Below are 71,017 nucleotides of genomic sequence, written 5' to 3'. Positions count from 1 at the left end.
CTTGGATGCGTTTTTGATCACATTTTGTCTGTTCCTTTTGCTCTGTTAGTTACTGTTGTTGTTGTTGTTTTGTACTGAACGTGTGAAACAACCTTGAAGTGAACTAATCACAAAGTCAGATTTCTTGTAATAACAAAAGGAAAATTCTAGCTTCTGTGGACTCCACCCCACGCCTATAGGCTTTACTACCTTGAAAGAAGTTTGCTTTTGCAATGGAAGGTTGGAAGGCCATTGCGGTAGATTCAGTCTAGAACACACAAGTCTACTTGGTGGCAGTGGTTAAACGGGTCATTGGTCAGGAGATCCATGTCTGGTGTTAGCAGCAGAGCAGATCCTTCTAGGGACACACCAAGGTAATTTGGGCATCCGGACCGCCCAGCCACGAGCCCCCACCCCCATGCGAGGCTCCCCAAAACTTCTTTGGGGGGCCCACCCCACCAAAGTTCCATTAAAAAACCAAACCAGAGACTCTAATGGTGGCTGAGGGGTGGCAGCGAGGGGGGAGGGATGGTGGCTTGAAGCAAATGAACTGCACGCCTGTGCAGTTTAGAGATCGTCGCAAGCCCGTGACGTTACGGGGGGCAACTCAAGTTGTTCGGAGGGCAACTCAAGCCACGATATTGTTCAAAAGTGAGCCAGCTTCATCCAGGTCAGGGTCTCCTTGGAAGTCCAACTGGCACTTTCCCCCTCTGTGAAGGAAGGATGTTGAGAAATGGAATACCGAAGCAAACAACTACTTATCTTATTTATATCTCATGTTTCAACGCAACTGTTCTCAAAGTGGTTTACATACAAAAAGGAGAAGAAAGTGGCCCCCTGTCAACCAAAGAGCTCGCAATCTAAAAAGAAGCACAAGGGAGAAGCTAGTGCCAGTCACGGAAGGAATGCTGTTCTGGAGTTGCCTAACAGAAAACCTGAATTGGTCATAAAGGTCTGGTGCCAGCTGTTCAATGTCTCGGCATGAAAGAAAGAGGGCTTGGTGCTCGCATCACCAAATTCCAGATGTCCTCTTGTCTAATCAAGTGCTGAGCCTCCAGCAGGATTGTAAACTGAGAGCAGGATCAAGCCCCAAATCCATCCCTATGGCCATTGGTGCTCCTGTGGAGACAGCCTCTCATAATGCATGACTTAGCCACCTCTCCTGGGTTCAGATTCTCTTTCAGCCATGAAACACACTGGGTGGCCGTGGGCCAGTCACTATTCTCCGCCTAGCCTACCTAAGAAGGCTGTTGCAAGGATAACATGGAGAACTCTACGCTCACCGAGGAAGAGTGGGGTATAAATGTAATGGGGGTGGGGTGGGGCAGCAGTCTTGATCTGGACCCCGGCTGACATCTGTGCTCAGCCACAAACTCATAGGTGGTCTTGAGCAAGTCACACTGTGATCCTGCCTGCCCACTGGTGAAACAGCAGCTATCATGACTCACCCAGTTATGTGCAGATTAATCCCACAAAGAAAATGGTGTGTACAATAAAAGATGCTATGTCAAGACTATCATCCAGCACTGCTGTCAGTACAGAGCGCCTCTCCAACCTCTTCTCTCCAAACCTCCTCATTACGTCAGTGTATATAGACTTATGCAATAATATACAAGACTTCCAAATGATTCGATCGGATTCCACGCAACACAGCCCAAAATCAAGCCAGATCAAAAGCCTGTCAATAGAATCATTGAGAAGTTCTGCTCCACTGGGCTAGTCTGTGAATTGGAATGTTTCGGATCTTACAGCCCTGAACTGAAGTATGCTTACTCAACGTAAGCCCTATTGATTTCAAAGGGATTTACTTCCAAGCAGCTATGTTTAGGATTGCTACTTTAATCTTACTTCTGCCATCTATGGATGGTGTGATACGCTTCAGGGAGTAAGACATTTTAATTTCTAGTTGAGATCAATGATGCTGAAGGTAAGAGTTTCATTAAAAAGGAAGAGCTGTGAAAGTTCTTCCCTTTGGGGAGATTAATCATGTTTGTGGTTGTCCAGCTGGAATAGGAGAAAGACTGAGCTGGTCCACATAAGAAGGCCCCAAACTAGGTCCTTCTTCGTTCTCTACGTTAGTCCTCAGCGCTCTCCTGACTGTCATTTGGAAGTAGTGTCATCTTTTCAGGTGGCCTCGTCTTTTAACTTTCAGCTGATCTGATCAGAAAAGGTTTAGATACAGCAACTCAATAGGGCTTCAATGTTCTCCAGTCATCCAAAAACCTCTTCTTTCAGATGAGAGTTGAGATGCTTTCCATTTCCAGTTCTACTCTAAAAAGCACGGAAATTCCAAGCGAAGGTGGCCATGTTAAATTCCGCACCATAGAAGCTGTCAAGACTTTATACAGCCTGGGAGCGTATGGTGGCTTTCCAAAAGAGGCTCCATGCAGCCACACTTTGCCTTGATCTCTCAGCTGGACATTGGGCTGGGGAGGGATGTGTCTAGGCAGACATTCCAGAATTGCAGCTTCCCCAATCCACTTCCTAGAGATGCCCCAGATGAATTTCTGCCTGGTGCACCTCTGCAAGGCACGGTGCTTCCCCCAGCTGTTATGTCGCTTCATAAATGTCTGGGCAGAAATTCAAGATATATAGCAGTTTCACTAATAGTAAGAATAAGAATGCAAATAAGAATAAGAACAATAAACTGTACTTATTAAGATAAAACAAAGAAAAAATTAAATCATAACAGATCAAAAAGGGGGGAGGGGTGAAGGAAATACAAAATACAATACAGAACCATTTCAAAGTCATTGTTAAAATCAATCATGTAATATGATATGATATGGTATGATATGTATTCTTAAAAACATATAATACTTCCAGGCAGCTATTCTCCATCTGAAGAGAAGAGAAGAGAAGAGAGGCCATCTGAAGAGAAGAGAAGAGAAGAGAAGAGAAGAGAAGAGAAGAGAAGAGAAGAATATAGGAACTTAGGAAGAATATAGGAACTTAGAAGAATATAGGAACTTAGGAACATCGGAAGCTGCTCTATATTGAGTCAGGCCCTTGGTCCATCTAGCTCAGTATTGTCTACACAGACTGGCAGCAGCTTTTCCAAGGTTTCAGGAAAGGGTTTCTCTCAGCCCTAAAATCTTGTCCTAAAAAAATAATAATAATAATCTTGTCCTGTCTTGGAGATGCTGCCAGGGAGGGAATGTGGAACCTTCTGCATGCAGTTTTCAAACATGATTCCCTAAAGGAGCATTTTATTGTCCCTTGGACTGTGTTAGGGATGGGGCTGTATTTCAGTGGTAGAGTATCTGCTTAAAGATGCTGAAGGTCCCAGGTTCAATCCCTGGCATCTACAGGGAGAGCTGGGGGAAACTCTTGCCTGAAACTCTGGAGTGCCACTGCCAGACAGTCTTCTCCAGCAGCAAAGTCTTCTCCAGCAGCGTCAATACTTTTTCTATCTTGCTTCTTCCAAGTCCAGCTTTACGCAGAGAAATAACAAATAAATAAGATGGATCCCTGTCCCTAGAGGGCTCACATTCTAAAAAGAAACCTAAGATAGACACCAGCAACAGTCACTGGAGGTCCTGTGTTGGGGGTGGAGAGGGCCGCTGCACATCATGACATGTTTTTGAGATTATTTTGGTTTAGCTCAGTTGTTTTCAAACTTTCTACTAGGGATGTACACAAAACGAGTAATGCAGGCTTGGTTCAAATTTGAACTGGATTTGAGTGGAACCATCCTGGCCATTTTGTGCCCATTTGAACACACAAGACCAGCCAAGTTTGACCCTGGACCTGTCAAGCCAAACCGGCTTGAACCCAGCTAGTTCTCACACCCCTGCTGTCTATCCTCTGGAAACTTGTCCTCATCACTGAAAAGGCAAAGTGTGCCATGAAGTCGGTTTTGCCTCCCGGTGACCACAGAGCCCTGTGGTTGTCTTGGGTAGAATACAGGAAGGGTTGACCATTGCCTCCTCTGAAGCATGAGATGATGCCTTTCAGCATCTTCCTATATTGGGAAAACATACCTGCGGGGATTTGAACCGCCAACCTCTGGCTTGATAATCAAGTCATTTCTCTGCTGCACAATTAAGTGGCTTCCTCATCACTGTATCTCCTCACAAACTAATTCTATCTATCTATCTATCTCATATTTCATATTTTGTTATTTTCATATGTTTAATAGAAATATTACATACATATTTATTTATTTATTTAAGCACATTTATATACTATACTGCTGCTGCTGCTACTACAACTACTACAAATATTTATATTCAGGGGGTCATACATGCTGCTGATCACAGAAGTGCTGGCCATCATGGGGACGGTGTTTCCTTGTGCAGAAAATTGCCACTGTAACTGTGAGCAGCCAGATCATTTGAACCTAGGAACCTAGGAAGCTGCCATATACTGAGTCAGACCACTGATCTATCTAGCTCAGTATTGTCTTTAAAGGCTGGCAGCGGCTTCTCCAGGGCTGCAGACAGGAATCTCTCTCAGCCCTATCTTGGGGAAGCCAAGGAGGGAACTTGGAACCTTCAGATGCTCTTCCCAGAGCGGCTCCATGAACATAGGAACAAAAGAAAAAATGCCAAAAGACCAAATTGAAAATAGCCTCAGGTTTTATCCATCCTTTGTATTATTTGCCTTGAAAACTTGACTTTTCCTTTTGTGCTGATGGATGGCACCCAGATGGTTGGCTGATGGTTGGCACCCAGACAGCGTCTCAGGACGCTGTCCCTACATGAGGGGGGAGGGAATTGGCAACTCACTTGCCTGTCTTTCTCTCAAGTAAACAGGTTTGCAACCAGCAGTGCCTTGAATTGTCTTTCCAAGAAGGATTGGTCCTCTCCAGATTGAAGGAATACCTGGATCCATCGCCAGAACGTGATCCCAAGGGAGTCTCCAGAGGACATCAACACTGACCCAGGAAAGCTAACCATCAGCAGCAGCAGCTACCCGGGGGCAGTCCCTATCTGCATTTCCAATCCAACCCAATGGTGACAGAACGTCCATCTGCTACCCTGTCCTGTGTTCGAAGAAGAGGGCCTAATGCAAAGTTCATCTTCCTGCTCCTAAGTGCTATAGGAGAGGGATAGACAACAAATGCCTGGAGACTGTCACTTTTCTCTGGAGTCATACATGCAACAGCATCTCCCCAAGCTGTAAAGCCCTGGAACCATCCTACCTGGGTAAGATACCTTGCCAAAGACACTATTTCAAATTCTGCCAAAGACACTATTTCAGATTGCCCACGGGGGGGGGGGGGAATCAAGGCTCCCAAACACATGAACATTCGAGCTTGTCTATGGACACTAGCCAAACAAGCCAAAACAACATGGATCAGAGAACATCCAGGATAGCCAAAATCCTGCAACGTTGTACAAGAGCATTTGGTTCTCAACTGAAGGACTAAAATATTTTTTTTACCAAGGACTCTTAGGGTTTTTTTAATTTTAATTCTAAAGCTCTCCATGGCTTCCTTTTTGGCCATGACAGACTCTAGAGGACACTAAGAGTGGTGGGAGTTGATGATTTACACCACTTTCTTAGATTACTTTCTTGTAGTGACTATGTGCTATCATTATGTTGAAAACCATGCTATCTCCTGTGCTGTAAGGACATGGACCTCACATGCTTGCTCTCCGGTCATTTCCCAGAGCATTTACCTGCAAGTCTGCACCTATCCCCAAGTTTGTGCTCTAAGACATTAAGCTAGCCCAAGCTTGACCTGCTAATTTTATAGACACTTGTATTTAAGCAATGTGATTGTACGTGACTTGTCATTGCTATCGCTTTCCACAAGCTGATAATCCATTAATCACTAGAAGCACCTGGTTCCACAATGCAAGACTGTTATTGATACCTTATTTGGGATAAAGATGGGTTAAAACAATATCGCTTGCTATAAGTTGTATGATCTTTATATGTACACCTTGCTGCTATGTGTAAAACTTTTTATCTATATCAAATCAGAATTATACTAATTATGTTTGTAGCTCTAGGATATTATATGCAATGTATCTAGTTTTATTGCCATATGTACAGCCCATTCAGCACCTATATGTCCCAAATCCTTTAGCTACACAAAACACAGAACTATATTTCCAAGATTAAAAGTTTATGTGTTAGAAAGAGCTATTATTAATATTTCCAAACAGTTAGGACTTTCATTTAACTCATATGGAGAGCCTATTGATTTATGGGCAAAGAAGATAATTCTAATTATAGTATGTATTTTCCTTTTATTGATAATCACATGTTGCTGCTTATAATGCATTCTAGCTTGAATCCAAATGTTTATGAGAACCTTTCAACCTTGCCATAATGTAAGACCCATACATACAGCTGTACCTTTACAAGCCCATATATCCTGAAGGTTCAGGATGATCCAGTGTTTCAGGGGGGAATTGATGTCTTTTAGAAAACCAAAGTAACTCCATTTTACTTAGAAAACCTCAGTCTGACTTAAAGTAACCCCAGCCCAGCTCAGGCCCATCACGGCCTCTCATGATCAACGTCGTTATCTCTCTCCACTAAATTGTATCTGAGGAAACTTGGTTCTCACAGGATTCTCACTGTTCTTTGCCGACAATTAAGAAAACAGGATGTAACCAAATAAGGAGTAATCACCAGATGAACAATGAATCATTCGCATGCGTACTAGATACTTAGCCCACCATTTTATTGCCACGTATACTATGTCTAGGGTGTCAGCATCATTCAGATTGTTTGTATAAATGTAAGATGCACCTATAACCAATTTGTATTCAGTGCAGAGCCAAAGCCCACAGCTAATCTGCAATAAACGCCTCAAAAGAGATTCCCACTGTGTCTGTTTGATTGGCTAAAAGGCGGACCCAGGGACGAACCGAATTCACATCACTGTTGTCCCCTTCCATGTGTGATCAGGGATGGACTTCAGTCTTTATCCTGCAGGGTTGCCAACCTTTTTGCTAGCCTGGCTCCTGTGCCTTGAAAAAGAGCTTGACAGTCCAAAATTAAGCAGATGAAGCTTTTGCTGCAATGAAAATGAAGAGATGGGGAAATCTTCATCGCTTTAATTTGAATATGCCAGGTTTCCTCTAAAAGCATAAGAGCAGGAGCAGGGAGAGAGTTGGCAAGCCTGCCTGCTGGTGCCTCGTGGTCAGCATTGGGCATGGGAGTTCCGCCATCCTTGTGTACATTCAAACATGGCGGTTGCTGGGGGGGGGGTCCAAGCCGGGAGTGTTTACCGGTCGCGACGGATCCTGATGGTGCTGGAGGTTCCGCTGCTGCCTTCAGTCTCTCTGGACTCGACCGTTGGCAGGAAGACTTTCTGGCCTCTCCTGCTGCTAATAGCAAATTTCTGTCCAATTTGGATCGTGAAGGGAGCGCAGAACATGGCCTCAGGCAAGGAGTCCAGAGTGAGTGTCAACCGCCCTGCCCCAAATAGTTTCAATGTTTTTTGGGCGGGGGAGACGCCCAGGGGTTGGATTTGGGTCCAGGTGGAGACATTTAGGAAGCGACACTGTCCTGGCCCCTCTGGGCTGACCTTGTAGGGCAGGAAGGGAGTGGCCCAGTGCAGCTTCACGGGGTCCTCATGGAGCAGCAGCCCTCCATGGATGGCTCAGAGCTCCATCAGCCCCCTCCCTCCTCCAGGACCTCATCCAGCGAGGAACGTGCAGAGTGGAGCCACCTGCACAGTGGAAGGGAAGGGGTTCCTGGCCTCTCTGAGCTCTCTGCAGTTCCCCCCTTCAGAGGGGCAGGATGGCCATATTAGGGAGGGAAGAAAACAACATTGGTCTTTCTTGGGTAAAAGAAATGAAATGTTGAGGTGGGGGGGGGGGATGGAGGGAAGATAGAAATGGCCGGATCTGCCAAATGGCATTTATGTGGAGGATGAGAATTGCCCCCTCTTGATGTAGCCTGGCTCCTCTGCTTTGAGCAAAAGCTTGAGCAGATTGAGCAGGTGAAGGCATTCCTAGCCTAAAGAAATGGGAAACTGCTTCACCAGCTTAAGATCTGCATGTCAGGCGTCTGCTGAAGTCACAGGAGCAGGACCAGGTAAATAGTTGGCAACCCAGCCTACTGGTGCCTTGTGCCCACCACTGGGCCTGGGAGTTCCACCATCCTTGTGTACATTCAAACATGGCGGTTGCTGGAGGGGGGAGTCCCCGGCTGGGTGTGTTTACCGGTCGCAACGGATCCTGATGGGGCTGGAGGTTCCACTGTTGCCTTCAAACTCTCTGGACTCGACCGTTGAAAGGAAGACTTTCTGGCATCTCCTGCTGCTCACAAACAATTTCCGTCCAATTTTGGCCGTGAGGGAGTGCAGAAAATGGCCTCGGGCAAGGAGTCCAGAGTGAGTGTCCACCGCCCTGCCCCAAATAGGTTCAGTTTATGGGGGGGGGAGACCCAGAGGGGTTTGATTTGGGTCCAGGTGGAGACATTTTGGAAGCAACACTGTCCTGGCCCCTTTGAGCTGACCCATGTGGGCATGAATCAACTGGCCCAGCACACCTTCACAAGGTCTTCATGGAGCACCAGCCCCCCCATGGATGGCTCAGAGCTCCGCCAGCCCCCTCCCTCCTCCAGGACCTCTTCCAGCGAGAAAGCACAAAGTGGAGCCACCCGCACAGAACAGGAGAAAGAGTTCCTGGCCTCTCCGTGCTCCCTGCAGCTTCCCCCTTCAGATGGGCAGGATGGCCATATGAGGGACTTGAAGAAAATAACACTGGTCATTCTTGGTATTTGAGCATGACTGTAATGGATGGTGAAAAGAGCCCAAACTCGGGAGCACTTTCAGCATCCAGCAACACCCCTGCAGCGAGGCTCCCCCTCTCTCTTCCTCTTTGGATAGATGGTGATGACCTCCATTTTTTGGAAGGCTTCTTCCTCTGTAGCTTTGCATGGGATTATATGAGTTCTATTGTTTGTTAGCCACTTCATTATTTTTAAATTAAAAGGAAGATATCAATTTAATGGAATGTGGGGGGGGGAGGAAGGAGGATAGAAATGGCGAATTCTGCCAAGTGGGAGTTGCCGGTTCTGTAGAGGATGGGAATTGCCCCCTCTTGTTGAAGGGGGTGGGGGGAGACCCCCAGGGGTTGGATTTGGGTCAAGGTGGAGACATTTAGGAAGTGCGACTGTCCTGGCCCCTTTGGGCTGACCCTGGTGGGCAGGAAGGGACTGGCCCAGCCCATCTTCACAGGGTCTTTATGGAGCAGCAGCCCCCCTTCGATGGGTCAGAGCTTTGTCAGCCCCCTCCCTCCTCCAGGACCTCATCCAGAGAGGAAGTGCAGAGTGGAGCCACCTGCACAGAGGAAGGGAAGGACCTCCTGGCCTCTCCGAGATCCCTGCAGCTTCCCACTTCAGTGGGGCAGGATGGCCATATTAAAGGAGAGGAAAGATTGTGCTGTTGGTCAGTGTCGACTCCTGGTGCCCACAGAGCCCTGTGGTTATCTTTGCTAGAATACAGGAGGGGTTGACCATTGCCATCTCCTGTGCAGTCTGAGATGAGGCCTTTCAGCACCTTCCTTGATTGCTGCTGCACGATATAGCAGTTTCCCATTGTTTGGGAAACACACCAGCAGGCATTCGAACCAACAGCCTCCTGCTCTCTAGGCAAGTTGCTTCCCTGCATCGCCATTAGGTGGCTTTAAAAAAATATTCGTCATTCTTGGGAGCTGGAAATGCCTGGATTGGATGCTCAAAAGCCTGTTTTAAAACAGTTACACTGGCTTCCAATTTTTTTCCGGGCAAAATACAAAGTGCTGGTTATTACCTTTAAAGCTCTGAATGGCTTGGGTCCAAGATATCTTAGAGAGCGCCTTCTTTTACATGATCCCCACCGCACGTTAAGGTCATCTGCGGAAGTCCGTCTCCGGTTACCACCGGTTCGTTCGGTGACGACTCAAAGGCGGGCCTTCTCTGTAGCTGCTCCTGGACTGTGGAATGCACTCCCAGCGGAAATTCGTAATCTTGATTCTTTACTGTCCTTCAAGAGAGCCTGGCCTTTCAGGGTTTTTAATCAGTTTTAATTGTTTTAATACCTGGTTTTCAGGGTTTTAATTGTTTTGATAGTTTAATTGTTTTTTAAGTAGTTTTAAATTGGTATTTATATTTGCATCTCTATTTTAATTGTTTTTAATGTTTCCTGTTTTAATTGTAAACCGCCCTGAGCCATTTCGGAAGGGCGGTATATAAATGAAATAAATAAATAAATAAATAAATAAATAAAAGGGATCAGGCTCGGGAACATTTTAAGTCTCCAGCAACACCCCTGCGGAGAGGCACTCTCCCTCCCTAGATCCCTCCCTCCCTCCCTCCCTCTTTGGATTGATGGTGATGATGACCTTGTTTTGAAAGGCTTCTTCCTCAGTAGCTTAGAATGAAATAATACGAGTTTTATTGCTTGTAAGCCTCTTTGATATTTTTAAACTAAAAGTAGGATATAAAAGAAATGAAATGCTGTGGAGGAGGATGGAGGGAAGATAGAAATGGCAAGATCTGCCAAGTGGCACTTATGTGGAGGATGGGAATTGCCCCCTCTTGATGAAGGGGGTGGGGATGGGGAGACCCCCAGGGGTTGGATTTGGGTCAAGGTGGAGACATTTAGGAAGTGAGACTGTCCTGGCCCCTCTGGGCTGACCTTGTAGTGCAGGAAGGGACTGGCCCAGACCATCTTCACGGGGTCTTCATGGAGTAGCAGCCCCCCATCGATGGGTCAGAGCCCCATCAGCCCCCTCCCTCCTCCAGGATCTCATCCAGAGAGGAACTGCAGAGTGGAGCCACCTGCACAGAGGAAGGGAAGGGGTTCCTGGTCTCTCCGAGATCCTTGCAGCTTCCCCCTTCAGAGGGGCAGGATGGCCATATGAGGGAGTGAAGAAAACAACACTGGTCATTCTTGGGTAAAAGAAATGAAATGTTGAGGAGGGGGATGGAGGGAGGACCGAAAGGGCCATTTCTGCCAAGAGGGAGTCACAGGTTCTATGGAAGATGGGAATTGCCCCCTCTTGATGTGGCCTGGCTCCTCTGCTCTGAGCAAAAGCTTGACCAGCTTAGCCCAAAGAGATGGGAAATGCATCACCAGCTTGATATCTGCATGCCAGCCTTCTGCTGAAGTCACAGGAGCAGGATTAGTGAGAGAGTTGGTAACCCTGCTGGCTGGTGGTGCCCCATGCCAACCACGGGGCCCAGGGAGTTCAGCTAACTGAGCCAAGAGACCCCTTCAAAGTGGTCATACTCTGATATTTAGCAGGGGGAGAGCAACCTGTCTCCCCTGCGGCTCACGCCAAATTTTGTCCATTTGGGGCCATGTGGGAGCGCTGAACATGGCCTCCGGCAGGGGGTTTAGAGGAAGGGTTCACCACCCTGCCCCAAAGAGGTCCAATGTGGGGGAAAGACCACCCAAGTTCTCAAAGCGGTTTGATGAGAAATCTAGGGTGGGAGTCCCCACTGGCTGCTTAGGAATGACCCCGGTGGGTGTGAGCTGGCCCAGCCCATCCTCACTCCTGCTCTCCTCTCTCCTTGACAGGACATGGGAGAAGGATGCCCCTCACTCCGCGGCGTGGGCAGCCTTGATGAGGCAACTCCTGTGGCTCCTCTCAGGTACGTCCTCCTGCTCCTCCTGGGTTATCTGGGCCCATTCTTGATTTATGGCACCTTGGATTTCAGGACCACTTAGGATCCTCTCAAGAAACATGGCCCCTGCCAGGGTTTCATTGATGGAGATCCAGCTCCAGATGCCATCGGCCTTTGGCACCAGTAACCCTGATGACCACGACAGGTCTCTCTCTGACCAACACGTAGCCAGAAGTCAGATAGAGGTCTTTTCCTCTCAGCATCTACTTCTGAATAAAGCAGATTAGTTTAACCTTGTGTGAATCTCCCTGCTTATCATGGACAAGCTGTTGCCCCGGAGATCCTGTTGACTTCTGCTGTAATGGGAGTGAAATAGCTGCTGAATACTCTGCCATAGAAGTCATGACCCCCAACATTAATAAGCCCAACCCCCAAGAGGTCCCAGTTTGCAAGGGGCACCCAGTCTAAGTTCGTACTATTGGAATGTGGGGAAGACAGAAAGGAATGAGAGCAGGGGCAGGTAAAGGGAGTTCCAAAGGAGAAGAGCCGATCCGTCTGAGCTAGCTGGGTGCTGGGAGAGGATCCAGGGGTTCAGGCACAGGAGGCCAGGGAGGGTTCTCGTGCACATTTTGCTCCCTAGGGTTTTAAATGAGGATGGGTGGGGTGGGGGGATCGGTTCCCTAGTCTGCTCTCTGAGGACTGAAGGGCTGTGGGGCTCCATGGGCTGGTGTGCCTGGCCCACTATTTCTCAGGCCCTGGATTCCAGGTGAGCCCTGCAGCCACCCAGAGCGGGAGAAGGAGACTAGAGCCAGGGTGTGGCTGGCTGCTCCTTCAGGGCTGGATCTGCTGGTGCCTCCTTGAGTGGTTGCAGGGCAAAGGGAGCAACTGGGAGGGGAACAGTGGAAGCCCCTCTGGGGGGCAGAGGAGGGGGTCGTGGCAGCCCCTCGGAACAGGTGATGCTGAGTCAGACCATTGCTCTACTCTGACCAGTAGCCGCTCTCCAAACCCCAACCAAGGGAGCTGAGCTGTTTTAGAGGTTTTTAAATTAGGCAGTATAAAAATATATATAAATCCAATGAATGAATGAATCAGGAAAGAAAGAAAGAAAGAAAGAAAGAAAGAAAGAAAGAAAGAAAGAAAGAAAGAAAGAAAGAAAGAAAGAAAGAAAGCTAGCTCTTTATGTTGTGGAGAGCAGGGAGGGTATATAAATAAAAAAATAAAATAAAATAAAATAAAATAATATAATATAAAATAAAGAAAGTAACCTTTATGTTGCAAGGAGCTTGGAGGGTTCTTGCCTTCACCCCTGCCCACTACTGGAAACTGACTACTCTGGGTTCCTTTGAAACACTCACTCACTTGTGTCTTTTGTCCTTTCCCCATATCAGTGACTTCCAGCCACAGGAGATATATGAAGAGTGCTCCGTAGCCAAAGCGAGCAAATGGTCACTGGTAAGGGATGAAAACCCAGTCTGTACATGGCAGGGCTGGGAGGGGGTGGGAGAGACCCCATTTCGAGCTAGAATAGAGGGCGTGTGGTAGAGATCCTGTCTTAGCAAGTTGAAGGGATGCTTTGAGAACTTGTCTGGAAAAGCCATATGCCTTGATATTTGCAGTGGTAGTAGCAGTGAATTGGGTGGGTGGGATGAGTGACAATCCGGGCTCAACTACAAGTGACTCAGGCAAAGGTTGGAGACCCTCGCAATGGAGGAAGCATCATGGGAACTTTTGGGATGGGAAGTGCTGAGAGGGAAGAGGGGTGTGTCTACCTATCTTCCAACCTGGCTCCTTCATTCCGCTCTCCTGCCCCAAATCACTCCCTCCCCCAGGGTTCTAGACTTTGATTTTGTTCTGGACTACCAAGCAGAAAACACATCCAGGAAGGGAGCAGTCTGGAGGGGAACTAGAGTGGGAAAGTCTTCTTTGGGGTAGATGGTGCACTCTTTCCCCCCTGCCACTTCTTGGCTCCACATGGCCCCCTTTCTGGTGTCATTGAAAAGGGCCTCAAAACACGGGTCTGCAGCATCAAGTGGCCAAGAGCTCTGCCCAGCAAAGAGAAGAACTTAGCTAGGCTTTCCTTAATTAAAGGCACCATTCAAGAAACCACAGTGTCCCATGTAGCAGGAGGCCTGACTCTTCTTCGGGATCCTGCCACTCCAAATGTTGTGTAATACCCATGATCTCTCCCGACTGCCCAGGAATGGGCAGAAAGCTGGTTTCTGAGGTTCAGTAGATCCTTGGGTTTGGTTCCTCTCTGAGCCCAGTTACACGTTGGTAGACACGGTTTTGAGGTGCTAAGGAGCCACCTCCTGCTTTAAGCTCCTCTGTTAAGAAGGACCTCTTGAAGGAGGGTTGATGTTTGGACCCCAGATGCCCTGGAAAGGTCAAGTGGGCCCCAGAGCACCCATTCCTCTCTCCATTATCATCCACAGAAGTCATTCTCGGACAGCTCCAGGATTCAGACGGTCAACACTGGGAACGAGATCCTGGAAGAAGCACATGCCATCAGTTCCCCCAGGAGGTAGAGTTTCTTCTTGAACTTTTGTGTAGGGAAGGTTTTCTGTCCCCCTGCCAGCCTGGATCTGGGAAGGATCCAGTGCCGCTGACTGGCAAGAGTTGCAGGGCAGACAGTCAAAAACGACGTCTTCATACATTGTGTAGAAGCAGGGGCGTAACTAGGTTGGAGTGGGCCCTGAGACAAGATTCTTAATTGGGCCCCCCCGCCGAGAAATTTTTTAATAATAATAATAATAATAATAATAATAATAATAATATTAATAATAATAATAATAATTCGATTTCTATTCCGCCCTTCCAAAAATGCCTCGGGGCGGTTTACAAAGAGAAAAAGGTGCCTCTTTGCCCCGTAAGCAGGGGGCTTTTATTCTCACATTTCTGTCCTCATTCAAAACATACAAAAAACAGATGTACAAAATTGAGCAAATGAGAAGAGAAGAATTATATGCGAGTAAAACCTTTTTTAAATGGAGTCAGGAAGTGCATCTTTGGAGGCTCAAATGGATACCTTTCAGGCACAACTATTTCCAAGTCAAAAATTCCTTTTTCATGTGGTGTATTTACAAAACCAAGGATTTGAGCTTGAAGTTCATCTAAGCGACTTCCAGTCTGCCAGCAAGTAATACCCGGTGGTGGCTCTGTGGACAGCAGATGCAGCTCCCTTTTCAATCGTGAAGCTCTCTGCATTGTGATCCGTTTTCGAAGTAGAGCTCTAAGAACGGACCCAAATGCGCTCAGGGGCGTAGCAAGGTTGGAGTGGGCCCTGAGAAGAGATTTTAAAATGCCCCCCCCCAAGTCCAGGGCTTCCACACACCCCAGTCTTGCAAGGATTTAAGTCTGATATTTCAAAATATGTATGCTGCCAAGAAATACATTTCACTGAATACACACACACTTCACAATATATAGTGATATACATTGAATACTATATCTTTGTGCTACTTTTAATGCCTAGAACACACTAGAAACACTCATTATTAAGATGGGCCCCTTGCTGCAGATTAGCAAAGGAGACTTTCAACCATGCAGGGTGAGCCTATGTTTGTTTTCTCAGAATTCTGAACAAATTCAGTCCAGTTTGATTCCAGGAGGTTTTTCACAAGAGGCTTTGAAAGCCCTTTAACACACATCTCCTCTGGAATGGAGGTGCTGCATTCACATGTGGGCCAGATTGACCCTAAGGGGGGAAAATAGAAAAGCACAACACATGCGTCACAGTTCTCACTCATGTCTCAGTTCTCACTCAGACCTGGGTTGCAAAACAACTTGAACAGAAGTGTATTTATGAATGAATGAATGAATGAATGAATGAAGACATAAATAAATTTGTTCCAGAAGTTTTTGTAATTTCCTGCCATGAAACAAGCCACTTATAGGACTTTTTAGAGGTTTTTTTTAAGCCAGCAAATTTTCCAATCAGTCTTCCATGAAATATTCAGAGACTTCTCAGTCTCCCCACCCCCCATCCAAGCCCTATGGCAAGCAGATCCCTACCTGGATATAGGGGGCGGGGGGCGGGGTGTGACCACCCAAAGGAATCCACATTCTACCTGGCCACGGCTGAGCTGTCTGGCCTGGGAAGAAGAGGGTCTGCTGCAGAGAACTGGAGTGGCCACTCTGACTGCCAGCCTTCTTCCTGGGGCTGGCCAGCCTACTCGAATTCAGGCTTCACGGAGGCCTACACGGAGGCCTCCCTGGAAGCCCCGCCCAGCCGCCGATCAGCTGAGAGGCGCCCGGGAGAAAAGCAGCTTGCCTGCTGCTTGGATGGCCGACCAGGAGGACCAGCAGGAGGGAGGGCAAACAGGGCAAGTGGCTGAAGGGTCTTGGGGCTGGGCAGGGGGCAATGGGGAGTCATGGGAGGTGTCTGTGGGGGGCCCCTCAAGGCAGTGGGGCCCCGAGGCGACGGCCTCCCCCGGCCTCATGGTAGTTACGCCCCTGCGTAGAAGCATTCACTCTTCCAAGATGTGGTGGTGATGTCCGCTAGCTTGAAGGGCACAGAGGATAGCTTCCTGGAGGCCTGCCGGATGGCTGTCCCCTATTGGAAGCAGAGTGCTGGGCCAGATGCATCTTTGGTCTGATCCAGCAAGGCTCTTCCGAGGTACTCAGGCCATTGTATTTCTCCCTGCAGTGTCTTCACGGTTGAGGAGGATGGATGGTTTCTCCAGACCGTGGACACCGAATGGTCTTGTGAGGTAAGGAAACGATTCCAGTCGCTTTTGTGGATGGGCTGGTGGAGGGGTGAGGGGAGATTGCATCTCCACCGTCAGGAGACAGAGGGGGGTCAGATCCTGAAAGGGGAGGAAATCCAGCTGCTGCATGTTGGCCAGAGGATTACAGTGGGAACGTCGTGCCTAGGGAAGGATTCTGCCACCCTCTGCCTCTCCTTCCAATGGCCACCTTTCTGGGTTGGTGTGCTTTGGATTGGAGGCATCAAACGGCTCCCAAGACCCTGAGACAGGTCAGGAGAGGAGAGGGTCTTCCTGGCAGAGATCCTCCAGGTCTCTTGACTGAAGAGGCATTTCTGTAGAGACAATCCTGGTCCCCTCAGGTAGAAACAGCCCACAGCAGGAGGGATGGCCCTCACTCCGGACTCAGGGGCCCACCTTGTCTCTCCCTTTGGAAAGGCTGAGCTAACCCTGTTTCTTGGGGAGAGGAGAGAAGAGGACATGAAGGGGTGGGATCAAGAAGACTCTCTGGGCCAAACTATTGATGCCAGTGGGTCCCGTTCCTCTTGGTTTCCATTCCCCATGAAAGGAATGCAGAAGAAATGACAAGAAATGACAACAAGCAGTTAGCATTCCATTCTGGAGCTCCCATGCAGTGATGTTTCTGTTAATGGCTGGTTTTGGGAAGGGAAAGAAAGAGATTTCACAGACCTACCTGTCATGCTGTCTTTGGACTAGAGCTGCAGAGTGCAGCCAACTGATTCTGATGGCCCTTTTGAAGGATGGTGGCCAGTTTGCTGACCACAGTAGATCATATCACAATGGAGGTTCATGGTTGGACATAGGATGAAACCAAATGGCCACAAGCATGTGGTGGCTGTGCCCTGGCACTCCCACCACAGTTAGAATTAGAACACATGGTTTCTTTTTAATAAGGTTTTTTGTCTTAAAAAAAAATCAAAATAATTTAAAGAAATAAAAATGAACTCAAAGAAAATGTCAGGGGGAAAACTCCCTACGAATCCTAGGCCCTAGGAAGATCAGAGTGAGTACACTCATTGGAAACCTTTGTCTCATATGCAGAGTCCTGACATCCAAGAGGCCAAGATCCCAGAAGACAACACTAGGGATCAGGAGCTGGACGTGGAGAGCTTTGTCAGTTCCCCGAGGTACTCTTTTCTCACCTGGAGGGGCAGCTCCATCGCTCATGGAAGTAGAGGACCTTCCTTAGGAGCCCATGCAATTTTTGGGGGGGTGGAGGTGGTTAGTTTAGCAAGAAGCCAAGGGTGGACAGAAGCTCCGAGCAGCATGGAGGGTTGTTTCCATGGAGACAGGTATCTCCATGCCCAGCCCGTGGGCTTCCTGCAGGCATCTGGCTGTCCACTCCTGGAAACAGGGTGTTGGGCTGCATGCCTCATTCATCTCATCAAGCAGAGCTCTTTCTAAGCACTCGTGTTCTGATCTCATGTGTCTTCTTTCTTTCTTTTCTTAGCGTCCAGAGGCCAAGCACCGTGTTGAGGAGGCTGCAAAACACCGCCGCTGACCAAGAGCCATCCCTTGGAGAGGTCAGGAAGCCTCAACATCCAGTCCCTCCCTCGGAAGAACTGTGGGTTGGGCGTGTGGGTCCCCCGTGTTGCCCAGGAGTAGAGAGCATGTGGAATGGCCCCAGTTTTGATGCTGCCGGGTGGGCGGCCATCTTCTGACAGTTGTTTGCTTAAAGCTATGGTAAAGGGACAGCCATGCCCTTAACAACACTGCATCATAATGGTGGCACGGTGGGGGTGATAGGATTAAAGAAGATGGCCGCAAGGAGATGGTGGCTATGGCCTTGACTTCTGGTCGAGATCTCACAGTTAAAGGTGGAACATCCTGTTGCTTTAATGGCAACCATTGAAAAACAGTGACAAATAAATGAAGAATGAATAAAAATACAAAACAATAAGCAAACTAAACCAAACCAATGAGAAATGAACTAAATGAAAAAGGGGAAAGAAATGGGAAAGAAAGAGGAAAGGAGACCCAGTTTTGGCATGTTTTTGCACGTGCCTTTAGTGTCCTCACTAAGGAGCCGACTGAAAGCATGAAGTGGACTGGAAGTGGTCTTTTCCAGTCACCAGAGCCATTGGGGCCCCAGTTGAGTGAGGGAGCGCAGCATGTCTTGGGGTGGGGGGAGTTGATGCCTTTCCCCTCTGCCATTTGCATGAGTGCGCGAAGGCCTGAAATCAGCCCGACCGACCTTATTGCGAGGAAGGCGGGCAGGAGAGAGGAGCTCTTTTGCCATCTCTCCTGCCAGCCTCCAGCCAGCATGCCTGGGCTCCAAAGTGGTTTTTAAGAAAACTGAAAATCAGGAAAGGGGGAAGAGTTGTGTCCAGAACGGGACGATCCCCTTCCGGCCTACTTCCTGCGTTCAGCTCACCCGGTGATGACCGCTGGAAGGTGCCAGGCTGGCCTTTCCCCTGCTGAAGCCTAGGAAGCTCAATGAGAGGGCCAGAGCAACCATTTCTCCCCCTTCTCTCCTTCACAGAGTTCTTCCTTCCCGGGGGCCGAGACTCCACATGCCAGCGTGGAGGAAGAGGGGTCGGAAGAGGACTATGCCACCAGTTCCCCCAGGTACCTTTCTCAGCTGAAGGGCCGCTCCAGGGATCATAGAGGCGGATCACCTTCCCTGGGAGCCTTGGTTGATTAGACATGTTCATGGAGGAGAAGCCAGTTGAAGACTATTACCCATGACAGCCAAGGAATCTCCGAATCTCGAGATCTCTCTCTCTCTCTCTCTCTCTCTCTCTCTCTCTCTGAATAAACACACTTTAATGCCACATGTAACCAGGTCTCAAGTGGTTCACAAACAACTAAATAGGCATCTGGCTGTCCACTGTTGGGTTCTGGGCTACACGTGTCTTTCACTTGATCCACAGGGCATGCATTGCTGTTCTTATGCCATGTCTCTCCTTTCTCCTCTCAGAGTCCAGAAGCCAAAGAAGTGGCTCATCAAGAAGATGATGAAGAACACCTACACGGTTGAAGACTCGTCCTCCGCGGAGGTGAGAAATGATCCATTTCATCATCCATTTTTTCATGTGAACGGGCTCTAGGTTGTGTTTGTGTGTGTGTGTGAGTGCCCTGTTCCCCAGCAGGAGACAGAACATGGAATGGTTCTAGTTCTAGATGCTGCAGGATGGGAGGGATTGTGATTGGTGGGATGGGAGGAAATGCATCTGAGGCATTGGAAAGGGGGCAAAAATGTGGTGAAAGGCTCTTCTGGGCTGAGATGCCAAATGCCTTTTCTACCAAGAGGCAGGTCTTATTTTAGAGCAGGATGTCTTCCCAACCGTCCCTTGGGCTTGGTTCCTCTCAGAAGCCTCGCAAGGTCAACGCAAGCCCTGAAACGCTCCCGATTCTCTTCTCTCTCCTCCCCAGTGCTCCTCTACAGACGAGGACGATACGATGCATGACATCAGCAGCATCGAGGACGAGGTGTGGGACTCTCCGCTGACCCCCAGTTCGGCCAGGTAGGTACCCTCGTCTCAGCTGAGGAGCCAGTAGGGAGCTGGGGGGCTTTTAGCGTAGCCAGCAGAAGGCTGCAGGGGACAGGGGCAGATCCCCCATGTCTGAGCCCCATAGAGGGATGTTTCCTCCTACCTGCTCCCTGAGAAATCTGGAGGGGGAGTTCACCCAAGAAGGCCTATTGGCAGCCGGTGCAAGAGAGACACCAGCAAGTCTATTGCTGGCTGTTAGCAGAGGGAGCTCTGAGACCCCCATGCTGTAGGCATGAGCGGGTGTTGGGGAGAAGGAGCAGGGGAGGGCTCCTGTCTCAATGCCCCCTTTGAACACTTCCCAGGGCTTCTCAGTGGGGAATGAAAGGCTGGACTTGGGAGATCTCTGGCCTGATGAAGTTCCCCTGCCAGCCACCTCCCAAGGGAGGCGAGATCCTTGCTTAGCATCTCTTTGGGTGCCCGTGTTCTTCTTCAGCTGGCTGCCATCTCCAACAGGACAGTTCTTTGAGAAGCTTTTCTCTCTCCTCTCCTCTCTCAGGAACATCGGCGAAGAGGAAAGAAGAGGACAGCTGGCCCCAGATTGGTTCTCCTCGGTCCATCTGGGAGAGGTAAGGGGTGCAAACCAAGGGTGACTTGACTCCACCCCTCTGCCCCTCCTTTCCTGCACTACACAGGATGGCGGCTTGGATGGCAGTCACTGTTCACACGGGAGGTGGGGACTTGCCCTTTCCCCTTGTGGATGTCTTTCCCTTGCGGTTGACCTCATGCACCCTGAGCCAAAGGCAGCACCCTCCAGGCCCAGATGTGGGTGCAGACACCCATGGCACTGGCCTGGCCCTGGGGATTCTCCTGACCCATAACCGTCCCTAGGACTGTGTGCTGAGGCCTGACCCTCCTCTTCTTCGCAGGGGAGAGCAACAAAGAAGATTGGGGACGTCATCTGGAGCGTGGAGTATGCCAGTGAGGTGGAGGAAAGGTTCCCCGAACTCCTGGTGGGCCTGGTCAACAAGATCCTCACCGGCCTGCAGAACACCACCGAGGGAGTCGGGAACCGAGACAGCCATTACCTGCCTCCTGAGTAAGTCATGGCGGTGGGGAAAGCGAGGCAAGCAAGTCTTCCTTCCAGCACTCTGGGAGGACAGGCTAGGGTCATTTCTCCCATGTCCCACTCTGATGGGTGAGCAGCATTTCTGGCCTGTTGGGGTGACTCTGGCACAGAGGTCCCCTCCCTCAGCTACACAGAGGAGAGCCCAGAATTTGCAGCCCTCTTGGCTCTGCAGAGAGCCTTAAAATGCATCTGCAGTGTTAAAAAGCCAGCTGTGGATAAAGTCACTTCACCTCTGTGGTCTCCCTCCCATGGTCCAACTCAGTCCCTCCACCCTTGATACTACGCCACCCCGCAAGGAGTCCCTCCCTTGTCCACTGCCTCCACCCTTGACATGGTGGTGACAGCAACCTTCTCTTCTCTGCAGGGAGACCGCGCAGATTGTCCGAACCCTGCTGGAGAGGGTGGCACAGGTGACCCCAGAGAAGACCTGCTGGGAATCCCTGTGCTCTCCGCGGAGCTGCCTCCAGGGTGTGGCCCTCTTGGTGAGGTAAGTAGGAGTGAATAGGAGATTCCTCAGGAGGCCTGGGGGCTGGGGTGGTTTGGGTCAGGTCTGCTCTTTCTGGGCCTCCCGCCCAGGACTCAGCAGGGGCCTTTGTGTGTTGCAGGGCTCTCCTCCAGACACCATCCTCCACAGTGGCCAGGCTGAAGGCATACCTGGCTTCCCTCTTCAGCCTCGATAAAGATCCAGAAGAGCATTCCCTCGCAGAGGTGGCCTTCTTTGTGGAGGTGAGAAGCATTTTCCTCAGGTGGGCTTCCCTGAGAGGAGGGTTTGGCCCCAGGAGCTGATGGGTCTTCTGCTCCTTTCCCTCTTTTAGCTGCTCCTGAAAGACCAAGACTTTGCTGCCTTAGAGAAGACCTGGATGCTCCTGGTAGCGTGGCTAGTCCACCCCAGCCAGAACATCCGCTACCTGAGCGAAAGGGGTCTTCTCCACATTTATGGAAAGTTAAAGGCGGTGAGTGACATCCCTGGGCATGGAGCATCCCTAGACATGGAGACTCCTCTCTTTGGGGAGCCCTTCCTGAGGCTGGTGCTCCTAGGCATCCCCAGGTGTGACAGGAAGATTTTTCCAGTTGGGAGGATTCAGCCTGTGGAACCCTTGCCACAGGATGAAGGAGAAATCCTTAAGGGAATGCATATCTCAGTGGGAGCCCTGATTCCCCACGTGCTCCAATGCTGCCTTCTCACCCCTCTTGGATGGAAGCCAAGCGGCATCAAACATGGACAGCTATGTGGTCCATTTAGCAGGGGGTAGACTAGCATGTGTTCTCAAGGATCCACCTTTTCCCTCCCTAGGCGAAGAAACCCCAGGATTTTAGTGCCGGGATCCAGGGAGGGCTCAGGACCTCCAGTCTGGAAGCCACTTTGGGGGTCCTGGCCTTCATGGAGCGGCTGAGGCACTGTCCATCAGAACACCAGGCCACGGTGAATGCTGTCCTGGCTGCCCTGTGCCGCCCTCTCTTCCACCACGTGAGTACTTACATGCCAGCCCTCCGCCCCGGCTCTATGAGGGCCGGCCAACCTGCAGGTTCCGAACGGGTTGGAGAAGGGAAACCAGAAACCCCCTAGAGACCCATGCAAGCTCTTCTGCATGGTGATGGAGGTGAGGAATTCCTCCCTAATAACAACCCCTGTTCTTCTTTGTAGGAGGAGGCTAAGATCCGAAGGGCAGCCATGAGGACCCACCTGGATCTCCTGCAGCACCGCCACCACCATCATGAGGGTACAGAGGAGAACATCACGACCCTCATCGCGGTGCTGATGCATGTGGAGGATGAGGACCTGGAGGTAGCACAGGTGAGAGCCCACTTCTTCCTGCCACCCCTACGAAGGGGTTTAGGCTTCCCCAAGTCCAGCTGCCCAGTGGCAGGCCCCAGAGTTAGCCTCACGGGATGGTGAATTCACGAGCTGTCCCGCTGTGGTTTGGCCTATCCAGGCCCTACTCCTTGAAGCCCCCTAAGAGGTTTCTTGGAATCCCTTGGGAGGATTTTTCACTCCCATTCCGGTCTTTCTTTTGGCAGGCTGCGAAGGACAATCTGAGCCTCCTGGCGGAAGCCCTCCTATGGCACCTGGAGGGCAAGCTGCTGGCGCGGGATTCTTACAGCCTGCAGGAGCTGCTCCACAAGATCGCCAAGCGTCTGGTAAGGGCAGCCCCTCCCTGTCCATCCCTCGGCTCAAATGGCTCAAGGACCTTTGGGCGATGCTTTGCTCACTCGGGATTTGTCTTTGCTCTTGATCCCAGATTCGGCAGCTCGGCACAGAGGACGCCGTGGAGATGGAGGCCACCAAGATCCTGGGCTTCTTCCGCAGCGAGCAGCCTTCAGTGAGGAGAACGGCTGCCCTGCTGATCGGTAAGCGAAACAAGACTTTTGGGTCTCCCTTAGTGGGTCGTCTTGGTGGGCAAAGGTTCATTCTCTTGGAAGGCACAGCCAGAAGGGTGTGGAGGGGCAGGAGCTGTTCCCTCCCCAGGAGGACTGGCCCAGTGCGTGTTAGCGAGGTCTCTTTGCTTAATTTCCTCCCAAGGTGACATAAGAGTCCCTGGAGGAATGGCTCAATCTGTCAGTCCCAGACGGAGCACAGAGGGGAGGATTTCCTCTCCTGAATGATCGGGTTGTCCATGCACAGTGTCCTGAACTGTGGTCCCATTTCCTTCCACCCTTGTTTTTTAGGTCACCTGGTCCACAAAAAGGGCAGCATCCTCACTGAAGGGAACATAGAGACCTTCCATGCTGGTAAGTGCCGGTTTCTGGGTGGGAAGGGGAAGTTTCTGTGAGGGGAGAGGCCTAGATTTAGGGACCACAGAGCTGGAATGGGCCACCTGTCCCCTCAAATGGAAGGTCCCGCTTGCATCCTCAGGGATGCTCAGCAGTAGGCTTTCCCAGAGTGCAGGGGAGAAAGAGTCAGGACTTTCGCCCTCTTGGTGTGGAAATGGTGGGGCTTGGCCAAGGGTGGGGTGATCTCTTCATGCCATTTCTGAACCTTCTCCTTCATCCCTCCAGCGCTGGAGAGCTTGCTTGGCGACCATGACCCCGAGGTCGGGAGAGTTGCCTGCAAGACAGAGAAGATCGTGAAGAAGGCCTTTTCCCTCCACTCCCGGCACGGGCTGCGGGCTGCCGTTCGGCGCTTGTGGGCGGGCTGTAAGAAGAAGAGACACCCGCCAGAGTACGGTGATCTCTCCACCTGACCGACTGGTGAGTAGACCAAGGCAGGGCTTCACTTGAAGGGGACCCGATGGTTAGGGAGGGGGCTGGGGCTGCAGGAAGGGTGGGCAGGAATCTGGGCAACCCTCCCTCGTGTTGGAATGCCATCTTCGGCCCTTGTGTCTGGTTGTACCAGTAGCCAAAGGGAAAGAGGAAAGATCTCTCTTCCCTCTGGGAAATGAGGACACAAATATTCTGCCAGGAGTCCCTGGTGCTTGGTGGTGTCATGGGGGAGAGTGTGAGAAGACACCCCATCTTTGAACCAATGTCCTTCTCTCTTTCCAGGAACAACAGCCCCGTGCTCTCCCCTTGAAGATCAGCAGCTGAAGGGAGGTTCAGGAAAGACCGTGCAGCGCAGGGGCCTCCCAGAAGACCTCCTCCAACCGCGTGGACACAAGATCTGTCCACAAGAAGACATCCAGCAGGGAAGTGCAGTTCTGTCTGAGGAGTGAGGGGGAAGCAGGCTCCACTCCCCTGGCCCAAGGAAGCCCCGCCTCTGGGGTGCAGAAGCCCCTCCCCTTGCTTCTGCTGGCAGGCTGTGGGAGGAGGCTACAGGACCACCCTGCCCCCAAGTGGCCCTTTGGAACCAGTCTTGGGCTTCCCTTGGGTCCGGGGAGGCTGTGTGGCCCCAGCAGGAGGGCAAGGTCCCTCCATTCCCACCAGCGGGTAAGGGAGCACCCCCTCCTCCTTCCACCTTTCTCCCCTTCCCCAGCGGCCTGGCTTCCCCTGGCAGGGGAAGCCCCATCCAGGCATCCGCCCCCTCCCCTGCCGAGGGTGTGCTCCTCCCCCCCTCCACTCTCGCAGCCACGCCTCACTCCCCCCTCCGCTCCCTCCTCCTTCCTCCCAAACCGTTGCAGCAGCAGAGGAGCCTGGGAGACTCTGGGGCCCCCCTGCAGCCCCAGTAGCGCCCCCTGGTGCTGCCCGGTGGCAGGCCAGAGAATCCTCCTCTCCCTCCTGCTCCATGCTGTGGCTGCACAGTGGGGAGCCCGAATTCTCTGGCTTGCCCCCCCAACAACCCCCACCCCACTGCCCGATCCCCGCTTGCTGGGCTGCCGGAGTGGAAAGGGAGGAGGAGCAGGGCAACCCCACTGACGCTGCTTTGTGCTTCTTGCAGGCTTGTGCTGCTGCTGGGCGGCTGGAGGAGTCGATCCGCCCCAGAAGAGGAGACCAAGTGAACGTGCCTGCAAGGAGCGGGGGTGGGGTGGGGTTGGGGGCTGGCTGGGACTCCCCCCAATTTTGTTTGCCCTGCCATTCCCTTCTTCCGTGTGACCCTGGGCTTCCTCCCTTCCCTCCTTCCCTCCCTCCCTCCTTCTCCCTCCCAGGGGCAGAATGGGCATTGCTGGTCGCCCTGTTGGGGGCCGAGTAGGAATTTTTGGCTTTCCAACAGATTGGCCAAGATGGAAAGTTTTTTTGCCTACTCCATTCTGTCCTGTTTTGTTTCCTTTAGTTAGAAAGTTAAGTGACGACTTGTAACCTATTTAAGTATATTAATAAAGTTGCCCCTTTTGTTCAAAACATACCGTCGTGTCTGAGTTCCTCTTTTCTTCTCGTCTCCCTTGGAGCGTTTGTGCCCACAGACTCCCAAGCTCACCTCTTGGCTGAGGGAGACGCTGCTACACTGCTACAGGTCCATGCAAATGCCTCTTGCTTGGAAGCACTCACTCAGACAATTGGCTTGGATCACTCCAGAGGAGCCCACTTGAGGTTTGCCGCCAATGAGGTTTGCTGAGCACAGGATCCTGGGAGCAAGCTGCACCTTCCAATCGAGTGCCCGGAAAGCACAGCCTTGGCAAGGCCTGGCAAGCTTACAAACCAACACTGACTGCCTCCAATACAGCCAAATATGACATGTGATTCCATTCCAGTGATTAAAAAGTCCTGCCAAGTATGAAATGCCATTTGTGCAGGAACAAGGCCTTGACCTCCTCTTGTGCTCTTCACATTTCTGTTTTGAATGCGTATTTGCTTCCTTCCTGTGCTCTGTAATAAGAAGCTGGCAGGAATCAAGAGTTCACAGCTCCCCTTTGACAGTTTGGTCTGGTTGGGGAAAGAGTCCTGCTGTTTGGTTTTTGGAGGGAGGAGAGGGATGGATTGGATTGGTTTGGTTTTGTTTTTTTAATGGGGGGAGCTCGCATTAATTTTGATTGGTTGGTTTGGTTTTTTCCCCAAATTCAATTTTTATTATTTTTAACAATATTAATATGTCATTGATTACGAATAGACAAAAGTGGACTTCCCGCACGCATCTCTTCGTGAATCATCAGCTATAAAGTTCACCCTTGCTATAATAATAGTTCAAAACATAAATTTAAATCCTTACAAACACTGCTAATTTACCCAACCTGCAGGTTTTTTTACTGAATTTCGAACCCTGCTGTAAAGTCCATAGTAGGAAAATAGTTCTTTAGATACAACAAGAATGGTTTCCAATCTTCTTTGAAGCATTCAAAATTTTGGTCTCTTATTAGTGTTGTAAGTTTTGCCATCTCCGCATATTCCAAAAATTTTATCAGCCAATCTTCTTTTGAAGGCACTTCATTACTCTTCCATTTCTGTGCATATATAATTCTAGCCGCTGCCGAAGCGTACATAAAACGCGTTGAATTAGTTGTAGAAATTGCACCTTCTATTATTCCCAGCAGGAAGGATTCTGGCCTCTTAGGAAATGCCATTTTAAATATTTTCTTTAACTCATTATATATCATCTCCCAATATGCTTTAGCCTTCCCACAGCTCCACCACATAGGAAAAAAAGTGCCTTCAGACTGTCCACACTTCCAACATTTGTTTGATACATTTTTATACATTAATGCCAATTTTTGGGGTGTCAGATACCATCTATACATCATTTTGTAATAATTTTCTTTTAAAGCATAACATGCAGTCAATTTTAAATCGGTTAGTTTCGGAAAATTGGAGGGGGGGAAGTGAATAAAAGGAGGCTCGCCTGCAGCAGAAAGTTAGTGAAAGCTGGAGGAAGAGTTTAAAGTTGGTGCTAAAGCTGGAATTAGAGCTGATTAGGAGTAAGACCCTGAGGCTATTCACATGATAGTCCTGGGATGCGGAGGGCGGGCAGTGGGGTAGGGAGAGTCCAACTCATCTTCCCCCCAGATGATTCTTCTGCTTTTCTTCAGGTATACTACCATGCGCTCACATGATCCTCACTGCTCCCAGCAGTGTGGATCTTTGGAGGCTGGGATGACACATCCCAACCTTTGGATATCCCACAATGCATAGTGTGTCGAGCGTGGTGCATTGGGGGATAGGAACATATGAAGCTGCCAGTCAGACCATTGGTCCATCTAGCTCAGTATTGCCTACACAGACTGGCAGCAGCTTCTCCAAGGTTGCAGGCAGGAATCTCTCTCAGTCCTATCTTGGAGATGCTGCCAGGGAGGGAACCTGGAACCTCGATGCTCTTCCCAGAGCGGCTCCATCCCCTGATGGGGAATCTCTTATAGTGCTCACACGTCTAATCTCCCATTCAAATGAAACCAAGGCAGACACTGCTCAGCTAAGGGGGGAAGACACGCTTGCTACCACAAGACCAGCTCTCCTCTCCTCTGAGACGGGCGCTCTAGGCACCCATCTCTGTGTGCACTCAGGCAACAAGCAGCCTGAGCACCTATCTGATCCCAGTGCCGGGGTAAAGGGCACGCTCGCACCCTAAACTTTGTCTAAAGGCCGGGCTTCAAAGTGGGGTTAGGCGGGCCAGCAGCACCGTGATCCATAGGGATGCCTGCGCTGCAGACGAGCAGCCTGGGTTAAACTGCTTCTGGGAACCGTCTTCCTGAGAAACATAGCTAGAACAGTGAAGAGGGAAGCAGACGCAGGAGAGAACTGGCCCCCACCCCCACCCCGATCAGTTAAGAGCAGAGAGCTGGAAATCACAGAGCTGGAATTGCATCTGCTTTGCTCGCAGAAGGTCCCAGGTTTGATCCCTGTCGTCTCCTAAATCTGCTTCCTTGCAATTTCACCCCATGGAATTTTTAATCCAATTTCTAATCCAGTCCTCGGGGGCAACAGAGAAAAGCTGCCTGTGACCTTGGAGAGCTGCTTCCAGTCAGAATAGACAATATTGTGCCAGAAAGTTCTGAGCCAGGTGGACCCAGGGTCTGACTTGGTATAAGGCAACTTCCTATGTTTCTACTGGGGGCAGGACCAGAGTTGTGAAGGCCTGGAAAGATGGTCTTCAAATACCCAGAAGATCACGGAAGGAGGAGGGAGGAGTTCAAAAGATGCATCATGACATTTCACAACAGAAACGGAAGAATAGCAATGTTATATCCATTGTGAAGCACTAAAAAGGACTTTAGAAATCATAAATTCTGAGTGTGTTTTCTCTTATGCAAACTACCTGCCTTCCCTTGGCACATTATAGTTGCTGCACAAGGGTGTGGTCTGGTTTCGTTGCACATCTCGACTGTATGCTAGAACACTAACTCATCATTCGAAGGTCAGGGGTCCTCATATTTGGGTCTCCAGATGATACTGAACTACAACATCCCTGGCCACCATGGCCTTATAGAAGAAGGAACAGACTGGTTCTCTGTTGCTCCTTAGGGCTGGGCTACTAGAATCTATGGGTTGAAATGGCAAGGAAGCAGATTTAGGCTAGGCATTAGGAAGAATTTCTTAATTGTAAGAGCTGTTCGACAGCGAAGCAGTATCCCTCATGCAGTGGTAGGCTTTCCTTTGCTGGAGGTTTTCAAACAGAGGCTGGACAGGCATCTGTCCGAGCTGCTGTAGCAGTTTCCTGCACGGAGTAGGGGACTGAAGAACTCTAAGGTACCTTCCAACTCTGACATTCTATGATCCTGTGATTCTATGGGAGTTGTACATAGGAACATAGGAAGCTGTCTTATACCAAGCCGGACCATTGGTCTGCTTAGCTCACTATTGTCTATACGTGTTGGAGATGGAGTTCCAGTGCATCGACCTTTTGCACCAACTAACCTAATGGCAACTAGGGGCATTGGGATCAGAGGGAGCTAGTCAGGGTCTCCTCACCTGTCCTTGCTTGCCTCTACTCTATGAACCCTGCTTTGACTCCTCAGGTACCTCCTGTGGTGAGTCAATCTTCTTTGTTTCCTCCTAGAGAGATGATGGAGACATATCCCCCTCTCTCTCCCTGATTGATTGATTGATTGATTAAGTGCTGTCAAGTCTGTGTCGACTCTTAGCGACCACATAGATAGATTCTCTCCAGGATGATCTGTCTTCAACTTGGCCTTTAAGGTCTCTCAGTGGTGCATCCATTGCTGTTGTGATCAGGTCCATCCACCTTGCTGCTGGCCATTTTCTTCTCTTGCCTTCAGCTTTCCCCAGCATTATGGACTTCTCAAGGGAGCAGAGTTTTCGCATAATGTGTCCAAAGTATGATAGTTTGAGCCTGGTCATTTGTGCCTTGAGTGAAAATTCTGGATTGGTTTGTTCTGTGATCCATTTGTTTATTTTCCTGGCTGTCCATGGTATCCTCAAAAGTCTTCTCTAGCACCAAAGTTCAAAAGTGTCAATACTTTTTCTATCTTGCTTCTTAAAAATCCAGCTTTTGCATCCACAGAGTGTCACGGGGAAAACAATTGTCCAAACTATTCTAATCTCTGTAGGTATAGACACTTCATGGCATCTAAATATCTTTCCCAAGGCCTTTATTACAACTCTGCAAAGTGCTGGTTGAATAGATGATGATGATGATGATGATGATGATGATGATGATGCTTAGTACCGCAAGACCAGCTCTCCTTCTCAAACAACTTGTGGGAATCCAAATTTAAGAAGAATTTAAGAACGCTCCTGCCTTGGACGCTCTCTGCCCCGAAGCTTCCCACGTGGCCAGTTTGGTGCATTAGCATCATTTTCAGAATTGTGGACCGCCTCCCCCTATTCAGATTGCAAGTAAGATTTCATTCCTTCATTCATTCATTCATTCATTTGATTTTTATACCACCCTTTCAAAAATGGCTCAGGGTGGTTTACACAGAGGAATAATAAATAACTAAATAAGATGGATCCCTGTCCCCGAAGGGCTAACACTCTAAAAAGAAACATAAGATAGACACCAGCAAAAGTCACTGGAGGGATGCTGTGCTGGGGATGGATAGGGCCAGTTACTCTCCCCCTGCTAAATAAAGAGAATCACCACGTTAAAAGGTGCCTCTTTGCCTAGTTAGCAGGGTATTGCTCATGCTCTTCCCCAGGAAAAAAACCACACATTTATTCTATGCAGAAACCACATGCTTTTTTAAAAACAAAAACAAGTTTTACCACAAGCAAGCATTGTGTAAGACTATGTGTAAGACAAATCCTATGATATTTATTTAGACTGCCTTCCTGCCTTCCTAATGTCCACCACCCTCTTGCCATTTTAAGCAAATCCAGACTCACAGTTTCATCAAAAATGTCCAGGTGTTCAGTTTTAAACATTTCCCCCCTCCGTTTCAAAACACTTAGGACTTCACTGTGAATATAGGAACTTAGGAACATCGGAAGCTGCTCTATATTGAGTCATGCCCTTGGTCCATCTAGCTCAGTATTGTCTACACAGACTGGCAGCAGCTTTTCCAAGGTTACAGGCAAGGGTTTCATATGCTTTCGTAGTTTGTTGGTTCAATAAAAAAATCTTGTCCTAAAAAATAAAATAAAAATTTTTGTCCTAAAATCTTGTCCTAAAAATAAAAAAAAAATCTTGTCCTGTCTTGGAGATGCTGCCAGGGAGGGAATGTGGAACCTTCTGCATGCAGTTTTCAAACATTATTCCCTAAAGGAGCATTTTATTGTCCCTTGGACTGTGTTAGGGATGGGGCTGTATTTCAGTGGTAGAGTATCTGCTTAAAGATGCTGAAGGTCCCAGGTTCAATCCCTGGCATCTACAGGGAGAGCTGGGGAAAACTCTTGCCTGAAACTCTGGAGTGCCACTGCTAGACAGAATAGACAATATTGAGATAGATTGGGGTTCCCAACAGGGGGTACTAGTACCCCTAGGGGTACTTCAAAGGCTATCGGAAGAGCCAGCGTGGTGTAGTGGTTAGAGTGCTGGACTAGGACCAGGGAGACTTGAGTTCAAATCCCCATTCAGCCATGATACTAGCTGGGTGACTCTGGGCCAGTCGCTTCTCTCTCAGCCTAACCTACTTCACAGGGATGTTGTGAAGAGAAACTTAAGTATGTAGTACAGTGCTTTGGGCTCCTTGGAGGAAGAGCAGGATAATAATAATAATAATAATAATAATAAATTATCATTATTATCATTAATTATTATTATTATTATTACAAGACAGATCTCACCAGAGGAGCCAGACAAAGAGTACCTCTCCTATCAACAATATGGTGAGACATAACTTTAATAAATCTATATCGGATTGGCCGTCGCCTGGGTCAACAAGGACCGTTCCAGGTGCTATAGTCCCTGGACATCTGGTGGCAAGTGGGCTACAGGACTCAGGATCTTCAGTTGAGCAACCAGGGCTGGAGACAGCAAAGCTACTGGAAGAAACGTCGCTTAACCGAAAAAAATATACAAAAAATGCCAACAAGGAAATAATGATCTGCTATTACAAGTCTGGTCCAACTAGAAGAGGTTATTTAAAAAGAATGTACCAAATTTGGAAAGAGAAGCATCCAGATACAGAAATAACAGAACAAAGGCTAGCAGACCAGAGAAGATTCAGAATAAGAAATAAAGTATTCACAGGAGTTGAGCTGGAAGAACTGCAAAGAGCAACACAGGCTCAAGATATGGAAGAAGAATTATCACCAACTGAAGCAGTTGCTCAGGCGCAGATGGAGGAGGTGTTGGAAATAGAGGATACCACTGTTGCTGAACTGTTTCAAAATCAAAACCAGGCAACCTCCCCTTTGCCTTCACCTCAAAAACCCAAATGCCGTTTAACAGGAAAGCAACAAGAACTAAAGCAAAAAATAACTGAGCACTCAAGCAAACAACCACCAGGGTTCGACTTCCCGCTCTAAAAACAGTTGCCAAAAAAGAACTTGCTCAGGCATTAAAAGATGTCAATGCTGCACTTGCAGATATAACAACCAAGAATTTGCAAGAAACAAACCAACTCATGTACAGTGCAGCAACAATAACAACACAAGAGCTCGGATATAAGATCAGTGGACCTGTAAAAAAAGAAAGCAGTACATCACCTAAATGGAAGATTTGATTAGAAAATAAAATCTCCAGGCTTAGATCAGATGCTAGTAAATTGAAAGAAATGACAGGCAAGAAGCTGAAGAATGAAAACACCAAACAGTATCTGATCCAAAAATACCACCTAGATTCAAGGAAAATGAGAGAAGTCCTGGAAATAATAAAGCAGCAAATAACAGCAGTGTCAAAGAAGATTAGCAGATATGAAGCCAGAATTACACAACACAGGCAGAATCTCCAATTCCAGTCAAATCAGAGACGTTTCTACCAAAGCATAGAAGGAGAAACTGCAAGAAAAGTAGAAACGCCAAATAAAGAAGAAACAGTGCAATTCTGGTGGAAATTATGGGACAATCCAATAGATTATAATAAAAAAGCAGGCAGGATGAAAGAAGTCAAAAAATGTAACCAACAAATGCAAGATCTAATAATAACACCAAAATTAATCAGTGAAAGAGCAAAGAAAATTAAAAATTGGACTGCGCCAGGCAACGATGAACTGCATGGCTTCTGGCTTAAACACCTAACAAGCCTTCATAAACAACTATCAAAACAGTTCAATCACATTTTGTAAGGAGGTGATATTGAACAATGGCTAACAACTGGGAAAACTCATCTCATCATGAAAGACCCAGCAAAAGGTGCAGTTCCAAGTAATTATAGACCGATAACCTGCCTGCCAACCATGTTCAAATTATTAACTGGAATAATAGCAGATGAAGTGATGCAATACTTATTAACTAACAAACAGCTTCCAGTTGAACAGAAAGGAAATTGCCCGAACACCAGAGGCACAAAAGACCAGCTGCTGATTGACAAAATGATTTTAGAAAACTGCAAGAGAAGAAAAACCAATCTAAGTGTTGCATGGATTGACTACAAGAAAGCCTTTGACTCATTGCCTCACACATGGATACTAAAATGTTTAGAAACAACTGGTGTCAGCCAAAACATTCAGATATTTATTTAAAAATCAATGAGCACGTGGAGTACAGAGTTAACAATCAATGGCGAGGAATTTGGACAGGTTAGCATTAGAAGAGGCATCTTCCAAGGGGACTCACTATCCCCTCTATTGTTTGTAATCGCCATGACCCCACTTTCACAAATACTAAACAAAACAAGCCTCAGATACCAAACATCTAAAACATCCAGTAAAATCAACCATCTGCTGTACATGGACGATCTGAAGCTGTATGGAAAGTCCCAGTCAGAAATGGAATCACTGCTAAACACTATCCGTATATTCAGTAGCGATATAGCAATGGAGTTTGGACTAGACAAGTGTGCTGCATTAATAATGAACAGAGGGAAAATAAGAAAAACAGAAGGAATAGAACTGCCCAATAGAAGCAAGATCAAGAAGCTGGAAGAGAAAGAACCTTACAAATACTTGGGCATTCTCCAGGCTGATAACATCGCACACGCTGAAGTTAAAAGAAAAATGGGAAGTGAATACATCAGGAGAGTCAGAAAAATCCTCAAGTCCAAACTCAATGGCGGGAACATCATACAAGCCATAAACACCTGGGCTATACCTGTTATTAGATAAACTGCAGGAATGATAGACTGGACCCAGGCAGAGCTAGAGACGCTAGATCGTAAGACCAGGAAAATCATGACCATCAATCGTGCTCTGCACCCCCACAGTGATGTAGATAGGCTCTACCTCCCTCGCAGCTCAGGTGGAAGAGGAATGCTGCAAGTCCATCAAACAGTAGAGGAGGAGAAAAGAGACCTTGAAGAATATATAAGGGACAGTGAAGAAGATGCACTTCAAATGGTCAAGAATGCACAACTATTCAACACCAATGAAACAAAACAGGCCTACAAGAAAGAACAAGTCAAGAACCGAGCAGAAAAATGCAGAAATAAGCCCTTGCATGGTCAATATTTGCACAATATAAGTGGAAAATCAGACATCACCAAGACCTGGCAATGGCTTAAGAATGGCAACTTGAAGAAAGAAACAGAGGGTTTAATACTGGCTGCACAAGAACAGGCACTAAGAACAAATGCAATAAGAGCAAAAGTCAAAAAATCCACAACAACAGCAAGTGCCGCCTTTGTAAAGAAGCAGATGAAACAGTGGACCACCTGATCAGCTGTTGTAAGAAGATCGCACAGACTGACTACAAACAAAGGCATGACAAGGTAGCAGGGATGATACACTGGAACATCTGCAAAAAATACAAGCTACCTGTAGCCAAGAATTGGTGGGACCATCAAATTGAAAAAGTTGAAGAAAATGAAGATGTAAAAATATTATAGGACTTCCGACTACAAACAGACAAACATCTGCCACACAATACACCAGATATCACTGTAGTCGAGAAGAAAGAAAAACAAGTGAAAATAATCGACATAGCAATACCAGGGGATAGCAGAATAGAAGAAAAAGAAATAGAAAAAATAATAAAATACAAAGATCTACAAACTGAAATTGAAAGGCTGTGGCAGAAAAAGACCAAAATAATCCTAGTGGTAATTGGCGCCCTGGGTGCAGTTCCAAAAGACCTTGAAGAGCACCTCAACACCATAGGGGCCACAGAAATCACCATCAGCCAATTACAAAAAGCAGCTTTACTGGGAACAGCCTATATTCTGCGACGATATCTATAACAACTGACAATAAAATTCTGGCATCCCAGGTCCTTGGGAAGGACTCGATGTCTGGATAAAACAAACCAGTCAATAACACCTGTCTGACTGTGTAAACAAGAAATAATAATAATAATAATATTTTCCCTTCTACGGAGTGAAAGCAGCTACTCTGGTGAGAACGCAGGTGGCAGGATGGGAAGGAATGGAGCAGCTCCGTCAAAGTGGCCACTGCAAAAGCAGGAGCATAACAAGGTTGGAGTGGGCCCAGAGACGAGGTTTTACAATGGGCCCCTCGCTGATTGATTGGTTGGTTGGTTGGTTGGTTTACACATTTCACAATATATAGTAAACTCACACTCACATCCCCAATATGTATCACATCCCCTAACTGCCCTGAGCCATTTTGGAAGGGCGGTATAGAAATCAAATAAATAATAATAGGAATATGGTGAATATTTATAAAGTTATATTTATATCTATTACTATATAGTTATATTTATATCTATAACTATATATAGTTACAAATATAACTAAATTTATATAGTTACATAGTTCACTGCCAGAACTATGATCTCAGGGAACTAATGGTGAAGTTCCACATTTGTTTCTGGTTGATTATGCAGCCTTGTTCTATCTATCTATCTATCTATCCATCTACGCAGATAGTCTCCCCCAAGCGCCAGAGCTGTGTGTGTGTTGGGGGGGGTGTCTTTTAGCTGGTCTTCTATAGGCTATCGAAGCTACTTCCTTGGAGACAGGGAAAGAAATGTCAAAGAGGGCTCTCACAGATGGAGCGGGCATTGCACAGAATGCTGTTTAATGCAGGGACCAACAACCATCACGTTTGCTGGGAGGGTGGGGGGGGCGTTGGGGGGGGTCAGCACAAAAGGAGAATGTCCCATCTGTCCCAATTGAATCCAAGAAGGCTTCCCTCTCGCCATCATCATCGGCTGTCAAAATCGAAGATCCAGCTGGCCACTTGATTCCTTAAGCAAACAGGCAGCCTTCGGATGCTCTTTCTCTCCCCCTCCCTCTTAGGTCCAGAGGCAGGCAGGTTTAGCAGAAAATGGATGGTTGCAGAGAAGCAATGGTTTTTGAGAGATTGGCTGCTGGTTTTTGAACTAACTTAAGTTTCCAAACTGCGTACAAAGGCAGCCCCACGTAGAGCGCATTGCAATAGTCAAGCCTGGAGGTTACCAGCTGATGCACCACTGTTTTGAGATTGTTCTCTTCAAGGAATGGACGCAGCTGGTGAATCAACCAAAGCTGTTGGAAGGCACTCCTGGCCATAGCCTCCACCTGAGATACCAGGGTGAGGCTTGGGTCCAAGGGTACTCCCAAGCTGCATACCTGTTCCTTTTGGGGGAGTGTAACCCTCACCCAGGACAGGAAGATCTAACTCATCCTTCAGATTCTGAGTGCCTACAATGAGCACCTCCGCCCATTACTGCCTGTAGGCAGGCATTTAGGGAATGAATGCCATTTCCTGATGATGGTGGTGGTGGTGGTGATGACAAGGAGAAATAGATGACAAGCATCCTGATAACACCCTGCACCAAATCTGATGATCTCACCCAGCGGTTTCATGTCGATATTAAAAAGCACTGGTGACAGAATGGAGCCCTCTCAACTCCATAGCCAGCTCTAAAGCCAGTTTGAAATGGGTCTAGATAATCCGTTTTCTCCAAAACTTTCTGGAGTTGGTAGGCCACCACTCTCTCAGTCACCTTGCCCAACCATGGGAGATTGGAGACTGGCCTGTAACTAGCCATCGCTAAGGGATCCAGGGAAGGTTTCTTAAGAAGTGGTCTATCTATTGCCCCTCCTCCAAACAGGGGGTACCCCCTCAGCGATGCATGAATGATATTAACGAGGACACCTCCAACAATCTCCTTGCTAGATAGAAGCAGCCAAGTTGTAGGAACACAGGAAGCTGCCATATACTGAGTCAGGCCATTGTCCCATCCAGCTCAGTACTGTCTACACAGACTGGCAGCGGCATCTCCAAGGTTGTAGTCAGGAATCTCTCAGCCCTATCTTGGAGATGCCAGGGAAGGAACTTGGAACCTAGATGCTCTTCCCAGAGCAGCCCCATCTCCTAAAGGGAATATCTTACAGTGCTCACACTTCTAGTCTCCCATTCATATGCAACCAGGGTGGACCCTGCTTAGCTAAGGGGACAAGTCATGCTTGCTACCACAAAACTAGCTCTCCTCCTGTTAGTCGGGCAAGGTTCCAGAGAACAGGTGGTAGGCCGCACCGCCCGAAGCAGCTCGTCCACATCCTCAGAAATCACAGATTGAAACTGATCCAGCATAATACTGCAAGAGGGATTGCTGAACACCCCCTTCATAACCCTTGCAGAAATAGTGGAGTCCAAGTCAGCCCAGAATACAGGAGATTTTATCCGCAAAGAACCCATTAAAAGCTTTACAGCAGAACAAATTCTCCGGGGACTGATTCCAAACAGAAAGAGCAGAAATTAAACTCCTCACAACCTGGGATCGCTCTGCTGAACGCAAATCTGCAGGCACAATTCATGCAGACCAAAATTGGTTTTTTGCCGCATGCACCGCTATCACATCAACCTTCAAATGGATCCAGTGCTGTGTCCTGTCAAATTTGAGCCAGGTTTTCCTCCACTTGTGTTCCAGTCACACCTACTCTGATGCTTCAGCCCCCGCAACTCCTCTGTATACCAAGGGGCCATTTTTGAAGCAGGTTGGAAGGGACGCTTAGGAGCAATTGTGTCTCTTGCCCTGGTGAGTTCCATATTCCAGGTTCCCACCAGGGCCTCGACAGACTCACTGGCAGCACCAACATTAAAACCCTCCAAGGCTTTTTTGGAATCCTACTGCATCCAGCAGCCTTCTCGGGTGGGCCATCCTAATAGGTCCACCACCCCTGCAGGGGTGGGTTGTGGCTGTGAAGCAGGCAGTGGTCCGTCCATAACAATGGGGAAACCACAGGATCTCCTGACGATGGAGCCCAACAGAAGACCAAATTGAGTGTGTTTCCGGCACCATGAGTTGGTCCTGAAATTAATTGGGATAGGCCCATCGATTTCATGGCCTCTATGAACTCCCAAGCTGCACCAGACAAGCCAGCCCCAAAGTGGATACTGATGTCACCTAACATCAAAAGTCTGGGAGACTCCAACACCAACTCTGTGACTGGTTCCATCAGCTCAGTTAGGGAGTCCGTTGGGCAGCGGGGTGGACGGTACACCAACAGTCTATCCCTAGTTCCCAGCCTGAGAAATATACACTTGGTATAAGTCATCTGTCTCACAGAGGCTCTGGTAAGGGAGATGGTATTCTTATGGACCACAGCCACCCCACCCTACCCCACCCCACCCACTTCCCCTAACCTGCTCCCCATCAGAGTCATCTGATTGGAGAAGCTGGGCCCAACTGGACCCCTTTCCTCCCGCAGCCAAGTCTCAGTTATAGACTTATACAAGCCGGGTCAGCTCCCTGCCTCACCCATGATCAAGTCGTGGATGATTTCGGTCTTCTTCTGAACTGAGCTGGCATTGCAGAGGAGCAAGGTCCTGCTCCAGTGAGTGTATGCACATGCTCTCTACTGAAGGAGATTCGGGGCAGAAACCCTGTGTTTAAAGCCTCCTGCAAACTCAAGCCCAGACCTCCAGCCCCACCCTAATATAACCTTCTCCTAGACCTCAGTCCCACCCCGAAGGCCCGGCACCAAAAGCTGGCCCCCTTTGGAGGCCAGCTTTGGTGGCCGCCTAGAGGCGGTCTGCCAGCCCTCTGGTGCACCTCCCTCCTTTTTATGCCTCCAAGAGCTCAGCAGCCCCTCCCAGGGGTGCACCAAAGTAATTCAGGTGCCTGGTAATTCACCTCATACATGGTGGCGGGAGGGGTGTCTCATGGCTGGGTGGTCCAGGCACCTGAATTACTTTGGTGCACCCCTGGGAGGGGCTGCTGAGCTCTTGGAGGCATAAAAATTCTGATGGGGCCAGCATCTTTAAGAAACTGCCAGACGCACCCGTGCAGTTTAGAGATCGTTGCAAGCCTAAACGTCACAGGCTTGCTGTGATCTCCTCTGCGCAGGCACGCCTCGCAGTTTCTTAAAGATGCTGGCCCCAATGGATGGGTCCGGCGTCTCTCCTGGATAGAGCAACTGGCCATATCCAACCCCAGCATGGCACCCCTCCTGACGGCTGCTGCAGGTGTCCACCTTGTGTTCCAGCATTTCCAAGCATTTCCTAACCACACCACTCTACCTGATGGATGTCCAGCCTACAGGCAGCAGGCAGGGTGGGAAAGAGAGGAGAAACCTGAGCCGCCTCCTTGGGTGTCCCCCTGACTCATTAGGAGGAGCTGCTCCTGATCTATTGTTGAGCCTTAGCTTCTTTCAGGGTGGTGGGAAGGCAGAAGTTGGCCTAGAGAAAGGGAACTGGCGGAAGGGGGAATTACATGTCGACTCTCCTTCCCTTCCACGGCGTTGCTTCTTCTGTTATGACAAGTACGGTAACTACAGGAAGTCCCTCACTCACCGACAGGCAGTATTGTCTTCCTAAAGTTTGTTTGAAGGTCAGCTGTTTGGAACCCGGGACACATTTCATGTCACAGGCGTGAGTCACCCCCTTTGCTAAGCAGGGTCCATCTTGGTTGGCATTTGGATGGGTGACGACATGTGAGCCTGGGGCGTAGCTAAGGGAGGTGGGCCCGTGGTTGGCCCTCTCTCTGACGGTGCCTTGGAATGAGGGGAAGAATGAAGAAAAGAGGGAGGGGTGGAGCTGGGGGGCCTTCAGGAGCTGGGGGGGGCTGGGTCCTTTGAACTATCCATCATAGCTACACCCCTGATATGGGCACTGTCAGCTGTAAGAAATCCTAGGAGGATGGGGATTGAGCTCAGTGGCAGGGCATCCGCTTGGCGCGCTGGAGATCCTAGGTTTAATCCTTGGCAGCATCTCTCGGGGTAGATCTGGGGGAGACTCCTACCTGAAACCTTGGAGAGCTGCTGCCAATCAGTGTAGACAATAGTAAACTAGGTGGACCAAAGGTCTGACTCGGTAGGAGGCGGCTTCCTGTGTTCTTATGTAACAGCAGGAAAAACCAAAGCGGAAGAGCAAAACAACAACACCCAACCCAATTGCTTAGACTGTGTTGACTAGGAACAGGGCCAGCAACGAACCTGACCACTGCTATCCACACTGAGGAGACCATTGTGATGCACTGTATGCAGAGCTGTCTTTTGAGGAGACGAACCAAACACAAGCCCGAAGTTGCAGTCCGTCTTGAAATACAAGCAAATTGCATTTAATATTCCCCTCTTTTGCAGTATTTGTTGGGCCCCTAAGTACCTTCTCTTCCACTGCGGCTAGGAGGCTTAAAATTAAAAATCCAGCTGCCAGACAACTAGCCAGCCAGCCAGATAGCCACTCTTGCTATCCCTCCATGGACAGCAGGGTGCCGTTCACATTTCCAGTGCCTTGTTGTGAATTTAATTGCTGCGATATAGAGTTAGGACATTGTATCCAGGTGAAACTCGGAAAATTAGAATATCGTGCAAAAGTCCATTAATTTCAGTAATGCAAATTAAAAGGTGAAACTGATCTATGAGACAGATGCATTACATGCAAAGCGAGATAAGTCAAGCCTTAATTTGTTATAATTGTGATGATCATGGCGTACAGCTCATGAAAACCCCAAATCCACAATCCCAGAAAATTAGAATATTACATGGAACCAAGAAGACAAGGATTGTAGAATAGAACAATATCGGACCTTTGAAAAGTATAAGCATGCATATGTATTCAGTACTTGGTTTGGGCCCCTTTTGCAGCAATTACTGCCTCAATGCGGTGTGGCATGGATGCTATCAGCCTGTGGCACTGATGAGGTGTTATGGAAGACCAGGATGCTTCATTAGCGGCCTTCAGCAATTCTGCATTGTTTGGTCTCATGTCTCTCATCCTTCTCTTGGCAATGCCCCATAGATTCTCTATGGGGTCAGGTCAGGCGAGTTTGCTGGTCAATCAAACACAGTACACTGTATACTTTTCGGAGGTCCGATATTGTTCTATTCTACAATCCTTGTCGTCTTGGTTCCATGTAATATTCTAATTTTCTGGGATTGTGGATTTGGGGTTTTCATGAGCTGTACGCCATGATCATCACAATTATAACAAATTAAGGCTTGACTTATCTTGCTTTGCATGTAATGCGTCTGTCTCATATATCAGTTTCACCTTTTAATTTGCATTACTGAAATTAATGGACTTTTACACGATATTCTAATTTTCCGAGTTTCACCTGTATATGGCATCAAACGGTTGCTGCTTTTTTCGGGTGGTTTGTTTCCGCGAGACTGCTCCCCCTGCTGTTTACATTCCAAATGCAACTTGCCTGAACGGAGGCATTTTGCTGCTGATGAGCAGCTAGTTTGGAAAGCGCCACGCAGAAGGACATTGCAAGAGTGCGCGTCTGGTTTTTGGTTTTGTAAGAGGAAGGGGCATGGGGGATGCAGAAGAGAGTGTCCTACACAGGGTAAAGGATTTAATGTGAGCCAAGAAACTGTTTTAATTGTAAAAGCTCTGTCCTGGAGCATATTACTACTACTAGTAGTAGTAGTACTACTACTACTAGTAGTAGTAGTAGTATAAAAGGCATGCTTTGGGGCAGAATGCCCCATGCACCTAGGGGCAGACCATGGAACATAGAAAGCTGCTTTATCCTGAGTCAGACCCTTGGTCCATCTAGCTCAGTTCTGTCAACACTGACTGGCGGCGGCTCTTTGAGGTTGCAGGCAAGAGTCTCTCCCAGCCCTACCTGGAGATGCTGCCAGGGATGGAACTTGGGACTGTCTGCATACAAAGCAGATGCTCTCTCTCAAACCTCTGGATCCTTCACACCTCCTTCCCCTCAAAAGGCAGCTATGTTCTCTGTGCTAAGCTATGGTTCCGTCTCCAACAGGACTTCCAGAAAGGCTTGACCTGCTTTATCACCTCTCTGTTCAATAATTAAATCTCGCTGGACTCCCCACAGTTGCACCCCGACTCTCTCTCTCTCTCTCTCTCTCTCTCTCTCTCTCTCTCTCTCTCTCTCTCTCACACACACACACACACACACACACACACTCCCAACAACATGTTAAACACTGCTTCATGCATTACTTTGCAATCATGGTGTGAAGTACACAGCTGAAGCGCTCTCAGAACAATCAAACAACTGATAAAGTACCATTGATGGATTTACACAGAGCCAAATGACAGGTCCCTGTCCCAAGGAGCATGCAATCTCGATTTTTAGCTGAGAAAGACAGTAGAGGGAAGGAGGGAAGGAAGAAAAGAGGCAGGCAAGAGCAACATGATGAATATGTATGAATGGCTTTCCACCTGGCAAGGCAAAATTTCAGCATAAATAATGTGTTTAAATAAAGGTAGATCAATATGGGGCTTTCATGATGAAGATACCTTTTTCCCCCAGGGAAGCTGGAAAAGCTTTTGAATAGCAAATCATCAAGCCTCTCTCCTCCTTTTTGGATGGAATGCCAGACTCCGGTTGCTTTCTAGCTGCTCTCCTTTCCGCTGCAGGGGTTTCTGCCCTCCTTGAGGAACTGGGCACTGGGGAACGGGTTTCTCATCCTTATTGGCTCTGCTAGGGCTACCATCACCCTGTGACTGGCCAAAGTCAGTCTACCAGTCTAGTCCAAAGTCAGTCTCCCATCACCCTGTGACTGGCCAAAGATAGTGACTGGCCAAAGTTCAGCCACTCCTCAGCAGAAATGTCCCATCCTCTCCTGGAACAGGCTTGCTGGAAACCCTCCTTGCCACATCCCCTGCTACTGTGGGCAGCCTCGGATCTGTCTCGTCCTCTCGACTTGCAGTTTCCTTCTGGCTGCAAGAACTGAAGACTCTTTGCAAGCCAGGGCAAGGAAGTCGCCCGTACATCTGCTTCTCTCTGCCTCGTGCATAAACCAGGTCTGCTAAGAAATAAGGCCAGTAGTATTATATACAGACCTGGGAGGAGCCTAAGTAAGGGCAAGTGAAGCCACAGACTAAGTAAGGGCAAGAAAGATGGGCAGAGTGAAGTCAGAGCCTAGTAAGGGCAAGACGTCATCAAGCCCCGCCCATTGAAGGGCAAGATGTCATCAATCCGCTCCCACTGATGGGCATGACATCACCACAGTAGGGAGGAGTTGTAAACCCTCCAGAGAACATGCCCAGGCATGCCCAGAGCCTCCTGTACCATGAGCCCTACCCACCTGACATGTGAGGACCAATAGGAAGGAGTTCCCAGCCAGCCGTTCAAGGCTTATAGTGTTGCTGCTGCATGGAGTATCCTACAAGGCTTGTAGCATAGCCCCCTTGGCATAAAGGTCACCATTCTACTGTTTGCTTGTGGGTTTGATGATGGGATCTCCTCAGAGCCCTAATTTGGCAACAAATCAGCCAGAGTCGACACCTAAGCCAAGAAAAAGATGGTTTGTTTTCTCATCAACAGTACAGAATTATCCAATCTAAACACTTTAGAATCAATTCTGGTTTTTTTGGCTCTGTACTATATTTTATGTGTTTTCCAAAGCAGCCAATCATTGTCTGCTCTAGATCCACACAAAAACAAGTGCCTGCTTTTTGAAGTATGAAAGGTCTTTTCCTCTAAAAGATGAGTATGGATAACTATAAGATAGCTCACAGGCAGCCAGGGAGCTCCCAGCCTGATGTTCCTAAGCTCAGGATAGGGTTTACAAAGCGTACTAGTACTCCAGAGAGTCGGTGCTGTGTAGTGCCTAGAGTGTCAGACTAGGAAGGGCATTTGCTCTTCTTGGCTTAACCTACCTCACAGGGTTTAGATTGGATAATTCTGTACTGATGATGAGAAAACAAACAATCTTAAAGACATATGATATGTACAGCAGAGTCAGCATACATTAGGTTATATACAACATACAAGATGTATTTAACACACACGTACACACACATCATATTGCTATTTAGTTGTTCACTGTTCTTTTGTAAGGAAAGTGAATGGCTCTACATGCATAAGGTATGGCCTACACACCTGATGAAATATCCTACATGTCCCAGCATGAATCTTGTATGTAGCTCCATCATGTAAGATGAATGCACACAGATATGTCATTGTACATACAAGCAGGAAGCAGCAATCAATTCACTTCAGGACGCCCACACAATTTTCATTTTTACACACACACACACACACACACGCACACATACACAGAGAGAAATGGTCTGATATGTAATTGTTTTGTCAACAAATTTAATTTCTTTTTAAAAAAAGGATTTGTTTTCTAGAAGAGAAAATGGACTTTTATAAGAAATAATTTAATTTCTTATAATTTCCCTTGAGAGGTATTAGCTAGTCTGGTTGTTTTCCAGTGATTCTAAGTTAGAATGTTAGTGACTAGGGCAATACAGACCTTTCCATCTCTGACACAGTTTTGCACCTAGTCCTTGTCACTGTTTCTTTGCTTCCGTTTTTAACAAATCTCTCCCCCTCCCTCCCACCCCTTCTTCCTACATCTCTAATATGAATTAGCCTGGATTAGGCATTAACTTGAATAAGGACAATTATACTGACACTGCTTCCTCTTACTAACCTCAACCTGGCCCATAGCTAACTAGGCTCTCCCCACCCCCACCCTGTGTTCTTGTCACTTTTTAACCATCTAGATTTCCTTGGCCTCAGACACTGTTTTTCACTCAATCCTTGTCAATGTCCCTTCTCCTCTGACACAGTTTCACAACTAGTCCTTGTCACTGTTTCTTTGCTTCCGTAAATATCCTACATGTCCAAGCATGAATCTTGTATGTAGCTCCTTCGTGTAAGATGAATGCACACAGATATGTCTTTATACATACAAGCAGGAAGCAGCAATCAATTCACTTCAGTACGCCCACACAATTTTCATTTTTACACACACACACACACACACACACACACACACACACACACACAAAGAAATGGTCTGATTTGTAATTGTTTTGTCAACAAATTTAATTTCTTTTTTTTAAAACGATTTGTTTTATAGAAGAGAAAATGGACTTTTATAAGAAATAATTTAATTTCTTATAATTTCTCTTGGGAGGTATTAGCTAGTCTGTTTGTTTTCCAGTGATTCTTAGTTAGAATGTTAGTGACTAGGGGAATACAGACCCCGGCTTGATCTGATGACTGCCTCTATTTAATTGGAAGTTCTCAGTGAACTATCAATGCAATGTACATTATCTCTTAGTGCTAGACACTCTTACAGGTGTCTTTGTAGCGCAAGCATATCTTTAAAAACCACAGTTCTGTATACTGTGGTATCTCAAACTTTCTTTGATTCTACTTCACATCTACAAAGCCTAGACCTGTCCCCTAACTAGGATCTCTCTCCCCTTTCCATCTCTGACACAGTTTTGCGCCTAGTCCTTGTCACTGTTTCTTTGCTTCCGTTTTTAACAAATCTCTCCCCCCTCCCTTCCCCCCCCTTCTTCGTACATCTCTAACTCTGATATGAATTAGCCTGGATTAGGCATTAACTGGAATAAGGACAATTATACTGCCTCTGCTTCCTCAACCTGGCCCATCGCTAACTCGGTTCTCCCCACCCCCACCCTGTGTTCTTGTCACTTTTTAACCATCTAGATTTCCTTGGCCTCAGACACAGTTTTTCCCTTCTCCTTTGACACAGTTTCACAACTAGTCCTTGTCACTGCTCTTAATCTTTCATTCTTGCTTGCTTGCTTTCTCTGTCCTCAATAGGACTTAGTCTTGGTCAGTAATTTTGATGCATTTAATTAGTGTGTGTTAGTTGATTTCTAAAGAACCAGAACTCTCATTTCCTAGTGAATACACAAAATACAAACTCCCACCCCCCCACCAAGCGTCAGATAAATAGAAATTGCATCTGTCAGCCTACCTGTGCATGCACACACACACACACACACACACACACACACACACACACACACATCAAAAGCCTCTCGTGGTCATTGATCTGATGAACACTTAACGGTTAGACCACACCATTTGAAGGGCCCAGTCCTACCACTTTTTTGGAGAACTGGTTTTTTTTTTTTTTTAAGCCTTGTTTCTTAGACAGCAAGGCATTGTCACTGCATAACGAAAGAGATCATGATTTTAATGTTTTTAAGAAGCTGTACTTATCAGAATGTATGAAATTGTCCTACTTATACATCACACACAAAAAGCATTTTTAGTTATTTATTTATTCAATTTCTATACCACCCTTCCAAAAATGGCACAGGGAGGTTTACACAGAGAAATAATAAATAAATGAGATGGATCCCTGTCCCCAAAGGGATCACAATCTAAAAAGAAACATAAGATACACACCAGCAACAGTCACTGGAGGTACAGTGCTGAGGATGGATAGGGCTGATGTTTCAGGGGCCTCTCAGGATAAAACTCCAGGCTAGCCTCATCACAGAGACAAAGAAAAGATGATCCAGCATTAATTGCAGGGCAACCTTTTCTTTTTAAAGTGGGAAAACTTTCAACTGCAGAATCCATAGTACAAAGTTAATGTGTATGAGTTCTTAAAATCTAGAATATACCCTATTTAGTTAATCTGGAGAGCATTTTATTTTCTCTCTACAAAAATAACAACCCTGCTCTGGGGCTAACCCGGGGGGTACACCATTCAAATGTTTTGATGGGCTGGAACCAACCACAATGGTGTTCAGTGGTCAAGGTCAATTTTCAGCACATTATTGAATTAAAATTAATTCTTAAAAATATTAATGCAAGCAATTATTAGATAGTTGTGGATCTTTCCCCCCTTTGGCAAGGGACCCACAATTTTAACTAAGAATCATGGCCAGAAAATAGAGCCTGTCCTTGCTCAGTCACTGGGGCATCTAGTGAGATCTCCCTTAAAAAATGCCAGCCCCAAACAAATGCAAAATCCTCTCCTCTTTCTAAATTGCTGTCGATTTCATGTTGCAATCCTAGTCGTGCTTACTTAGGAGTCAACTAAGTAAATATTTCCAAGTAAACATGCACAGGATGGTGCTGTAAGGCAGTTTCAGAGAGGGCAGAGGATGAAAAGAAGAAGAAGAAGAGGGAACTAACCCAAAGAGTGGCCTTGGGGTGCTGTTGCTGCAAGTTGTGACAATCAGTGGACCCACAAAAAAGTCCCTGAGGGCCTGATCTGGTCCCCGGGCCTTATGTTGTGCAGGCCTGGCCTAACCCTTGCTCTGTGCATGTCTGAACATACACAGACCTGTTCGGGGGGTGTGGGGGGCTGATGTCCAAACATGGGTGTTTGTTCTGCATCTGCTCTGGGCATGTCTGAACATGCCTGGACATGGGGGTCTGCCTGGCCATGTTGTGTGGACGCTCTCCACAGGGTCTCACTATACCCTTAGGAGGCTGTGGCTTCAACCTGCCCTTAGTTAGAAGCTTTCGGCTCCTTCCTGCTGTGATGTCATCATGCCCTTCGAAGGGCAGGGCTTCAACTTGCCCTTACTAGGCTCTGGCTTTCCCTTGCCCATCGTTCCTTGCCCTTACTAGGCTATGGCTTCACTTTGCCCTTACTTAGGCTCCGCCCAGCTACTATAGGGCTCTTCATTGATATCCAGGCCCAAGAATTTCTGCATTGCTATGCGAGAGCGTTTCAGGGTTTGCACAAGTGCTGAATTCTAAAGGGAGAAAAGAAAAGACTATGAGTTTAATGTCCTTTTGCACACACACACACAACCTCAAAACCTAGCCTGTAAAATATATTTACCTGTGGCTCAGCTGCCATGGTTGCCAGGATCTCTTGCCATATTTCCCTTGTCTCCGCTGGTTCTTCAGCATAGGTTTTCACAGGAGGTCCTTCATCATCTGAACTGGTGCTAATCTGGCGTTTTCTTGGCTTAGGTGTCGACTCTGGCTGATTTGTTGCCAAATTAGGGCTCTGAGGAGATCCCATCATCAAACCCACAAGCAAACAGTAGAATTGTGACCTTTATGCCAAGGGGGCTCTGCTACAAGCCTTGTAGGATACTCCATGCAGCAGCAACACTATAAGCCTTGAACGGCTGGCTGGGAACTCCTTCCTATTGGTCCTCACATGTCAGGTGGGTAGGGCTCATGGTACAGGAGGCTCTGGGCATGTTCTCTGGAGGGTTTACAACTCCTCCCTACTGTGGTGATGTCATGCCCATCAGTGGGCGGGGCTTGATGACGTCTTGCCCTTACTAGGCTCTGACTTCACTCTGCCCATCTTTCTTGCCCTTACTTAGTCTGTGGCTTCACTTGCCCTTACTTAGGCTCCTCCCAGGTCTGTATATAATACTACTGGCCTTATTTCTTAGCAGACCTGGTTTATGCACGAGGCAGAGAGAAGCAGATGTACGGGCGACTTCCTTGCCCTGGCTTGCAAAGAGTCTTCAGTTCTTGCAGCCAGAAGGAAACTGCAAGTCGAGAGGACGAGACAGATCCGAGGCTGCCCACAGTAGCAGGGGATGTGGCAAGGAGGGTTTCCAGCAAGCCTGATCCAGGAGAGGATGGGACATTTCTGCTGAGGAGTGGCTGAACTTTGGCCAGTCACTATCTTTGGCCAGTCACAGGGTGATGGGAGACTGACTTTGGACTAGACTGGTAGACTGACTTTGGCCAGTCACAGGGTGATGGTAGCCCTAGCAGAGCCAATAAGGATGAGAAACCCGTTCCCCAGTGCCCAGTTCCTCAAGGAGGGCAGAAAACCCTGCAGCGGAAAGGAGAACAGCTAGAAAGCAACCGGAGTCTGGCATTCCATCCAAAAAGGGGGAGAGAGGCTTGATGATTTGCTATTCAAAAGCTTTTCCAGCTTCCCTGGGGGGAAAAGGTATCTTCATCATGAAAGCCCCATATTGATCTACCTTTATTTGCACACATTATTTATGCTGAAATTTTGCCTTGCCAGGTGGAAAGGCATTCATACAGATTCATCATGTTGCTCTTGCCTGCCTCTTTTCTTCCTTCCCTCCTTCCCTCTACTGTCTTTCTCTGCTAAAAATCGAGATTGCATGCTCCTTGGGACAGGGACCTGTCATTTGGCTCTGTGTAAATCCATCAATGGTACTTTATCAGTTGTTTGATTGTTCAGAGAGCGCTTCAGCTGTGTACTTCACACCATGATTGCAAAGTAATGCATGAAGCAGTGTTTAACATGTTGTTGGGAGTGTGTGTGTGTGTGTGTGTGTGAGAGAGAGAGAGAGAGAGAGAGAGAGAGAGAGAGAGTTGGGGTGCAACTGTGGGGAGTCCACCGAGATTTAATTATGGAACAGAGAGGTGATAAAGCAGGTCAAGCCTTTCTGGAAGTCCTGTTGGAGACGGAACCATAGCTTAGCACAGAGAACATAGCTGCCTTTTGAGGGGAAGGAGGTGTGAAGGATCCAGAGGTTTGAGAGAGAGCATCTGCTTTGTATGCAGACAGTCCCAAGTTCCATCCCTGGCAGCATCTCCAGGTAGGGCTGGGAGAGACTCTTGCCTGCAACCTCAAAGAGCCACCGCCAGTCAGTGTTGACAGTACTGCGCTAGATGGACCAAGGGTCTGACTCAGGATAAAGCAGCTTTCTATGTTCCATGGTCTGCCCCTAGGTGCATGGGGCATTCTGCCCCAAAGCATGCCTTTTATACTACTACTACTAGTAGTAGTAGTAGTAGTAGCAGTAGTAATAATATGCTCCAGGACAGAGCTTTTACAATTAAAACAGTTTCTTGGCTCACATTAAATCCTTTACCCTGTGTAGGACACTCTCTTCTGCATCCCCTATGCCCCTTCCTCTCACAAAACCAAAAACCAGACGCGCACTCTTGCAATGTCCTTCTGCGTGGCGCTTTCCAAACTAGCTGCTCATCAGAAGCAAAACGCCTCCGTTCAGGCTAGTTGCATTTGGAATGTAAACAGCAGGGGGAGCAGTCTCGCGGAAACAAACCACCCGAAAAAAGCAGCAACCGTTTGACGCCATATACAGGTGAAACTCGGAAAATTAGAATATCGTGCAAAAGTCCATTAATTTCAGTAATGCAAATTAAAAGGTGAAACTGATATATGAGACAGACGCATTACATGCAAAGCAAGATAAGTCAAGCCTTAATTTGTTATAATTGTGATGATCATGGCGTACAGCTCATGAAAACCCCAAATCCACAATCCCAGAAAATTAGAATATTACATGGAACCAAGACGACAAGGATCGTAGAATAGAACAATATCGGACCTCCGAAAAGTATACAGTGTACTGTGTTTGATTGGCCAGCAAACTCGCCTGACCTGACCCCATAGAGAATCTATGGGGCATTGCCAAGAGAAGGATGAGAGACATGAGACCAAACAATGCAGAATTGCTGAAGGCCGCTAATGAAGCATCCTGGTCTTCCATAATACCTCATCAGTGCCACAGGCTGATAGCATCCATGCCACGCCGCATTGAGGCAGTAATTGCTGCAAAAGGGGCCCAAACCAAGTACTGAATACATATGCATGCTTATACTTTTCAGAGGTCCGATATTGTTCTATTCTACAATCCTTGTCTTCTTGGTTCCATGTAATATTCTAATTTTCTGGGATTGTGGATTTGGGGTTTTCATGAGCTGTACGCCATGATCATCACAATTATAAGAAATTAAGGCTTGACTTATCTCGCTTTGCATGTAATGCATTTGTCTCATATATCAGTTTCACCTTTTAATTTGCATTACTGAAATTAATGGACTTTTGCACGATATTCTAATTTTCCGAGTTTCACCTGGATACAATGTCCTAACTCTATATCGCAGCAATTAAATTCACAAAAAGGCACTGGAAATGTGAACGGCACCCTGCTGTCCATGGAGGGATAGCAAGAGTGGCTATCTGGCTGGCTGGCTAGTTGTCTGGCAGCTGGATTTTTAATTTTAAGCCTCCTAGCCGCAGTGGAAGAGAAGTTACTTAGGGGCCCAACAAATACTGCAAAAGAGGGGAATATTAAATGCAATTTGCTTGTATTTCAAGACGGACTGCAACTTCGGGCTTGTGTTGGGTTCGTCTCCTCAAAAGACAGCTCTGCATACAGTGCATCACAATGGTCTCCTCAGTGTGGATAGCAGTGGTCAGGTTCGTTGCTGGCCCTGTTCCTAGTCTACACAGTCTAAGCAATTGGGTTGGGTGTTGTTGTTTTGCTCTTCTGCTTTGGTTTTTCCTGCTGTTACATAAGAACACAGGAAGCCGCCTCCTACCGAGTCAGACCTTTGGTCCACCTAGTTTACTATTGTCTACACTGATTGGCAGCAGCTCTCCAAGGTTTCAGGTAGGAGTCTCCCCCAGATCTACCCCGAGAGATGCTGCCAAGGATTAAACCTAGGATCTCCAGCGCGCCAAGCGGATGCCCTGCCACTGAGCTCAATCCCCATCCTCCTAGGATTTCTTACAGCTGACAGTGCCCATATCAGGGGTGTAGTTATGATGGATGGTTCAAAGGACCCAGCCCCCCCCAGCTCCTGAAGGCCCCCCAGCTCCACCCCTCCCTCTTTTCTTCATTCTTCCCCTCATTCCAAGGCACCGTCAGAGAGAGGGCCAACCACGGGCCCACCTCCCTTAGCTACGCCCCAGGCTCACATCTCGTCACCCATCCAAATGCCAACCAAGATGGACCCTGCTTAGCAAAGGGGATGACTCACACCCTGTGACATGAAATGTGTCCCGGGTTCCAAACAGCTGACCTTCAAACAAACTTTAGGAAGACAATACTGCCTGTCGGTGAGTGAGGGACTTCCTGTAGTTACCGTACTTGTCATAACAGAACAAGCAACGCCGTGGAAGGGAAGGAGAGTCGACATGTAATTCCCCCTTCCGCCAGTTCCCTTTCTCTAGGCCAACTTCTGCCTTCCCACCACCCTGAAAGAAGCTAAGGCTCAACAATAGATCAGGAGCAGCTCCTCCTAATGAGTCAGGGGGACACCCAAGGAGGCGGCTCAGGTTTCTCCTCTCTCTCCCACCCTGCCTGCTGCCTGTAGGCTGGACATCCATCAGGTAGAGTGGTGTGGTTAGGAAATGCTTGGAAATGCTGGAACACAAGGTGGACACCAGCAGCAGCCGTCAGGAGGGGTGCCGTGCTGGGGTTGGATAGGGCCAGTTGCTCTGTCCAGGAGAGACGCCGGACCCATCCGTTGGGGCCAGCATCTTTAAGAAACTGCGAGGCACGCCTGCTCAGAGGAGATCATTGCAAGCCCGTGACGTTTAGGCTTGCAACGATCTCTAAACTGCACGGGCGCGTCTGGCAGTTTCTTAAAGATGCTGGCCCCAACAAATGGGTCCAGCATCTCTCTTGGCTGCCGCCGGAGGAGGGGGGAGGGAGGACTGCTCCACTCCCCTCCCCCAGCCACAAGTATTTTTTTAAGCGGAGCTTTGGAGGGGCGGCCCCCCCAATGAGATTGGGGGGCCTCATACAGGGCGGGGGGAGGGGTGTCTCATGGCTGGGTGGTCCAGGCACCTGAATTACTTTGGTGCACCCCTGGGAGGGGCTGCTGAGCTCTTGGAGGCATAAAAAGGAGGGAGGTGCACCAGAGGGCCGGCAGACCGCCTCTAGGCAGCCACCAAAGCTGGCCTCCAAAGGGGGCCAGCTTTTGGTGCCGGGCCTTCGGGGTGGGACTGAGGTCTAGGAGAAGGTTATATTCGGGTGGGGCTGGAGGTCTGGGCTAGAGTTTGCAGGAGGCTTTACACACAGGGTTTCTGCCCCGAATCTCCTTCAGTAGAGAGCGTGTGCATACACTCACTGGAGCAGGACCTTGCTCCTCTGCAATGCCAGGTCAGTTCAGAAGAAGACCGAAATCATCCACGACTTGATCATGGGTGAGGCAGGGAGCTGACCCGGCTTGTATAAGTCTATAACTGAGACTTGGCTGCGGGAGGAAAGGGGTCCAGTTTGGGCCCAGCTTCTCCAATCAGATGACTCTGATGGGGAGCAGGTTAGGGGAAGTGGGTGGGGTGGGGTAGGGTGGGGTGGCTGTGGTCCATAAGAATACCATCTCCCTTACCAGAGCCTCTGTGAGACAGATGACTTATACCAAGTGTATATTTCTGAGGCTGGGAACTAGGGATAGACTCTTGGTGTACCGTCCACCCCGCTGCCCAACGGACTCCCTAACTGAGCTGATGGAACCAGTCACAGAGTTGGTGTTGGAGTCTCCCAGACTTTTGATGTTAGGCGACATCAGTATCCACTTTGGGGCTGGCTTGTCTGGTGCAGCTTGGGAGTTCATAGAGGCCATGAAATCGATGGGCCTATCCCAATTAATTTCAGGACCAACTCATGGTGCCGGAAACACACTCAATTTGGTCTTCTGTTGGGCTCCATCGTCAGGAGATCCTGTGGTTTCCCCATTGTTATGGACGGACCACTGCCTGCTTCACAGCCACAACCCACCCCTGCAGGGGTGGTGGACCTATTAGGATGGCCCACCCAAGAAGGCTGCTGGATCCAGTAGGATTCCAAAAAAGCCTTGGAGGATTTTAATGCTGGTGCTGCCAGTGAGTCTGTCGAGGCCCTGGTGGGAACCTGGAATATGGAACTCACCAGGGCAAGAGACACGATTGCTCCTAAGCGTCCCTTCCAACCTGCTTCAAAAATGGCCCCTTGGTATACAGAGGAGTTGCGGGGGCTGAAGCATCAGAGTAGGTGTGACTGGAACACACACAAGTGGAGGGAAACCTGGCTCAAATTTGACAGGACACAGCACTGGATCCATTTGAAGGTTTATGTGATAGCGGTGCATGCGGCAAAAAACCAATTTTGGTCTGCATGAATTGTGCATGCAGATTTGCGTTCAGCAGAGCGATCCCAGGTTGTGAGGAGTTTAATTTCTGCTCTTTCTGTTTGGAATCAGTCCCCGGAGAATTTGTTGTGCTGTAAAGCTTTTAATGGGTTCTTTGCGGATAAAATCTCCTGTATTCTGGGCTGACTTGGACTCCACTATTTCTGCAAGGGTTATGAAGGGGGTGTTCAGCAATCCCTCTTGCAGTATTATGCTGGATCAGTTTCAATCTGTGATTTCTGAGGATGTGGACGAGCTGCTTCGGGCGGTGCGGCCTACCACCTGTTCTCTGGAACCTTGCCCGACTAACAGGAGGAGAGCTAGTTTTGTGGTAGCAAGCATGACTTGTCCCCTTAGCTAAGCAGGGTCCACCCTGGTTGCATATGAATGGGAGACTAGAAGTGTGAGCACTGTAAGATATTCCCCTTAGGAGATGGGGCTGCTCTGGGAAGAGCATCTAGCTTCCAAGTTCCTTCCCTGGCATCTCCAAGATAGGGCTGAGAGATTCCTGACTACAACCTTGGAGATGCCGCTGCCAGTCTGTGTACACAGTACTGAGCTGGATGGGACAATGGCCTGACTCAGTATATGGCAGCTTCCTGTGTTCCAACAACTTGGCTGCTTCTATCTAGCAAGGAGATTGTTGGAGGTGGCCTCGTTAATATCATTCATGCATCGCTGAGGGGGTACCCCCTGTTTGGAGGAGGGGCAATAGATAGACCACTTCTTAAGAAACCTTCCCTGGATCCCTTAGCGATGGCTAGTTACAGGCCAGTCTCCAATCTCCCATGGTTGGGCAAGGTGACTGAGAGAGTGGTGGCCTACCAACTCCAGAAAGTTTTGGAGAAAACGGATTATCTAGACCCATTTCAAACTGGCTTTAGAGCTGGCTATGGAGTTGAGAGGGCTCCATTCTGTCACCAATGCTTTTTAATATCGACATGAAACCGCTGGGTGAGATCATCAGATTTGGTGCAGGGTGTTATCAGGATGCTTGTCATCTATTTCTCCTTGTCATCACCACCACCACCACCATCATCAGGAAATGGCATTCATTCCCTAAATGCCTGCCTACAGGCAGTAATAGGCGGAGGTGCTCATTGTAGGCACTCAGAATCTGAAGGATGAGTTAGATCTTCCTGTCCTGGGTGAGGGTTACACTCCCCCAAAAGGAACAGGTATGCCGCTTGGGAGTACCCTTGGACCCAAGCCTCACCCTGGTATCTCAGGTGGAGGCTATGGCCAGGAGTGCCTTCCAACAGCTTTGGTTGATTCACCAGCTGCGTCCATTCCTTGAAGAGAACAATCTCAAAACAGTGGTGCATCAGCTGGTAACCTCCAGGCTTGACTATTGCAATGCGCTCTACGTGGGGCTGCCTTTGTACGCAGTTTGGAAACTTAAGTTAGTTCAAAAACCAGCAGCCAATCTCTCAAAAACCATTGCTTCTCTGCAACCATCCATTTTCTGCTAAACCTGCCTGCCTCTGGACCTAAGAGGGAGGGGGAGAGAAAGAGCATCCGAAGGCTGCCTGTTTGCTTAAGGAATCAAGTGGCCAGCTGGATCTTCGATTATGACAGCCGATGATGATGGCGAGAGGGAAGCCTTCTTGGATACAATTGGGACAGATGGGACATTCTCCTTTTGTGCTGACCCCCCCCAACGCCCCCCCCCCCACGCTCCCAGCAAACGTGATGGTTGTTGGTCCCTGCATTAAACAGCATTCTGTGCAATGCCCGCTCCATCTGTGAGAGCCCTCTTTGACATTTCTTTCCCTGTCTCCAAGGAAGTAGCTTCGATAGCCTATAGAAGACCAGCTAAAAGACCCCCCCCCCAACACACACACAGCTCTGGCGCTTGGGGGAGACTATCTGCGTAGATGGATAGATAGATAGATAGAACAAGGCTGCATAATCAACCAGAAACAAATGTGGAACTTCACCATTAGTTCCCTGAGATCATAGTTCTGGCAGTGAACTATATAACTATATAAATTTAGTTATATTTGTAACTATATATAGTTATAGATATAAATATAACTATATAGTAATAGATATAAATATAACTTTATAAATATTCACCATATTCCTATTATTATTTATTTGATTTCTATACCGCCCTTCCAAAATGGCTCAGGGCGGTTAGGGGATGTGATACATATTGGGGATGTGAGTGTGAGTTTACTATATATTGTGAAATGTGTAAACCAACCAACCAACCAACCAATCAATCAGCGAGGGGCCCATTGTAAAACCTCGTCTCTGGGCCCACTCCAACCTTGTTATGCTCCTGCTTTTGCAGTGGCCACTTTGACGGAGCTGCTCCATTCCTTCCCATCCTGCCACCTGCGTTCTCACCAGAGTAGCTGCTTTCACTCCGTAGAAGGGAAAATATTATTATTATTATTATTTCTTGTTTACACAGTCAGACAGGTGTTATTGACTGGTTTGTTTTATCCAGACATCGAGTCCTTCCCAAGGACCTGGGATGCCAGAATTTTATTGTCAGTTGTTATAGATATCGTCGCAGAATATAGGCTGTTCCCAGTACAGCTGCTTTTTGTAATTGGCTGATGGTGATTTCTGTGGCCCCTATGGTGTTGAGGTGCTCTTCAAGGTCTTTTGGAACTGCACCCAGGGCGCCAATTACCACTAGGATTATTTTGGTCTTTTTCTGCCACAGCCTTTCAATTTCAGTTTGTAGATCTTTGTATTTTATTATTTTTTCTATTTCTTTTTCTTCTATTCTGCTATCCCCTGGTATTGCTATGTCGATTATTTTCACTTGTTTTTCTTTCTTCTCGACTACAGTGATATCTGGTGTATTGTGTGGCAGATGTTTGTCTGTTTGTAGTCGGAAGTCCTATAATATTTTTACATCTTCATTTTCTTCAACTTTTTCAATTTGATGGTCCCACCAATTCTTGGCTACAGGTAGCTTGTATTTTTTGCAGATGTTCCAGTGTATCATCCCTGCTACCTTGTCATGCCTTTGTTTGTAGTCAGTCTGTGCGTCTTCTTACAACAGCTGATCAGGTGGTCCACTGTTTCATCTGCTTCTTTACAAAGGCGGCACTTGCTGTTGTTGTGGATTTTTTGACTTTTGCTCTTATTGCATTTGTTCTTAGTGCCTGTTCTTGTGCAGCCAGTATTAAACCCTCTGTTTCTTTCTTCAAGTTGCCATTCTTAAGCCATTGCCAGGTCTTGGTGATGTCTGATTTTCCACTTATATTGTGCAAATATTGACCATGCAGGGGCTTATTTCTGCATTTTTCTGCTCGGTTCTTGACTTGTTCTTTCTTGTAGGCCTGTTTTGTTTCATTGGTGTTGAATAGTTGTGCATTCTTGACCATTTGAAGTGCATCTTCTTCACTGTCCCTTATATATTCTTCAAGGTCTCTTTTCTCCTCCTCTACTGTTTGATGGACTTGCAGCATTCCTCTTCCACCTGAGCTGCGAGGGAGGTAGAGCCTATCTACATCACTGTGGGGGTGCAGAGCACGATTGATGGTCATGATTTTCCTGGTCTTACGATCTAGCGTCTCTAGCTCTGCCTGGGTCCAGTCTATCATTCCTGCAGTTTATCTAATAACAGGTATAGCCCAGGTGTTTATGGCTTGTATGATGTTCCCGCCATTGAGTTTGGACTTGAGGATTTTTCTGACTCTCCTGATGTATTCACTTCCCATTTTTCTTTTAACTTCAGCGTGTGCGATGTTATCAGCCTGGAGAATGCCCAAGTATTTGTAAGGTTCTTTCTCTTCCAGCTTCTTGATCTTGCTTCTATTGGGCAGTTCTATTCCTTCTGTTTTTCTTATTTTCCCTCTGTTCATTATTAATGCAGCACACTTGTCTAGTCCAAACTCCATTGCTATATCGCTACTGAATATACGGATAGTGTTTAGCAGTGATTCGATTTCTGACTGGGACTTTCCATACAGCTTCAGATCGTCCATGTACAGCAGATGGTTGATTTTACTGGATGTTTTAGATGTTTGGTATCTGAGGCTTGTTTTGTTTAGTATTTGTGAAAGTGGGGTCATGGCGATTACAAACAATAGAGGGGATAGTGAGTCCCCTTGGAAGATGCCTCTTCTAATGCTAACCTGTCCAAATGCCTCACCATTGATTGTTAACTCTGTACTCCACGTGCTCATTGATTTTTAAATAAATATCTGAATGTTTTGGCTGACACCAGTTGTTTCTAAACATTTTAGTATCCATGTGTGAGGCAATGAGTCAAAGGCTTTCTTGTAGTCAATCCATGCAACACTTAGATTGGTTTTTCTTCTCTTGCAGTTTTCTAAAATCATTTTGTCAATCAGCAGCTGGTCTTTTGTGCCTCTGGTGTTCGGGCAATTTCCTTTCTGTTCAACTGGAAGCTGTTTGTTAGTTAATAAGTATTGCATCACTTCATCTGCTATTATTCCAGTTAATAATTTGAACATGGTTGGCAGGCAGGTTATCGGTCTATAATTACTTGGAACTGCACCTTTTGCTGGGTCTTTCATGATGAGATGAGTTTTCCCAGTTGTTAGCCATTGTTCAATATCACCTCCTTACAAAATGTGATTGAACTGCTTTGATAGTTGTTTATGAAGGCTTGTTAGGTGTTTAAGCCAGAAGCCATGCAGTTCATCGTTGCCTGGCGCAGTCCAATTTTTAATTTTCTTTGCTCTTTCACTGATTAATTTTGGTGTTATTATTAGATCTTGCATTTGTTGGTTACATTTTTTGACTTCTTTCATCCTGCCTGCTTTTTTATTATAATCTATTGGATTGTCCCATAATTTCCACCAGAATTGCACTGTTTCTTCTTTATTTGGCGTTTCTACTTTTCTTGCAGTTTCTCCTTCTATGCTTTGGTAGAAACGTCTCTGATTTGACTGGAATTGGAGATTCTGCCTGTGTTGTGTAATTCTGGCTTCATATCTGCTAATCTTCTTTGATACTGCTGTTATTTGCTGCTTTATTATTTCCAGGACTTCTCTCATTTTCCTTGAATCTAGGTGGTATTTTTGGATCAGATACTGTTTGGTGTTTTCATTCTTCAGCTTCTTGCCTGTCATATCTTTCAATTTACTAGCATCTGATCTAAGCCTGGAGATTTTATTTTCTAATCAAATCTTCCATTTAGGTGATGTACTGCTTTCTTTTTTTACAGGTCCACTGATCTTCTATCCGAGCTCTTGTGTTGTTATTGTTGCTGCACTGTACATGAGTTGGTTTGTTTCTTGCAAATTCTTGGTTGTTATATCTGCAAGTGCAGCATTGACATCTTTTAATGCCTGAGCAAGTTCTTTTTTGGCAACTGTTTTTAGAGCGGGAAGTCGAACCCTGGTGGTTGTTTGCTTGAGTGCTCAGTTATTTTTTGCTTTAGTTCTTGTTGCTTTCCTGTTAAACGGCATTTGGGTTTTTGAGGTGAAGGCAAAGGGGAGGTTGCCTGGTTTTGATTTTGAAACAGTTCAGCAATGGTGGTATCCTCTATTTCCAACACCTCCTCCATCTGCGCCTGAGCAACTGCTTCAGTTGGTGATAATTCTTCTTCCATATCTTGAACCTGTGTTGCTCTTTGCAGTTCTTCCAGCTCAACTCCTGTGAATACTTTATTTCTTATTCTGAATCTTCTCTGGTCTGCTAGCCTTTGTTCTGTTATTTCTGTATCTGGATGCTTCTCTTTCCAAATTTGGTACATTCTTTTTAAATAACCTCTTCTAGTTGGACCAGACTTGTAATAGCAGATCATTATTTCCTTGTTGGCATTTTTTGTATATTTTTTTCGGTTAAGCGACGTTTCTTCCAGTAGCTTTGCTGTCTCCAGCCCTGGTTGCTCAACTGAAGATCCTGAGTCCTGTAGCCCACTTGCCACCAGATGTCCAGGGACTATAGCACCTGGAACGGTCCTTGTTGACCCAGGCGACGGCCAATCCGATATAGATTTATTAAAGTTATGTCTCACCATATTGTTGATAGGAGAGGTACTCTTTGTCTGGCTCCTCTGGTGAGATCTGTCTTGTAATAATAATAATAATAATTAATGATAATAATGATAATTTTTTATTATTATTATTATTATTATTATTATTATTATCCTGCTCTTCCTCCAAGGAGCCCAAAGCACTGTACTACATACTTAAGTTTCTCTTCACAACATCCCTGTGAAGTAGGTTAGGCTGAGAGAGAAGCGACTGGCCCAGAGTCACCCAGCTAGTATCATGGCTGAATGGGGATTTGAACTCAAGTCTCCCTGGTCCTAGTCCAGCACTCTAACCACTACACCACGCTGGCTCTTCCGATAGCCTTTGAAGTACCCCTAGGGGTACTAGTACCCCCTGTTGGGAACCCCAATCTATCTCAATATTGTCTATTCTGTCTAGCAGTGGCACTCCAGAGTTTCAGGCAAGAGTTTTCCCCAGCTCTCCCTGTAGATGCCAGGGATTGAACCTGGGACCTTCAGCATCTTTAAGCAGATACTCTACCACTGAAATACAGCCCCATCCCTAACACAGTCCAAGGGACAATAAAATGCTCCTTTAGGGAATAATGTTTGAAAACTGCATGCAGAAGGTTCCACATTCCCTCCCTGGCAGCATCTCCAAGACAGGACAAGATCATAATTTTTTTTTTTTTTTTAGGACAAGATTTTAGGGCTGAGAGAAACCCTTGCCTGTAACCTTGGAAAAGCTGCTGCCAGTCTGTGTAGACAATACTGAGCTAGATGGACCAAGGGCCTGACTCAATATAGAGCAGCTTCCGATGTTCCTAAGTTCCTATATTCACAGTGAAGTCCTAAGTGTTTTGAAACGGAGGGGGAAAATGTTTAAAACTGAACACCTGGACATTTTTGATGAAACTGTGAGTCTGGATTTGCTTAAAATGGCAAGAGGGTGGTGGACAGTAGGAAGGCAGAAAGGCAGTCTAAATAAATATCATAGGATTTGTCTTACACATAGTCTTACACAATGCTTGCTTGTGGTAAAACTTGTTTTTGTTTTTAGAAAAGCATGTGGTTTCTGCATAGAATAAATGTGTGGTTTTTTCCCCTGGGGAAGAGCATGAGCAATACCCTGCTAACTAGGCAAAGAGGCACCTTTTAATGTGGTGATTCTCTTTATTTAGCAGGGGGAGAGTAAATGGCCCTCTCCATCCCCAGCACAGTACATCCAGTGACTTTTGCTGGTGTCTATCTTATGTTTCTTTTTAGATTGTGAGCCCTTCGGGGACAGGGATCCATCTTATTTAGTTAATTATTATTCCTCTGTGTATTATTCCGAGCCATTTTTGGAAGGGTGGTATAAAAATCAAATGAATGAATGAATGAAGGAATGAAATCTTACCTGCAATCTGAAGAGGGGGAGCCGACCCACAATTCTGAAAATGATGCTAACGCACCAAACTGGCCACATGGGAAGCTTCAGGGCAGAGAGCGTCCAAGGCAGGCGCGTTCTTAAATTCTTCTTAAATATGTATTCCCAGAAGTTGTTTGAGAAGGAGAGCTGGTCTTGCGGTACTAAGCATCATCATCATCATCATCATCATCATCATCATCATCATCATCATCATCTATTCAACTAGCACTTTGCAGAGTTGTAATAAAGGCCTTGGGAAAGATATTTAGATGCCATGAAGTGTCTATACCTACAGAGATTAGAATAGTTTGGACAATTGTTTTCCCCGTGACACTCTGTGGATGCAAAAGCAGGATTTTTAAGAAGCAAGATAGAAAAAGTATTGACACTTTTGAACTTTGGTGCTAGAGAAGACTTTTGAGGATACCATGGACAGCCAGGAAAATAAACAAATGGATCACAGAACAAACCAATCCAGAATTTTCACTCAAGGCACAAATGACCAGGCTCAAACTAGCATACTTTGGACACATTATGCGAAAACCCAGCTCCCTTGAGAAGTCCATAATGCTGGGGAAAGCTGAAGGCAAGAGAAGAAAATGGCCAGCAGCAAGGTGGATGGACCTGATCACGACAGCAATGGATGCACCACTGAGAGACCTTAAAGGCCAAGTTGAAGACAGATCATCCTGGAGAGAATCTATCTATGTGGTCGCTAAAAGTCGACACTGACTTGACAGCAGGGGTGTAACTATCGGGGGGGCAGGGAGGGCACGTGCCCCAGGCGCCACTTGGCAGGGGGCGCCAAAAAGTGCCCCCACCTATACCCTGCTTTCGCCAATAAAATTTTTTTTGGTGATTTTATATTTTTTTATTTTTGCTCAGCAGGAAAAAAAAAAGACCTCTCTTTACGCCCCACAAAGAGCAGTCCCCCTCCACCCCTCCCGGCGCCCCCCCATTGCTCGGCTCCGGTGCTGGGCACCGCGGCGCGGGCGCCTAAAGGGCTGCTTCAGCGTCGGCAAGGACATCTTCATCTCTTCTTTCTTTGTCATATCATCACTCCGCTCACTCCCCACCCCGCCCCCAGTCATGTGGTTTGGAAGACAAAAACAAGCAAGCAAGCAAACAAAAGCGCCAGAAATAAAGTTAACTTTATTCAAATTGCTGGTCGTTCTGTTTCTGTTTCTGTTTGCTGTGTGCAGCTCTTGCCATCCTGGAGAAAAGAAAGGAAAAGAAGCAGATCTGTTTAGATGCTACCTCTTGTTAAGAAGGGTCAGTCATCCAGCGTCTGAATGGCAAGAAACCTTAAGAGCCTTTGCTTCGGGAGCAGAGAGGCTGTAACCGATTTGCCGAGTCTGCTGAGCTGCTCTGCCAAGCGGCTCTGCTGAGCACAGACAACACGCTTCCCAGATCTCTCTCTCTCTTTCTTCCAGGCTCAGGGTGTCTGGGTCCAACTGCAGTGCACAAACACACAGTCATTAGGCACAGCAAAGAAAGAGAGAAAGGAAAAGGCTCATTAACAAAACCAACCAACCAACAAACAAGGGGGATGGAATGGATTTACTGCATGCACTGCTGAGGTAAATCTTTCTTGGGGTCTTTCTTTTGCTTGGCGGTGGAGGCGGGGTGGGGTGGTGGAGAGACAAGAACAGCTCTGCTTATCTATGCCAATGTTTCCTAGAGATCTCTATCTTGTGTGTACTTTGCAAAAAAGTGTGTGCTTTGCAAAAGGGAGGGAGGCGGGGAGGTGTTGGAAATTCTCTGTGGTGAGAGAATCCCTTTTTCAATATAGCAGAGTGCACAGAGGAACAAACATAGTGGATTTAGTTAGGCATGCATGTGTGCTAAGAGTAAAGTAACTTGGAGCCAATTGCAAGTTTCAAATCAATATAAAAAGTATTTATTAAGGAACTCCATTCTAGATAGGAAAGTGAGGATTTAGGATCTCTAATCTATCTATCTAAATGGATGCAGATGGATTCACCATCTTCTCTGCACATATGGTACAGTTCAAGAGACTTGCCATGTTGCAAGGTCAACAGCCAGGTAGCAAGAGAGAGAGAGAGAAGGAGGAAGGAAGTTGAATCCCCTAAGATTAGCAATCTACATTTCAAAGGGAGCGCATCAGAGCAGCGGGAAGTGATGACCAAATGTCTTTGACCTTCTAGCCCTCTGACTTACTAGTCTGTCCTCCACTGTCTGAGGCAAAGAGACAGCGCAAAGTCCTTTAACTTTCCAACAGGAGGAGGGTCTGCCACAGAGTAACACGTCATTATGTAGCATCTCCTGTGCTGGGAGGATCCAATGACTTGTTGCTGTTTTAAACCAATAATGCACCCTAACTCCTTCTGTCTCTTCGTTCTTGGATGAGAGGAGGAGTTTGAAGCTGCCATCAGAAGCTGGAAATGGTGAACAAACTTTATTTTAATAGCAGGACTTTCCTCCCCCACCCCCACCCCCTTTGTATTTCCCTTCCTTTCTCCCCGTGTCATTGGCTGGGATACTATTCTCCCCCCACTTGTCTTTAGGCAACTTTTTTTTCTTGCCGTGTGTGTGTGTGTGTGTGTGTGTGTGTGTGTGTGTGTGTGTGTGTTACCTGCAGAAGGGGAAGAGAAGGTAATTTTGAAACGGCATTTGGGAATTGCTTCTCTTCTCAAACATTTGGATCTCACTTAAAAAATAAATCCATATAAACATCAGTTTGATGGCAGCTTTGCCTGTTGAAATCTAAGCGTTATATACTGAGTGTCTTGGAAATGTGATATGCAGTATGCCAGAGAGAGGAATACAGAGAAAAGTATTTAATTTTTTTTTTAAAGGAGGGGGATGAGGTGAAGGAGTCAAGAAATGAAGCTGCCTGCTTTCCAGTAAGTAATGGAGAAGTCGCAGAGGCTGGGGCTAAATATACTTGGTGATCAATACAGAAATGGCTCATTGTGAATAATTTAACTGCTTGGTGTAGTGAAAGTTTTGAAGCTAAAGACAAAAGGGAGCTGGGGACTGGAGAAGGGGGAAAAAATGAAATTCAATTAATCAACTAACTTTCTTAAGTAAGTTGACCGCCTTATTGAATATTGATGATATAATTATTTCTAGTGGGTTAGGGTAGTAATTTATTAATTAAAAGATTAATGAGGTTGACTTGTATTTTTGATCTGATATTATGGTAAAGTTATCTGAAAGATGGGTATCAGATGTTTGGACAGGGGTGCGATTTCGGTGCTTGCCCTAGGCGCTATTTTCCCTAGCCCAAGGCAAGCCGTCCCCCCACCAGCCTTCGGCAGGCAGAGGAATCCCATCTCCTCCTCCTCCTCGTGTGTGTGTGTGTGTGTGTGTGTGTGTGTGTGTGTGTTTTCGCCTCCACAGTTGCTTTCCCCAGCCGGGAGGGGCAGCGGCAGGGGGCGGCGCAATTTCAGTGCTTGCCCCGGGCGCCGTTTTCCCTAGTTACGCCTCTGCTTGACAGCACTTAATCAATCAATCAATCAATCAATCAATCAATCAGGGAGAGAGAGGGGGATATGTCTCCATCATCTCTCTAGGAGGAAAGAAAGAAGATTGACTCACCACAGGAGGTACCTGAGGAGTCAAAGCAGGGTTCATAGAGTAGAGGCAAGCAGGGACAGGTGAGGAGACCCTGACTAGCTCCCTCTGATCCCAATGCCCCTAGTTGCCATTAGGTTAGTTGGTGCAAAAGGTCGATGCACTGGAACTCCATCTCCAACACGTATAGACAATAGTGAGCTAAGCAGACCAATGGTCCGGCTTGGAATAAGACAGCTTCCTATGTTCCTATGTACAACTCCCATAGAATCACAGGATCATAGAATGTCAGAGTTGGAAGGTACCTTAGAGTTCTTCAGTCCCCTACTCCGTGCAGGAAACTGCTACAGCAGCTCGGACAGATGCCTGTCCAGCCTCTGTTTGAAAACCTCCAGCAAAGGAAAGCCTACCACTGCATGAGGGAGACTGCTTCGCTGTCGAACAGCTCTTACAATTAAGAAATTCTTCCTAATGCCTAGCCTAAATCTGCTTCCTTGCCATTTCAACCCATGGATTCTAGTAGCCCCGCCCTCAGGAGCAACAGAGAACCAGTCTGTTCCTTCTTCTATAAGGCCATGGTGGCCAGGGATGTAGTAGTTCAGTATCATCTGGAGACCCACATATGAGGACCCCTGACCTTCGAATGATGAGTTAGTGTTCTAGCATACAGTCGAGATGTGCAACGAAACCAGACCAAACCCTTGTGCAGCAACTATAATGTGCCAAGGGAAGGCAAGTAGTTTGCGTAAGAGAAAACACACTCAGAATTGATCATTTCTACAGTCCTTTTTAGTGCTTCACAATGGATATCACATTGCTCCTCTTCCGTTTCTGTTGTGAAATGTCATGATGCATCTCTTGAACTCCTCCCTCCTCCTTCCGTGATCTTCTGGGTATTTGAAGACCATCTTTCCAGGCCTTCGCAACTCTGGTCCTGCCCCCAGTAGAAACAGAGGAAGTTGCCTTATACCAAGTCAGACCCTGGGTCCGCCTGGCTCAGAACTTTCTGGCACAATATTGTCTATTCTGACTGGAAGCAGCTCTCCAAGGTCACAGGCAGCTTTTCTCTGTTGCCCCCGAGGACTGGATTAGAAATTGGATTAGAAATTCCATGGGGTGAAATTGCAAGGAAGCAGATTTAGGAGACGACAGGGATCAAACCTGGGACCTTCTGCGAGCAAAGCAGATGCAATTCCAGCTCCGTGATTTCCAGCTCTCTGCTCTTAATTGATCGGGGTGGGGGTGGGGGCCAGTTCTCTCCTGCGTCTGCTTCCCTCTTCACTGTTCTAGCTATGTTTCTCAGGAAGACGGTTCCCAGAAGCAGTTTAACCCAGGCTGCTCGTCTGCAGCGCAGGCATCCCTATGGATCACAGTGCTGCTGGCCCGCCTAACCCCACTTTGAAGCCTGGCCTTTAGACAAAGTTTAGGGTGTGAGCGTGCCCTTTACCCCGGCACTGGGATCAGATGGGTGCTCGGGCTGCTTGTTGCCTGAGTGCACACAGAGATGGGTGCCTAGAGTGCCCGTCTCAGAGGAGAGGAGAGCTGGTCTTGTGGTAGCAAGCGTGTCTTCCCCCCTTAGCTGAGCAGTGTCTGCCTTGGTTTCATTTGAATGGGAGATTAGATGTGTGAGCACTATAAGAGATTCCCCATCAGGGGATGGAGCCGCTCTGGGAAGAGCATCGAGGTTCCAGGTTCCCCCCCTGGCAGCATCTCCAAGATAGGACTGAGAGAGATTCCTGCCTGCAACCTTGGAGAAGCTGCTGCCAGTCTGTGTAGGCAATACTGAGCTAGATGGACCAATGGTCTGACTGGCAGCTTCGTATGTTCCTATCCCCCAATGCACCACGCTCAACACACTATGCATTGTGGGATATCCAAAGGTTGGGATGTGTCATCCCAGCCTCCAAAGATCCACACTGCTGGGAGCAGTGAGGATCATGTGAGCGCATGGTAGTATACCTGAAGAAAAGCAGAAGAATCATCTGGGGGGAAGATGAGTTGGACTCTGCCTACCCCACTGCCCGCCCTCCGCATCCCAGGACTATCATGTGAATAGCCTCAGGGTCTTACTCCCAGTCAGCTCTAATTCCAGCTTTAGCGCCAACTTTAAACTCTTCCTCCAGCTTTCACTAACTTTCTGCTGCAGGCGAGCCTCCTTTTATTCTCTTCCCCCCCTCCAATTTTCCGAAACTAACCGATTTAAAATTGACTGCATGTTATGCTTTAAAATAAAATTATTACAAAATGATGTATAGATGGTATATGACACCCAAAAAATTGGCATTAATGTATAAAAATGTATCAAACAAATGTTGGAAGTGTGGACAGTCTGAAGGCACTTTTTTTCCTATGTGGTGGAGCTGTGGGAAGGCTAAAGCATATTGGGAGATGATATATAATGAGTTAAAGAAAATATTTAAAATGACATTTCCTAAGAGGCCAGAATCCTTCCTGCTGGGAATAATAGAAGGTGCAATTTCTACAACTAATTCAACGCTTTTTATGTACACTTCGACGGCGGCTAGAATGATATATGCACAGAAATGGAAGAGTAATGAAGTGCCTTCAAAAGAAGATTGGCTGATAAAATTTTTGGAATATGCGGAGATGGCAAAAGTTACAACACTAATAAGAGACCAAAATTTTGAATGCTTCAAAGAAGATTGGAAACCATTCTTGTTGTATCTAAAGAACTATTTTCCTACTATGGACTTTACAGCAGGGTTCGAAATTTAGTAAAAAAACCTGCAGGTTGGGTAGATTAGCTGTGTTTGTAAGGATTTAAATTTATGTTTTGAACTATTATTATAGCAAGGGTAAACTTTATAGCTGACGATTCACGAAGAGATGCGTGCGGGAAGTCCACTTTTGTCTATTCGTAATCAATGACATATTAATATTGTTAAAAATAATAAAAATTGAATTTGAAAAAAAACCCAAACCAACCAATCAAAATAAATGCGAGCTCCCCCCATTAAAAAAAAAAAACCAATCCAATCCAATCCAAACCTCTCCTCCCTCCAAAAACCAAACAGCAGGACTCTTTCCCCAACCAGACCACACTGTCAAAGGGGAGCTGTGACCTCTTGATCCCTGCCAGCTTCTTATTACAGAGCACAGGAAGGAAGCAAATACGCATTCAAAACAGAAATGTGAAGAGCACAAGAGGTCAAGGCCTTGTTCCTGCACAAATGGCATTTCATACTTGGCAGGACTTTTTAATCACTGGAATGGAATCACATGTCATATTTGGCTGTATTGGAGGGAGTCAATGTTGGTTTGTAAGCTTGCCAGGCCTTGCCAAGGCTGTGCTTTCCGGGCACTCGATTGGAAGGTGCAGCTTGCTCCCAGGATCCTGTGCTCAGCAAACCTCATTGGCGGCAAACCTCAAGTGGGCTCCTCTGGAGTGATCCAAGCCAATTGTCTGAGTGAGTGCTTCCAAGCAAGAGGCATTTGCATGGACCTGTAGCAGTGTAGCAGCGTCTCCCTCAGCCAAGAGGTGAGCTTGGGAGTCTGTGGGCACAAATGCTCCAAGGGAGACGAGAAGAAAAGAGGAACTCAGAAACGATGGGATGGTTTTTAACAAAAGGGGCAACTTTATTCATATACTTAATTAGGATACAAGTCATCACTTAACTTTCTAACTAAAGGAAACAAAACAGGACAGAATGGAGTAGGCAAAAAAACTTTCCATCTCGCCCAATCTGTTGGAAAGCCAAAAATTCCTACTCGGCCCCCAACAGGGCGACCAGCAAAGCCCATTCTGTCCCTGGGAGGGAGGGGGAGGGAGGAAGGGAAGGAGGGAAGGGAGGAAGCCCAGGGTCACACAGAAGAAGGGAATGGCAGGGCAAACAAAATTGGGGGGAGTCCCAGCCAGCCCCCAACCCCACCCCACCCCCGCTCCTTGCAGGCACGTTCACTTGGTCTCCTCTTCTGGGGCGGATCGACTCCTCCAGCCTCCCAGCAGCAGCACAAGCCTGCAAGAAGCACAAAGCAGCATCAGTGGGGTTGCCCTGCTCCTCCTCCCTTTCCACTCCGGCAGCCCAGCAAGTGGGGATTGGGCAGGGGGCTGGGGGTTGAGGGGGGGGGCAAGCCAGAGAATTCTGCTTGACCTCGGGCTCCCCACTGTGCAGCCACAGCATGGAGCAGGAGGGAGAGGAGGATTCTCTGGCCTGCCACCGGGCAGCACCAGGGGGCGCTACTGGGGACGCAGGGGGCCCCCAGAGTCTCCCAGGCTCCTCTGCTGCTGCACCGGTTTGGGAGGAAGGAGGAGGGAGCGGAGGGGGGAGTGAGGCGTGGCTGCGGGAGTGGAGGGGGGGGAGGAGCACACCCTCGGCAGGGGAGGGGGCGGATGCCTGGATGGGGCTTCCCCTGCCAGGGGAAGCCAGGCCGCTGGGGAAGGGGAGAAAGGTGGAAGGAGGAGGGGGCGCTCCCTGGCCAGCTGGTGGGAATGGAGGGAGGCGGTGACCTTGCCCTCCTGCTGGGGCCACACAGCCTTCCCGGACCCAAGGGAAGCCCAAGACTGGTTCCAAAGGGCCACTTGGGGGCAGGGTGGTCCTGTAGCCTCCTCCCACAGCCTGCCAGCAGAAGCAAGGGGAGGGGCTTCCGCAACCCAGAGGCGGGGCTTCCTTGGGCCAGGGGAGTGGAGCCTGCTTCCCCCTCACTCCTCAGACAGAACTGCACTTCCCTGCTGGATGTCTTCTTGTGGACAGATCTTGTGTCCACGCGGTTGGAGGAGGTCTTCTGGGAGGCCCCTGCGCTGCACGGTCTTTCCTGAACCTCCCTTCAGCTGCTGATCTTCAAGGGGAGAGCACGGGGCTGTTGTTCCTGGAAAGAGAGAAGGACATTGGTTCAGAGATGGGGGGTCTTCTCACACTCTCCCCCATGACACCACCAAGCACCAGGGACTCCTGGCAGAATATCCGTGTCCTCATTTCCCAGAGGGAAGAGAGAGATTTCCTCTTTCCCTTGGGCTACTGGTACAACCAGCCACATGGGCCGAAGTTGGCATTCCAACACGAGGGAGGGTTGCCCAGATTCCTGCGCACCCTTCCTGCAGCCCCAGCCCCCTCTCTAACCATCGGGGCCCCTTCAAGTGAAGCCCTGCCTTGGTCTACTCACCAGTCGGTCAGGTGGAGAGATCACCGTACTCTGGCGGGTGTCTCTTCTTCTTACAGCCCGCCCACAAGCGCCGAACGGCAGCCCGCAGCCCGTGCCGGGAGTGGAGGGAAAAGGCCTTCTTCACGATCTTCTCTGTCTTGCAGGCAACTCTCCCGACCTCGGGGTCATGGTCGCCAAGCAAGCTCTCCAGCGCTGGAGGGATGAAGGAGAAGGTTCAGAAATGGCATGAAGAGATCACCCCACCCTTGGCCAAGCCCCACCATTTCCACACCAAGAGGGCGCAAGTCCTGACTCTTTCTCCCCTGCACTCTGGGAAACCCTACTGCTGAGCATCCCTGAGGATGCAAGCAGGACCTTCCATTTGAGGGGACAGGTGGCCCATTCCAGCTGTGTGGTCCCTAAATCTAGGCCTCTCCCCTCACAGAAACCTCCCCTTCCCACCCAGAAACCGGCACTTACCAGCATGGAAGGTCTCTATGTTCCCTTCAGTGAGGATGCTGCCCTTTTTGTGGACCAGGTGACCTAAAAACAAGGGTGGAAGGAAATGGGACCACAGTTCAGGACCCTGCGCATGGACAGCCCACTTCCCATCATTCAGGAGAGGAAGTCCTCCCCTCTCTGCTCCCTCTGGGACTGACAGATTGAGCCATTCCTCCAGGGACTCTTACGTCACCTTGGAAGGAAATTAAACCAAGAGACCTCGCTAACGCTCACTAGGCCACTCCTCCTGGGGAGGGAACAGCTCCTGCCCCTCCACACCCTTCTGGCTGTGCCTTCCAAGAGAATGAACCTTTGCCCACCAAGACGACCCACTAAGGGAGACCCCAAAGTCTTGTTTCGCTTACCGATCAGCAGGGCAGCCGTTCTCCTCACTGAAGGCTGCTCGCTGCGGAAGAAGCCCAGGATCTTGGTGGCCTCCACCTCCACGGCGATCTCTGTGCCGAGCTGCCGAATCTGGGATCAAGAGCAAAGACAAATCCCGAGTGAGCAAAGCATCGCCCAAAGGTCCTTGAGCCATTTGAGCCAAGGGATGGACAGGGAGGGGCTGCCCTTACCAGACGCTTGGCGATCTTGTGGAGCAGCTCCTGCAGGCTGTAAGTGTCCCGCGCCAGCAGCTTGCCCTCCAGGTGCCATAGGAGGGCTTCCGCCAGGAGGCTCAGATTGTCCTTCGCAGCCTGCCAAAAGAAAGACCGGAATGGGAGTGAAAAAGGCTGCCAAGGGATTCCAAGAAACCTCTTAGGGGGCTTCAAGGAGTAGGGCCTGGATGGGCCAAACCACAGCAGGACAGCTCATGGATTCACCACCCCATGAGGCTAACTCTGGGGCCTGCCACTGGGTGGCTGGACTTGGGGAAGCCTAAACACCTTTGGAGGGGTGGCAGGAAGAAGGGGGCCCTCACCTGTGCTACCTCCAGGTCTTCATCCTCCACATGCATCAGCACCGCGATGAGGGTCGTGATGTTCTCCTCTGTACCCTTGTGGTGGTGGTGGCGGTGCTGCAAGAGATCCA

At 47.9% G+C, this 71,017-nt stretch overlaps 1 protein-coding gene and 1 long non-coding RNA gene across 3 annotated transcripts; one reads left to right on the top strand and one right to left on the bottom strand.

Annotated features, from left to right (window-relative positions):
* Positions 1-21,623: 21,623 nt before the first annotated feature.
* On the top strand, positions 21,624-25,501 carry LOC128332505 (uncharacterized). Of its 2 annotated transcripts, XR_008310671.1 has the most exons (9): positions 21,624-21,739; positions 22,081-22,254; positions 22,432-22,581; positions 22,806-22,925; positions 23,027-23,135; positions 23,454-23,516; positions 23,784-23,975; positions 24,270-24,650; positions 25,099-25,501. XR_008310671.1 is itself a non-coding variant. In XM_053266827.1 (8 exons), the coding sequence occupies exons 1-7, from the start codon at positions 21,647-21,649 to the stop codon at positions 23,966-23,968; spliced, it is 894 nt and encodes a 297-aa protein (XP_053122802.1). In that variant the 5' UTR covers positions 21,624-21,646; the 3' UTR covers positions 23,969-23,975; positions 24,270-25,501. The 2 variants fall into 2 exon arrangements, 1 of the variants encoding a protein (XP_053122802.1); XM_053266827.1 differs by having other exon boundaries at positions 24,270-25,501.
* Positions 25,502-45,928: 20,427 nt separating this feature from the next.
* Positions 45,929-47,593, bottom strand: LOC128332520 (uncharacterized). Its single transcript, XR_008310678.1, has 2 exons — positions 47,470-47,593; positions 45,929-47,380 (listed from the first exon to the last, which is right to left on the bottom strand). It is a non-coding gene; the product is annotated as an uncharacterized LOC128332520 (long non-coding RNA).
* Positions 47,594-71,017: the final 23,424 nt, after the last annotated feature.

This window comes from Hemicordylus capensis, chromosome 7 (assembly GCF_027244095.1).
Source record: "Hemicordylus capensis ecotype Gifberg chromosome 7, rHemCap1.1.pri, whole genome shotgun sequence".
Taxonomy (NCBI): Eukaryota; Metazoa; Chordata; class Lepidosauria; order Squamata; family Cordylidae; genus Hemicordylus; species Hemicordylus capensis.
The sequence above is the reverse complement of the archived record's forward strand: the minus strand, read 5'-3'. Positions and strand labels throughout refer to the sequence as shown.

Bases quoted from the DNA above. Each gene is read 5' to 3' on its own strand.
- LOC128332505 (XM_053266827.1), top strand. From the start codon at position 21,647: ATGCTCCTGGTAGCGTGGCTAGTCCACCCCAGCCAGAACATCCGCTAC. The intron at 22,255-22,431 runs GTGAGTACTTAC...TCTTCTTTGTAG, and splicing joins GCCGCCCTCTCTTCCACCAC to GAGGAGGCTAAGATCCGAAG. The intron at 23,517-23,783 runs GTAAGTGCCGGT...TCATCCCTCCAG, and splicing joins CATAGAGACCTTCCATGCTG to CGCTGGAGAGCTTGCTTGGC.